The 72089-nt window shown below is 37.7% G+C and overlaps 2 protein-coding genes and 2 long non-coding RNA genes across 5 annotated transcripts in view; 2 read left to right on the top strand and 2 right to left on the bottom strand.

Moving 5' to 3' along the window:
• The window catches only part of bmp2b (bone morphogenetic protein 2b), an 8890-nt gene extending 310 nt beyond the window's left edge, over positions 1-8580 (top strand). The window contains exons 1-3 of one of the 2 annotated variants that reach the window (XM_019126467.2): positions 2288-2698; positions 3807-4180; positions 6089-8575. In XM_019126467.2, the coding sequence (XP_018982012.1) occupies positions 3820-4180; positions 6089-6963 (1236 nt within the window). In that variant the 5' untranslated portion in view covers positions 2288-2698; positions 3807-3819 and the 3' untranslated portion in view covers positions 6964-8575. Of the gene's footprint in view, positions 1-2287; positions 2699-3806; positions 4181-6088 lie in introns of those variants that run through there. The other variant, XM_042746809.1, reaches the window with a different exon arrangement.
• Positions 8581-22774: 14194 nt separating this feature from the next.
• Positions 22775-38105, bottom strand: LOC122141117. Its single transcript, XR_006157548.1, has 3 exons — positions 37651-38105; positions 27099-27149; positions 22775-24683 (listed from the first exon to the last, which is right to left on the bottom strand). It is a non-coding gene; the product is annotated as an uncharacterized LOC122141117 (long non-coding RNA).
• A 16906-nt stretch (positions 38106-55011) lies between these two features.
• LOC109113649 lies at positions 55012-57408 on the top strand. The gene is made up of 5 exons (XR_002021789.2): positions 55012-56055; positions 56179-56252; positions 56484-56570; positions 56942-56981; positions 57113-57408. It is a non-coding gene; the product is annotated as an uncharacterized LOC109113649 (long non-coding RNA).
• A 9468-nt stretch (positions 57409-66876) lies between these two features.
• On the bottom strand, positions 66877-70722 carry LOC109074478 (trace amine-associated receptor 2-like). The gene has a single exon (XM_042747368.1). The coding sequence runs from the start codon at positions 70481-70483 to the stop codon at positions 69464-69466; it is 1020 nt and encodes a 339-aa protein (XP_042603302.1). The 5' UTR covers positions 70484-70722; the 3' UTR covers positions 66877-69463.
• Positions 70723-72089: the final 1367 nt, after the last annotated feature.

Raw genomic sequence — 72089 nt, 5'->3', positions numbered from 1 at the left:
AGGCTGCATATTCCTTATTAAACTAGCACTCCTGAAAGCTATCTGTAATCATTTAAGTGATCATCTGATTTGTGCACCCAGCTCACTTTTACTGGCCGGGACTGGTAGAGACCAGTATCACCTGAGGAATGGAATGCATCAGTCTATTTTAATTGCTAAGTGGATGATCCAGGGATTATCCCTCATAAGATGTTATTGTCTTGGAAGCACACAAAGATATCTTTTGATCTCAATGGGGTTTAATCTACTGCTGTCTCTCCCAGCTCAATGGCCCAGCTGCTTTTGTCAAAACAAACTTGCCATCAACACATAATTGAAATGAATGCTTGTAACCAATGAGGGGTTTTCATATGCGGATTCCTTCTACATACGTGCTGTTGACTAATCAGACGTCCACAGATTTGTCTAATAGTAATGGTTTCAGTCTGACGTTCCTCAGTCTTGACATTTTACATCCATGGCACGTTTATGCCCACCTGTTTGCATCTGTGGAGCACAAAACAGTATTTTCTAGCCCATAAACCCATTATATATATAAAATCTAGATTAAATATATATACATCTATTTCATTAAAAGGATTTCAAAGGCTGCTTCTCTCTATGTTTACTTGTTCTGAATCTGCATTCAGGACAGGAGGTCACTTTTAAACCCCCTGGTCTGAGAGAGCAAAGGGCACTGGATTTGCAAACTCTTGTTAATGAGCATAATCCAGTCGTAAAACAAGATTTAAACCAGCCATTAACACATCTTGATCAATGATAACCAGGGATTTAGCTTCTTCGCGAATGGCCAAAGGAATCATCTTCTCAGTATGGGTTAATATCATATCATGCTTCAAAAGGCATTAGCCTTATTATAATATAGTATGTTACCGGTGAATTCAAGGGAAAAAGTAGAACTTATTTATGCAAAACAAACATACTGTTGCGTAATAGACACCTCAGCAGTCCATACACACAGATCATTGTTATTCAAATGGTGAAGAAATGCTTCACCAGAGTCTTGTCTGCTTGGGATCTAACTGTGATTCACACCTCGATGGTGTGAACTATTTGTGATGTAAGTTTTGTTTTGGATAGATGTATATATAATTTATATAGTATAATATATAAAGTACAAATAAAATATAATGTATATGTTTTTTGCTATTTTACAGAACAATCACACATATTTTCTATTAACCCAGGGGGTTTAAAACTGGGGCCAAGGGGCCATAAAGGGGTGCTATCTTGTATTTTTCTGTTGCCTTAGGTAATATTTTTTTTTTCAATTAATTAAATAAATAAAATAGTGTGACAGAAATATATAGAGAAGTCATATAGAAATATATATATATTTTAAATTAAAATGTAATTCAAAATGTTTAGATCTAACTGTACTTCAATAGTAAGTAAATATATTTGTCAAAACACTGTCAATGTGAAAGAAAAATAATATTTCCCAGACAATATTTTAATAAATTCTTGTGGTTTTTAACAAAATAAAAGTAAATTATTATTATTTTTACATCATATTTACTATTTTATTTTATACATGCAAATATAAATGTGTTTCTGTTACATAAAGGGGAAACATCATATTCGTGAGTGTTTTGGCCTCATAACGTTCGATAGATCAAAATGTCTGAAAAAGATAAAGTAATGCACTTTTACACTTTTCTTATAACACAGGGGTTTTAAATCTGGGGACCGGGGACACCCAGGGGCTGTAAAGGGGTGCTATCTTGTATTTTTCTATCCTCAGGCAGTATTTTCTGTAAAGATGTTGTGTTGAGAAGTGAAGTAAGAAATAACTAGCCTATTAAAGAATTTTTTTCTTCAGGTTTTTACATCTAAAAGAATATTCATTGTCAATTTGAAACAAAATAAATATTTTACAGCCAATATATTGCAACGACAAAATATAAAAAAGGAAATTATTATCACTTTCCTATTTTCCAATATGTATAGCTACATTATAAATGGCTCTTTATACCTGACAGTAGCCTATAATATTTATAGTTACGGGACCATTATATTTGGGAGCATTTGGCATCATGAAGTTTAAAAATCCCAGTTTCAAAATGTAATAGGCTAGCCTATTAATTTTTTTTTTTTTTACTGTAGTAAGGTAACTTCGTTTACACGTTTTAACTGAGCCACATTGCATTCATTTCCCGTTGAAATTACTAACATGGACAACATGCAACAAGGACAAATTCGATCAATCAACACGCAACTGTGGGCATGTTCAAACGTTTGAATGGAGGGTACGCTGCGCGTTTCAGTGGACCTGAATGATGACAGTCATTGTGACATCACCAGACAACAAAAAGACTCGCGCTCGCGGAGCAAAGCGCTCCAATCAATGGCACAGACGCGACGCCCGCTGCATGCAGAGATGAGTCTCCGAGCAGCCTCCAAAAACTTCTGCTGATCAGAATTTTTTAGGTGAAAAATGACAGATCCAGGACTTTGCGAACTCGCGCTGTCACTCTTGGAATTGCTGCTTTCTTTGACCTAAGCGTTTGCGCACTTCATTAGAGTTAACTGCAGTCTAGTTTGAAGTGTTGCTCAAGTATGAACCAGAAGAGGCGACCTGAGTTGCGGCGACTCTCTGTCGTGGGATAAAAAAAATCGCTTGTGGATTAAAACACGAATTCATGAGGAATTTAAGAGACGACGGGAACGCAGACCGGCCACAGCGCTTCCTCCTTCGGTAACGCTACAACTTATTTCTTTAATATTAAGTTTTGCAAACAGTGCGAGTGTTTTTGAAAGCCAGCGTTGACATTTCTACACATCAATGCATTGTGTATCACCTCATAGAGGTGCATACATGTAGTCTGTAAGGTCAGAAGGTATGCGCAAATGAAAAGAAAACACTTCTCTGCTTCCTTATCATCAGATCTCTTTGTCGTCTTTGTTGCTTGAGTTGTTTTTGCGTAAGATCTACCACCTGTATCCTCACAACTCTGCCTCTCCCTCAGCGAAACGGCTTTTGCTAGACATTCAGTCCTTTTGAAGACTTTCCTTTCATGATCTAAAGGCAGACCCCCACCCAGACACTGCTCTCTTATCTCCCTTTAATTGCAGACTTCTTGTCTGCTGTCTTCATGTCTCCCTTCTTTCGATTTCTTTTGATTCACTCTTTCCTGTTTCATCCCATTTGTCTGACATCCTCTTTGGAGTCTTGTGCTTTCACTGTAGATCAATCTCTTATTATAGCCTGCGGCAGGGATATTATTCTTAATCTTTTTGCGTGCTTGCGTGTTCTTCGCCTCAAAGACATCTCCACAAGCTCTAGATCTGTATGTGGTTTGAGGCGGCCGCAGGTTGAATGTGGCTAGGGATCTTTTCCATGCATACAAGTGGTTGGAGCTCTGGGCTGCTATTCAAGTGTTTTAGTACTTAAAGGAACAGGTATTCCATAAAAACCAAACAACCTTTAACTTCTAAGAGTGATTGGAGGTTGGAACCTATCTAGGGGTGATCTATGACCCATTGTGCCATTGAGCAAGCACTTAACACCTGATTGCTCCAGGGGGGCTGTAGCTAATAGAAATGTACTGTATATTTGTATATGTTTAAAATAGGAAAAATAACTTTTTATTGTTCAAGTTTCTTGAGATTTTACATCACTGGTTCTTCAGGTCAGTGCATTGGGTGCTGGCTTCTTTAAAGCAGATGGTTTTCTAAAGAAACAAGAGAATAAACAGTTATTTTTGGAACCTAAAAAGGTTCTCCTATGACATAATGCTGTAACACTGTTTTTTTTTTTTAACCAAAAAAAGAATAAAAATGGTTAATTCGCATTTCCTTTGCAGGAACTGACTGATCATGGTCGCCGTGGTCCGCGCTCTCACGGTGCTGTTGCTCGGTCAGGTGTTGCTGGGAGGTGCCGCTGGACTCATTCCCGAGATCGACCGACGGAAATACAGTGATTCGGGGAGACACATGCCGGAGCGATCCGATATTAACTTTCTGAACGAGTTTGAGCTACGGCTGCTCAACATGTTCGGACTGAAGCGAAGACCCACGCCGAGCAAATCGGCGGTGGTCCCTCAGTACATGCTGGACTTGTATTATATGCACTCTGAAAACGATGACCCAAACATCCGGCGCCCGAGGAGCACTATGGGAAAGCATGTGGAACGGGCGGCCAGCAGAGCAAACACAATACGAAGCTTTCATCATGAAGGTGAGGCTTGATTTTGGCTGTGAATATGCTGTTTCAGGTTTATTTGAAATGAAATGAATGTTCGTTTATTCCCAGAACTTTCTAAAATTCCAAGGAATGGTGTGATGCAACCATTTGGAAACTATTGACATTCCACAAACAGCTCTCACTATTATTAAGGAAGCAAAAAATGCATCCTAACGTTGACTTTACTGCAAATAATTGATAGTGTCTGAGTGCACTTACAGTATTTTTCTAGACAAGGTATGGAGTTCATGCACTAGTTATTTTCCAAGAATCCACGGATTACAGTAACAGGCCTTGAGGAAATCCAGGATGGTAGTTTTGTTGTTCTCCATAAAGTTCTGTCATTGAAGTTTTAGAGCCATTTAGGCTTGATTCCGCACCACCTATTGTACAGATACAGTGTGTGTGTTTAGCTTTGCTCAACTCTTTATCACATGCTCGAGTAATTCTAGCCTAACTGCTTGAGCCAGTCGAGGGATTGTGGGTGGCCTTGTTGAATGGTCAGATTTGAATTCTCTAGAAACAGAATCTGTTTTTTTATAATGAAATCAACCCGAGTGTGATCAGGTGGCATGTCAATTAAGTCTCTTTTAGGCGTGTTATCTGATTTAAACAGTCGTGAAACATGCCCTCTCTTGCTCTGGAAGAGTTGAGCCTGTGAAAGTCTTCTTTGTGGAGTCTGTTTAGAGGTCAACATAAACTATCGCACACAATTTAGAAACATTTCACTTTAGTTTCATGGCAACACAGGAAAAAATCACGCTAACTTGCTGTACTGTGGTAAAGAGAGGGGGAGGAATCCATACGAGAATCATTACAGGCTGTTTAGGCGGCCCTGTAAAATGGCACAGATTCGGATGGATGACATCCAGTGGTCGAGTCGGCACACTGCAAACAAGGATGCTTTTTGTGTGCTCATGTTGAAACAAACAATTTAAGCATTTTTATTAAATGTCTTCCTTGTTTACTCCAAATGAGGCTTTTCTCGTGCCCTCTGTAGTAATTGAGCACCTCCTACGCCTCAGGCTTCTCTCATTGTTTTAATTTGGTGAACTCTGTGGTTGAGGACCTGACTGGATTTTTATTGCATCCCTTAAAAGGCTTTCGACGTAATATTATGTAATTGTTTTTAAAGTTGCATCCAATAAGGCACTGCTGAAATGACTTTGATTTGACGTCCTCAGAGATCCTCAGCCGAGATACACAGTCAGTTTTCAAGGTAGCCGTCATAAATGTACGACTTGTACGATTTGCTGTTTTGGCATAACGTACAAACAGGAATTAGGAATGTCAATATACTCATAACTGTGGCTGACTGCTTTCGGCAAGCCCCGACATGTTCACAGTCACTCCCCCTCAAGACGGATTGACTTGGAGAAAAAGGAAAAGGTGAAGAAAGACAGACAGAATGAGGGAAAGAAAGAGCCGGGCTTTCCCACATCAAATAAAGCGTGCTTATCTTCTGTAGGCTCTTTGTGATTATGAAGCAGATAGGTTGGATTATTGGGAATGGAATTTCCAAAACGTCTCTTTTCAAAAGAGATTAAGCGAGCTCTTTGGTCTGAGAGCGTTTTATTTTAGGGCATTGAGTCGTAGGAGTAACTGTTCCTTCACTGATTGCAACCTTTATTCAATAAAGACTTGGAAACAAGAGAATGTTGTCACTCTACAGCAACACAAACAGCCTTGCGCTTGCAGCTAGCCTTTCATTTTAACACCTGGTTCTACCGTATAATCTCTCACTCAGGCCAGACAAGAAAATGCTGAGTGGAAAATCCTATTTAGAGTCAAAGCAAAAATGTCAGGTTTCAGCCTGAAGTGCTTCAGAATCCAACAGTATTCTTTTGTTGTAGCCCAATTTGTTGACACGATCCTAACGCACTCTTTCTTCTGTCCTTCCAGAGGCTTTCGAGGCACTGTCCAGCCTAAAAGGAAAAACAACGCAGCAGTTTTTCTTCAACCTTACCTCCGTTCCCGCCGAGGAGCTGATCACGGCCGCGGAGCTGCGCATTTTCAGGGACCAGGTTCTCGGGGGCGCCGGTGCGAGTGGTTTCCACCGAATTAACATTTACGAAGTGTTCAGGCCAGCATTGGTCCCTTCCAAAGAGCCTCTTACCAGACTTCTCGACACGCGTCTGGTGCAGGACACTCACACACGCTGGGAGAGCTTCGACGTCAGTTCGGCCGTGGCTCGCTGGGCCCGCGAATCCCAGCACAACCATGGGCTCCTGGTGGAGGTGCTCCATCCTGAGGAGTCGGAAGGATCCGCGGATGTCGAGAGGAACCGGAGGAGGCACGTGAGGGTCAGTCGCTCCCTTCACGCAGACGAGGACTCGTGGGCGCAGGCCCGACCCCTGCTGGTGGCCTACAGCCATGACGGTCAGGGCTCCGCCGTCCTGCATTCGAACCGAGAAAAGCGGCAGGCGCGGCAAAGACCGAAGCAACGCAGGAAGCAGCAGCAGCGTACGAACTGCAGGCGGCACGCTCTCTACGTGGACTTCAGCGACGTGGGCTGGAATGAGTGGATCGTGGCACCACCCGGCTACCACGCTTTCTACTGCCATGGCGAGTGTCCCTTCCCGCTGTCAGACCACCTGAACTCCACCAATCACGCAATCGTCCAGACGCTGGTGAACTCGGTCAATTCCAATATTCCCAGAGCATGCTGCGTCCCGACGGAGCTCAGTCCCATATCGCTGCTGTACCTGGATGAGTACGAGAAAGTCATTCTTAAAAACTACCAGGACATGGTGGTGGAGGGCTGCGGGTGCCGATGAGAGCTACATCTCCCCAATGAAGACTTTTATTTATACAACAGAACATTCAAAGAGCTATTTTGGAGGAAGAAAAGAAATATATATGAATATATTTATGTTGACTGAAAAAAATGGGAAAATAAATATTTTAATGAGAGTGCTTGCTTTTTCCAGTGGCTTTGAAGATGTTTTTTTTCCTGTCCCATGTACATTTCAAAATGAGTGCAATTGCACATGAAGTATATTGCTCAGATTTTTATGATGTATTTATTGCATAACCACTTTATTTGTAAATGATGTGTATTTATCATGAAAAAATATATGATCTTCATTCAGTGTGCATCTGGGAATACATTCTTTGAAACCAAAAAATAAACTATGGATGAAGTTCTCTTTAAAAGTCATGATATAATAACAAACACGCTGTTGCATAGACCCTGTGGTTACTTATGCAATACTGGATTACATGCGGACAGTTCAAAACGGTGATAGTCTGATAGAGTAAAGGCCTGTTCAAAACAAATACTGTAACTATAAAGTTTTAATAATCATTCTAGTTCTATTTAGAATAGGGAAGTCCATAGCACAACTAATGACACCAAAATAATATCACTTTCAGAATGATTTTCTTCCAGCTGATAAACAATAAAAACATAAGACTTTCCCTGACTGCAGCGCATGCTTATGGAATACAGAACTTTGTTGTGCATTGATGTTGTTGCTAATATAATTATCATTAGAGTTATTGTTCTTAATGTGAATGGGCCTTAAGAATCAAGCGGGTACAGAATCAGAGACATGCCAGAAACCAGCGAGCCATACACAGCGTGATGCTTTCAAGGCAATATCAGCATAACTATTTATCATTTAGTGATGACTTTCAATTGATTATATTATTAAAAAATGAGTTACACTTTATTTTGATAGTCCACTTTAGACATTCTACTTACTACAGAGATAATCCATCTACTTAAGCATCTCTTATTGTTTTTTATTTGGTTTGCTGTGTACTAAACTAAAATTAGCTATTGATCAGCTAGCTATGAAAACGTGTTCAGGCATCACAGGCAGTTGCTGTGATGTGTATAAAATACAATTATGATGTCATTGAATAGAAAATCTGTAGAAAAGCCAATCCATTGTCGGCTTTCAGTTAAGTTGCTTAAATGCATTTATGCCAAACAATGCATTCTGATTTTGTCCAAAACTACTTTGTTTAGGGTGTTTCTGAACTCTGGGAGGGCACTATGTGATCTCAAAAGAAATATACAAGAAAGTGCATTTTTAAGTTTTGTTTTATAAGTATGAATGGTCATATTAACAGAATTTTTGGGCACTGTTTAGTGAAGTGAATCCAAAATATTTTCACAAAGTTATGTTTTAAATAGGTTTACCATTGACATCCATTGGATAGTTTGTCCAACGATGGATCAATCTGGAACACATCAGAAGCGCAGATGTAATTATGCACGATCAAGTGTCATTCTGTGATGCAGTTCTAGGAAACTACTGCACTGGTACTCTAGACATGATTCACATCTCATCTAAACTCAAATATTCATGCAGAAACATTGAAATGTGTGTTTTTTTTATAATAAATCACAATGACCCTGGGGCCCACTGAGGGTTGAACAGCTTTGATTTTAGCATAATTATGTGTGTTTGGCTATTTCTTTCCAATCTGAAGTTTACCCAAAAGTTTTCTATTTCTTGCTACGTTAGTTTGTCATTGTATAGACCAAACCACAGCGCTTGTATGGAAAAACTCAACAGCCTTTGTGGTTTCTATTCACTAGATATTCACTCAGCCCCAGAAGGAACTGTTTTCCTTTAAAAACCCCAGAATGAATGCTTTTAATGAAAATTACATTTCATGCAATGGTAAAAGCTGACTTCCTCCATCACGAGCACTTGTAGAGTAGGGAAACTTTCTCAGGGAGTGTTAGATTTAATGGTTTGTCTTTAAAGAGTCAATAAAGCTTTAATTGAGTTGTATGGCAATACAACTCCCCTGCCATGTTTCACATTTAACATGCATTTCCCCTCGTCCGTCCTGTTCTGTCAGTCTACAAGGTCCGACCCTTTGACTTCTTACTACCCAAGAGATCAGAAGAATACTAGAGTAGGGTCAGGGTCACTCCAGAGAGCCATAAAACATTTCAATCCTTGCATTTGCCAAACAACTACATCAGTGGCATACTATAGTTTCACATGGACCTACCTCAACTGGGCCAATCCTACTATTAAGTAATTTTTATGTCATTATTATTCATCTAGATGAGATAAAATATAAAATTAAAATAAATAATAATATATTTGTGCCACTGGACCACAAAACCAATCTTAAGTAGCATGGGTATATTTGTAGCAATAGCCAACAATACATTAATATGATTACAGATCATGATATTAAGTAAAGAACATGTTCCACATGTTTTTTTGTAAATTTTCATACCATAAATATATCAAAACTTAATTTTTGATTAGTAATATGCATTGTTAATGACTTCATTTGGACAACTTTAAAAACAATTTTCTCAAATTAATTTTTTTTTGCACCCTCAGATTCCAGATTTTCAAATAGTTGTATCTTGGCCAAATATTGTCCTATCCTAACAAACCATATATTAATGGAAATCTTAATTGTATAAATTTAAATTTAAAAGATAATTTAAAATAACTTAATTTAAAAGATTTATACATGGTTTATACATGGACCCCGGTTTTGTGTCCAGGGTGACAAATATATATACTGTATATGGACCACAAAACCAGTGTCCATGTATAAATATAAATATAATATAATATAATATAATATAATATAATATAATTTATACATTATAATATAATATAATATAAATATAATATTATATATATATATATATATATATATATATATATATATATAGATAGATAGATAGATAGATAGATAGATAGATAGATGATAGATCAAAGAAAAATTTCAGAAGAGATATATGATTTTTTGTTACATTTAAATATATATATAAATGAATACAGTTTTACATTTGTATATGCATTTTACATGAAAAACATGGCTAAAATAAATATTAAAATGTTGCTTTTTGACAAATTAAATTTCAATATTTTAATCATTTAAAATGTAATATAAAAGTAATATTTCACAAATATTAACTTTTCATTTCCACAACCTTATATATTTCAAAAAGTTGATATATATATATAATTGATTTATTTTTACGTGAACATATCATGCATGGAACAATTTATATTAATTTTAATAATGGTTACTGTTATTTTTAGTAATTGCTGCATGCATCATTTTTTTAAAACTACAAAGTTCAAAAGTTACCATGTATTTAAAATCATAACTAATGTATTTTAAAAAGTAACAAGCATGAAACATTTATATATCATTTTTAATGCTTGAATGAAAAAAAAAAAAATTAACAATTTAAATGTAAAAATTTGAATTTAAATTTTAAATTGCATAGTTACTGTACAGCAGAAATGACCTCGGTCACTGGATGGTTGCCATTCGCAATGAAGTTGTTTTACAGAAACTACAATGAAACTAGTGCTCCAATGTTTTTAACTACTCATTGATGTCTAAAATGAAAATCTGCCTTTAAAAATGGCAGCATGAACTCAGACTGTTTCAGTTAAACTTTACAATGACATGTTGAGTAAAGATGCACCTTAGCGAATAGAACAGTCCGTTCAGCCAATTTTCTTTTTAAAGCATCAAAAAAGGTCGGGAAATACAACCATATGGCTTTGCGAGCATCAGTCTGGGCATCGGTTGGGAGGGATTCAGTTTGGCAAGGAACAGTAATTTGATTTGTCTCACTGAGTGCAAACCACACCGAAAGTATCTGTAGTTCCTCTGACCAGATTCATGCAGCATCAGAATCCGATTTCCAGATTTCTGGCGGTCGGCGTTTGGAAACTATGCAGCATGTACCTTTGATGAGGGGAACCCGACTGAGCTGGAATATGACTGCTGGCCACGTGCCAGAGGGACACTGAAGTTCGGACAGGGTCTGCGGCGGATCGGAAGGCCTATGTTATCCCACAGAGGCACACTAATTTGAGAGGAGGTTCACTACGCCTTTCTGTGAAGCGTCTGTATGATGACGTCCAGCACACTTGGAAATGGCGCAGCTCAAAACACATCAAAAAGCCACGCATCCACATGTTGCTGAAAGAGGAAAGAAACACACTGAAATGACTTTTCCAGAGTAACCGACAAACCCAGAAATGATGGGTCTAATTCTTATGTTCCTTTAAAGAACACATTATTCTATTACATTATTAGATTTTATTGTGTGTGTGTGAGCGGGGAGGGGGTTGTTTTTTGGAAAACGGGACGGAATAGAGGCCCTATGTGTGTATATGAAGGCCAGGCCAGCTAAATGTTAGGAAATGACTCAGTTGTATTTATGAAGTCTTCTGTTTGTTTGTGCTTTTTCCACTTCGGCTCCTGGAAAAGCAGATTATTTGCACATCAACCAGTTAACCCGGCACAAAATCTTTGAGATGGATTCATTGCTACAGAGCCAAGGCTTTTCTTGCTTTGGTTAAACTGACCAGAAGTGTCACTGGAAAATCTTGTTGCCACCTGTATTTTCCCTCAGAATCCCTTGATCATTTTGAATCATTTTTTATAGTTAGTGGTGTTTGCTCAGGCGAGCATCACTTGTGTTGCTCATACTTAGGGTAAGAAATGAACAAACCCCTAACCCTGAGTATTAAAGAAAGGCATTTATGATTTTTCAAACTGTGCGGTTTGTTCACAAACTCTCTACACAATCAGATGTACGATATTGGACTGGAATATGATCAAATCGGTATGAAGAAAGAACCAATAGATTTATATTGAAACAATCTGGCACCCACAACATTAAGTGCTGCATGATTCAAATAACTTCTGCAGGTTTTAATAATTGTAAAACTTTTTAAGACCTTTAAAAGTCTAAGTAAAGGCCATTTAAGTAATAAATTGAAGGGAAGCGTGTACTAGAAAGACTTCAAAGTTTGCGAATACGATCTACATTGCTTTTTAATTCATTTTCCAAAAAAAGGAAAACATTTTTAAAACAAACAAAGTTTATGATTAAACCAAGAAAAAATACCAAAATAAATAAATGAAAATAAACAAATACATAAAAACTTGTTCTTGTCTGTTTGCTTGTTGTTTGTTCGTTTTAATCATAAACTCACTTAATTTAGCATTTCAAGTAAATCCTGATTTAAGGATGTTTAGATATTTATATTGGTAAACAAAAACATTGATGTAGATATTTGTTTTTGACAATGCTATCTCACGACCAATTTGTACGTATTTTACGAAGTGGCTAATTCGAACGATTTTGTATGATTTGTCTAGACCCAAGGGACGGGTAGGTTTAGGGGCGGGGTTAGGTGTAAGTAATATGATTTAGCACAAATTGTATGAATTTGTACAAGTGAGGTCGTATGAATTAGCCACCTCGTAAAATCTGTATGAATTGCCGTGGGATCGGGCTGGTTTTTGCCCTGCATGCAACGTTTAATGCCATGACTTTATGAATTTAAGAGTGTCTGCTCTGAATTAAGACCTTTTTAAGGCCTCAAACTGTGGAAGAGCGAATTAAGACTTTTTAACCTTCAGAAACCCTGCTCATAAGTGACATAAATTAAACCCAAAGAAATGAAGGTGACAAAATATTTGTGTTGCATGAACTGTGCCATTTGAGTTAGTTAAAAGGAACAACCAAAAAAAATAAAAAATAAAATCTCTTTATACTTTACGAGTGGGTTTTCTGTCTGGCAGTACAATCAAATGCACAAACATGTGTTTGTCTTTAGAATGCACAAATAAATTGCTACTAAAATTGTTTTTATATGTCCCAAACCCATGCACAATTTGTTGTGCACACTAATGACCATGGCATCCACTCAGAAGAGAGTCAAGTCATCACACAAACTCACATGCAAACACATGGACACACACACACACACACGCACGCACACACACACACACACACACACACACACACACACATGTACATACACCCACAGAACAGGTGCCTCAGACCGAGTGAGTCATAACCCTCTCGTGGCCTCATGGCAGATCCACTGTTTGCTCTGATTCAGCGCCAGCACACTACGACTCATACCTTGAACTATTTGTTGTTGGGACACAGGCCTCTTTCCCCTCACAGTAAACCACATCTCTCATGTTCCCCGGAGACTGGCTGTAGTAAACTTTGGTCATTTTTCTTGACATTTATTGGCTGATGGTAACCATGGCAGTACAGTGACTTGGTGTATGAAAGCATTTTGATGTTTCTCATAAAAGCTTTGCGTGGAGGATGTTTCAGTTTGGAACACTCTAGTGAGCAAGAATGTAAACAGATGGTCAAAGGAGATATTTGGGGTGTTTGTTTCTGAAGGGCAGCTGTAGCGCAGTGCTAGACGCGGTTGGTGGTCTATCTGTTCTCTATCTTTACAGGAATTTTGGTGATGCATGCACTTAGGTAAGGTCGTGTTTGGATGGCTCAACTAATGGATGAGTTTAAGTGAATCGCACAAAGACATGTCCAGGTCACATTTCATCCACAAATCAAGAGGAATAAGATATATATGAGAAATATATATATATATGTATGCACACACACACACACACACACACACACACACACACACACACACACACACACACACACACACACACACACACACACACACACACACACACACACACACACACACACACGTCTTTTTTGGCATGAAAATATTGTTAATAAAAAGAAAAATAAATATTAATCAATTATTTTCTTAAGTGTTTCACTTTTTATAAGAAAAGGGTTATATTTTTGATATACTTTACCATTCAAAACTTGGGGTTAGTAACTTTTTTTCAAAAATTAATACTTTTATTCAGAAAGGATGCATTGTGTAAAAGTAACAGTTAAAAAAGGATAACGTGACACTGTTACAAAAAAAATCTACTTAAAATAAATGCTGTTTCTATTCATCAAAAATTCCTGAAAAATGCACCATGGTTTTCACAAACATATTAAGCAGCACAACTGTTTTCAACAATAAGAAATGTTTTTTTTTTTGAACAGCAAATCAGCATATTAGAATGATTTCTGAAGGATCATGACTAAAGTAATGATGATGAAAATTCAGCTTTGCATCAGGAAATATAAAAAACATGAATTATAATAATATTTATTACTGTTTTACTGTATTTTTGATTAAATAAATGTTGCCTTGGAGACTTAAAAAAAAATAAAATAAATCTAAATCCATGATCAGTTATATACAAAAATACAAATATTTTATTATTGTTCTGTTTTATTATCATTATTATGTTTTAATAATACAATCGTTTTACCCTTTTTTAATGAATGAGCACAAGATCGTGGTACGTGGTTACAGTACCATTATAATATACTCCTAAAAATAGGCATCATTTTCTTTATGATTTTAGGGTGACCTGGATATTTCTTGGATTTCTTGGCATTCTTACTACTTCTGAGGCAGAGAAGAATGTACTGTGTGCCAAACAACAGGCACCTTGTATCTGAATCAGAACATAAGAATGTGATCCGTTCCAGAGAAAAAGCAGCAGATGATTGAGAACAAATCAGAAAACGCATTAATAGTTCACCTGCAAATGCTAAAGCCTGACGGATTACAAGATTACTAGTTCGCTGTACACTTGCAATCCCGACTCCATCACAGATGTTAGTATCCCAGCAGCAGATGGCATTGATCTTTCACATAAAGTTTTCCTCCGGCTCCAAACTCAGCTGATTCAGTGGCTTCGCCGTACATATGGAATGGCTAATATACAAGATGCTATATTGCTTAAAAAATGTTTTTGAAGATTTTTTGGATACATCTGCTCCAGGTTTTCTCTGCAAATGAGTTACACTCAAGGACTGTATCAATATCATGTTGATTCTCTCTCAAAAGTAAACGCATTTAGTGTGTATTCAGACTAATCAGGCTAGTTTGTGTTGAAAAAGTCCTGGTAAGGACACACACACACACCTCAACGTTGGTGGCCAAACTGCAAAGCCTTGTCTTGAACCTGGTGCCTAGAATGGATTAATATGGGGTTGCAACCAGCTGCAGGGCCTTGGAGGGCGGGCAGGGTACGTTACCCTGGGTGGTATGGCGTTAATTCCCTCCTCACACGTTTCCCATTAGTGTAACAGGCTACATATGAAGCACCAGGCAATGCTGGTCAGGGACACAAGGCATCCCAGCCCAGCCTGATTCATGCCACCAGTCAGTGTTGATCAGTTTGAGCCCAACTCTACCATGTGCTTCAGAGAATGAGTAATGTCATGCCATACCAACCAATTAGCATGACGCTTCTTGTTCAGACATCATCTGGAAGTATATAGATAGATAGATAGATAGATAGATAGATAGATAGATAGATAGATAGATAGCCACTTCTGTTCAGTGTAAAAACAGTTTAATTCATTCAGTTAAAAAGTATGAATGTGCTAAATATGGCTAGATATGGAACAAGCAATATCCACTTAGTTAAAATGTAAGAGATTGTGTATTGTGTATTGTGTATGTAAATCATGTTACGTTTATTAGTATCATTATTATTATTACTATTATGTTTCATTTATGTATGACTAACAAATATGCATCACATCAAGCTTATTAGTGTGTTAATGTTGAAACTGTAATCCAAGTTCAATATGCATTTCAAGTACATAAATCTTAAATTTAGGCCTAAATATTTGTTTGAGTGAAATTTCTGAGTTTTTAATGCATGCCATCTCCTTCCTCAGCTTAAGCTCTTAAAACTTTTGCATGCAACTGCCTCTTACATTACATGTGGCTGTGATGAGGTAGACTTAGCCGTATGTTTGTGTGTGTATGTGTGTGTGGAGAAGAGATGGATTGCCTTCTGCCTGCCTCACCTCAGCTTACTTCCTGTGAGTCACTTCCTGTCCCAGGCCCAGAATCCCGCTGTCCTCTGGCTGATGTCATGGCAGTTTTCCACACCAGCCTATGGAACATAAACATCTGGCCATAAGATCATAAAGCGGAGACGAGTGCCAGTGCTCCGCTTCAGCCCACCCCATCAGTGACTGCATCCTAGCACATTATAGTCAAAAAGTGATTTATTACCAAGAGTAAAGCTCGTTTCATGTGCAACATTTCATGCTTGCACTCTTTTTTATGCTTTTTCATTTTAAAAGTCACTCTCAAAAATAAAGGTTCTTTAATGGCATGGCTGATTCCAAAAAGAACTTTTAACATCCAATGAATCAAAAAAGGTTCTTTATACTGAAAAATGGTTCTTCTGATAATTAAAAATGTTCTTCACACTAAGAAAAAGTGGTTCTTTTAAGATCTGTTCACTGAATGATTGAGGAACCAAAAAGGTTTCTTCTATGGAACAGCTGCGAAAAACCTTTATTTTTAAGGCTCTTTCTAGCACTTGGTTCTTCTCGGCATACCTTCCTGATAAAGACGGCATAATTCATTCCAATGCATGCCGCTAAGGCTCAACGTCTCCAAGTCAACACCTCTATTTTCACAAGGAGGGCAGGAAATGCCGGAGAACAGTCGTCAGGCAAAGAGGAGGAAAGTATCAGGGGGTCAAAGGTCGTAGGTGAAAGCAAAAGGGCAATGGGCATATTTCAGCATTCATTTCCCCCCTAATTCATCCTTTCGGTGCATCGCTTTTTTCGTGTCTCCTCTTTCATTCGGTTCCACCCCATTTGTCCCTGCCGGCTGCCTGTTGACAGCAGCGCAGCACTAATAGTCTGCTGTGGGAAAGTTAGTGTGGGGCATTACGAACACCAGAATCTATTCGACAGAACAGTTGAAAGATCACATATCTGTACAGATGTGTGAGAGAACGGGGACGGGAATGTTTGGTTAGGGCCAAGCGCTGACTCTCTGGCTTAAAGCACATTCTCAAGCTCTTCTTGAGTCATCTTGTGTTTGGCTGTTCTATGTTGGTTAAAGGCAGGTTTTTAAAGGAACAAATGAATTCTGTAAAAGGTGCACCACAAGTAGAGCAAGATGGGGGAAGATGCCATGTTCATTTACTGTTAAACTGTAACAATTTAGAGATGATTAGCACAACATGATAATACATCATCCAAAACATTCAGTGATGAAAATGGGAACATTTGGTAATTTAGTTGAAATGGGGTAGAAACAAGCTCCCCAGAATAAACATATCCCAGCTGTCAACCTATTTTTTGTTTTTGTTTTTTACTAAAGCAGTTAAGTAAATTTACGTGTTTTGACAATTAACTGAATTGAATTGTCTTTCTTTCCTTTTTTAATGTTTTGAATCAGATTTTATTTCGTTTTCATTGTAATTTTAGTTAAAGTTTTTCTAGTTTTTGTTGTAAATATTTTATTTAAAATATTGAATTTAACTGTATTTTAAATTATTAAATAATTATTAAACAAAAAACTTTCCATTTTCACAAACAATAAATAAAATAAGTAGTGGAATAGACTTTTCAGAATGGACGGATGGAAATAAAATTCATGAATAAATAAACAAATAGTTACATACGAAAACATATATGTTCAGATAAAATGTCACAAAATTTGATCTTCAGGTAAAAATTCAAGATTAATGGCAACATAATAATTCGATAAATGCTCCGAGATGAGATCTGGCTCCTCTTCCCATCTTAACCTACCCACCCCTTAAGGGCCTCTTCATAGATGGCATGAGATAAGGATTGACTAAACAAAAAGCTGAAAATGCCTCCTTTTAGTCATTATTTCCAGGACACGTCAGTACCCTTTCTGAGTGTAACAGAACGTACCAGGACATCCCATAACTCGTTCAGTAAAACAGTTGTGCAACATTCTATGAGACAGTTTTACTAACACTTCCCCAAATATTTAGATCAGAGCAAAAAGGCTGTGCATGGCACAGGAGAGCATTAATCATATAGCTCGACTGAAGTGCTCTGTAAGAGTGCAGCGTATTTGCAGAGTTTGTAAACATCGCTGACCGTCTCTGCGAAATCTAATGCCATCGGCGTTCGAACAGAGCGTGTTTGTTGACTGTGATATAAAATAGTGCTGTGGGGTTTTGGGTTTCCAGAGAGGGAGCTGGGCTCGAGTATATTGAGTCCATGTGGGAAAGACGGTTTTAATCGGAGCGTTACCCACGTTTCTTCCTGTTTCTAATTTGGAGCTGCAGTGGTTTTTGTCCCCTGGCCAGCAGCCTCTCATCCAGCGAGTGTCCATTTCCTCTGAAGTGAATAGTAGCAGGTGTGTTGGCACGGCTTGAGGAGAACAAACTCCTTCTTTTACTCCGCCTGCCCTGCATTTGTCTTACTTTCAAAGTTAGAACATCCTGTAACAACACTGTTTAGTATCAAACTAAATAGGGAAACAAGCACGCAGATGCAAGATGTCATAAAAGCGTCCCCGTGTCGCATCTACGCCCATCTCCTCCACCTCTTCCTCGCATGACTTCAGAGCTGGAGAGTTCAACCCACCCACTGTGATGCACCACGAAAAACAAGCGGGAATGTCATCTCCAGGGAAAAGGGGAGACCTGTGATTGGCAGAGAGGGGAAGAGAAAGTCAAAATCTGTTTGAGCTCATTAGGTCCAGTGAAAGCAAATGCATGACCTTGTTCAATCACAGGAGACGTGCTGTCAGGACGCTTGGATCGGCATTAACCTCGGCGACCCCGCCTGTAACTTCCGCTGCTCCTCGTTTTGAGCCTAATGAAGGTTTGCTTTTAAGAGGAATCGTCGCTTTCCTTGATCTCCCCTCGCAGATTAAACAAATCTGATATGGCTGTTGCGGCATGTATTTATCCTGAGGATGTAAACAGAAAGTATGTTAACATGTTACATTTCGTCAATCGGAATGTATCCAATCTGATTTCAGATTCTGAAGGTTCTCTTATATATTCGTAAATCTATTTTAATATTTGTTTAATGCATTCCAAACAAAACTCACCGTGTTCAGAACTGGTGAAAGCCATTGCAGTAATGTCACCAAAGGCACATAATTGCTGTTTTTGCCTTGATGACATATTCAAAAAGAAAGCAGACATTTGTTTTTTGAGAAAATGTTTAGTATATTTTCAGTCTCATCCACTGATTCATGAAACTAGTCATTTGGAGCACATACAAAACTTCCAAAGTCATGTGATTTTAGTAAACAAGGCTTCTTTACATCATGCATAATTCAAAGCGTTTTGAAATTTTAATGGTTTGCTGCTAGTACTCTGTGAACCCATGAATCAGTGGTTTTTACCTGCAATTGGATCACTTTTTTTTTTTTTTTTTTTTTTTTTTATGATTTTGTATAATGAAGTGGAAGAGTTGTAGTTAATGGTCTGGTATTGGCCTGATTAACCATGTTTTCCATAAAACAAATAAAACAAGCTCTACAATTTAGTCCTTGTAGGACATATTATACAGACCCTTCATATTTAACGTTATTAGATGATTTGTTAAATGCATTCAATAGATTACACTTTCAAAACATTTGCAATTGGTTTGTAAAGCTGTTTTTAAGCATGTTTTCATTGCATTTACACCATTCTGGCCAGCAGGTGTAACCAAAGTGTGGCATTTCAAGAGCTTCAAATCAGTGAATGATTTTGTGAAGAAATTAGTTTGACTCCCTAATGGTTTCTCCCATTACTACCAGTTCATAAGACACAGGACTTCAATAAACATATGCATGTTTGCATGACATAAAACATATGCAAACACACATCATGGCACTGCAAATGTGAGCACAGTATTTCTGAATCTGATTCAGAAAAATCATGTGTTACATTCCTAATATTTTTAGGTCGCATTCAAAACGATTGTAAATCCATTCAGATGAGCTCAGTCGGATCAATTGAGGTATTTACATGAAGGTGTTTTAGTCCCATTGAGCCATCATTCTGATCATTTGGGTTCATGTAAATGTAGCTATAGAGAAAGTCATGACTTCTTCCAAACCTGTATTTATGGTCCGTATGATCCATGTTTTCCTATTTGCTCAGGGCTTAAGTAGGACATACACATTGCCTGGATGATGAATCACAAAGGTTTGTACGCCCACCCGTGCAACAGAAACAATAACAAAAAACGGTTGTTTCCTATGAACCGTGACTTACCTCCACACTTGGACCAGAAGTGATTTAATCTCAGTGTGATTAGTGGGCTGCGTTATTCAAAAATCTGATAAAGCGTTCATTTTGCATGTGAAAACAGCATCCAGTTGGGCTGTAAACATCAGCCAGAAATCTTTTCATCTCTGAGAGGTTCCAGGTTTTTCCTTAATGTGGTGGAGCTTATATCAATAGAGGATACAGTCCCACATTAATCTTCATGCTGTGAGTTTCACAGCTTTGAAATCCGAGCCACAGCCATGAAGGGAACATTGTTGTGAGCTGTGTTTCAGGTGCATCCTAAGTCGGGCAGCTTAAACGCATTTTCTAGACTTTCGATGAATGTTTTTTATTTCACTTTGGCCTAATTCGCTTCCTCCATATGTGAACTCACACAACTGTGCTGGAGCGTGTATTGCCTTGAGGTCTCTTTAAAATGAATTCCTGCTGTTAAATGAAAAAAAAATGAAATAAATGTCAAAATGATGAGATAAAAAGATAATAATGACAAAAAGATAATTATGAGACAAAAGGTCATAATTATTACATACTAAGTTAAATCACATAAGTTGAAATGATTACATACTAAGTCATAATTCTGACATATAAAGACAAAATTATGAGATAAAAAGACGTTTATGAGATAAAAGACAATTATGACAAAAAAAAAATCACAAATATAAATCAAAATTATAAGAGACTAGATCAAAATTCGGAGATATGTCATACAATAAGTTGTGGCATAATTATGGCACATTAAGTCATAATTCTAAGTTGAAAAATCAAAACTGACAATTCCATTTAAAGAATTGAAATCAAAACATCGCCAACAATATTTTCCCCTGGACACCCCTTTCTCCTCAGTTCAGCCACTCGATGGAAACGTGTATTATGAGGACAAAGTCTCCAAATGAAATACTGGCAAAATGCTTGACATGGAATTGACGTCAACTTTACGGCCTGTTCAAATGACTCCCTGCTGTTAGATGTTCGCTACACCCGATCGGACAGGCATGTCCCAGCTCGGTGTCGGCTTTGATCTGGGACAGCGAGTAGCTGTCCGCTTAATTGTATCACATTATCTCGTCATTGTTCTCTACATCCTTCTGCAAGGAAAGCTCATCATAGGGCCTCTGTTAACCTCTGAACCCCACTCCCTGTGTACAGACCCGGTTGCTCCTCACACCCAATCCTAGGCCCATTAACACGTCGATGCGACCAAAAAAAAAAACTATTTTGACGGGCTGTAATTGCTGCTAAGTGACAGTAGACAAAGGCTGCCTTTGTGCGGGTTGAGATTTCCTTCGGATGGGATGCGAGACCCCCGATGGGCCAGTCTCCATGCCCACCTAGCGGCGGGACCCGTTTGAAAGTGTGAGATAATGAGGGGTGGTTTTTGTTGGAGGACGGCACCCAATTACATGCTCCAAATCGAGAGCGGCGAGTGCTGATTAGGTGATGCGTTCCCTTTCTCCAAGCCTCCGAAGTGACCTCCCTCAGGCTCGGGGTGCATAATGAGTTTATGTTAGCTACAAAAGGTCAGGGGCCATTAAAGGTCATGGCATTTCCTATAAGGCAGCGCACTGTGCAACAGGTGCTGCCATGAGGTCATTGTGACTCGGGCTGCCAGTGAGGAGAAAACCGAGGGCCCAGCCCGTTTGCAGACTTCCATAAACAAGGTTGTGTTTGTTATGATGGCGTGTTGAGCCAAACTGATTTCGTGTTACTTTCCTCCAGGACACTTCTTGAGAAACCGGCGGGAATGGAGCAGATCTGTTCAAACAGAGCTAAATATATGTATGTGTATATAATTGCCTGTGTTGGTTTTATTTTGTGGCTTGGGCTAAATTAAATTCTGAGGTAGAGATCTGTTCCCTGAGGCTCTGAAGGTATGGGATACAGGATATATTCAGTTAAAAAAATATATATATTTCTAGGCTTATTTTTGTTTAAAAACATTCTCATCTCACAGAATTAATTGTGTTACTTGTGAAAATAGTATTGCATGTGCTAACTGTATTTTCTAATCTGTGCAAATACGTAAATGATAAACTGAAAAAAAGTGCATGGCCTTAAGAAAAAGAAAAATCACAAATGATATTTCTCAATTATGGCTCCTAGATGCATTACATGCAGATTAAATAATTAAAAAATATTGCTATGCTCAGATTTAAATATGGACTTAAGTATCTCTCAGTGAATATTACCAAGCCCGAATGATCAGATTTTACAACTTATGTTATGAAAGCCCATTTCTGCACATTAAAAAACATTGGGCATCTGTGTGCTTGTTTCCCTATTTAGTTTTATACTAAACAATGTTGTTACAGAATGTTCATATAAAAAAAAAAAGTAAATAAGTTAAAATTAAGAAATACCAAGTCATTATTAGATAAAGTCATAATTATGCCATAAAAAAAAAAAAAATACGGTACTCATAATTATGAGTTAAAAAGCAAAAAAAAAAAAAAAAAAACCTTTGATCTAATTTTTTTTCTAATGTCTTTCTAATTTTTTATGTCAGAATGTTTTTGTCTTATGTCATAATTAAGTCATAGTCAATATTATGACAGTCCTAACTATTAGATAAAAAGTTAACATTATGACAAAGTCATAATTATGACATATAGGTCATAACTGACATTATGAAATTCCAATTTTGTCATAATTTCTAGTATTTATTTCATAATTATGATCATTCTTTTCCTTATGTGGCAGAAATAGGCTTCCATAGTATGTCACTAAGTTTCTATTTTTATTTCTTTTTTATTTCTTATGAGAAACATCTGAGACAACTGAGAACTGAGACAAATGAGACATAACTGAGAACTCCATTAAGTTTCCTGAGCAATGGAAATCTCACCAATAATTTTCCACTGGGCAGCCCTTACTCCTTAGTTTAGCCACTCATTGGAAACATACATAATGAGGACGGAGTCTCCCAATGAAATGCTGTAATGCATGTATTTTTGAGTCTGACGTAAGTCAAAGAGTCGAAGAGGCATGGGAGACTTTTAATACAAGTCTCTCAGTCTGTCATTATGAAACTGGAAACCACCTATCAGAGACAGAGAGACTGATGTGGGGAACTCTGGTCCTGTCTGCTCGTTTCCTTTTGCCAGCCATTTTCAAAACTACACACAGCTATAGCGATGGGTGGCCATGACGACGTCATAACACTTTCTAGACCTATCAGAGATGGAAATGGTGTACATGTATAAAGCATTTGTGTACATAACAAATTCATGCATTTTTTTTGCAGGCTGGCACAGTGTTTTCTTAAAATAAAGGTTTTATATATAATGAATAGTGAGGCTTACCTGAATTATGAAAAACCTCAGTAATCTTCCTCTACCAGCTGACAGACAGTGATAAATCTGGGGTGTGTGGCATATACATCATTGATCAATTTTTCATCACATTAACAATACAAAAGTGTGAGGTACTACTTTAAACACCCACTAAGTAGCAGTCTGAATCAGTGACTATACATTTACATGTATGTATAGGCAGACACTTTTATCCAAAGCGACTTACAATGCATTCAAGGTATGCATTTATTATTATTTATTTTTTTTATCAGTGCATGCATTCCTTGGGAATCAAACCCATTACATTGGTGCTGCTAGTGCCATGCTTTACTGTTTGTGCAACAGAAATACCTGAAATTTATATAAAAAGTTTTTGCACTTCTTAAATAATAAACAAAGTGAAGGCAGTGAGTTTTCAGATTGGTGCATTAAAAAACTGTGCAGATGTTCAATTCAAAAGGGTAACATTCATTAAGCAATTTCTCTATATTTAACGTAGGTTTTATTCAAGCTGTGAAAACTATTCAAGCTGCCTAGAATGGTATGTTGTCTGCCTGCCGTATTCAGTGTGCTATTCTCTTAACAGTCCAGATTCTGCTCAGTTTTGACTTTGATTGGGTAGTTACTGCGTTTTGCCTTCGTGGGGCAGTATGCCTGTACAGGGAAAAAAACAAAAACAAATGAGTTGCAAACGAGTCTGCACTCAAAACCTGTTTTTAGCAGACTAAAAGTGCAGCCACCTTTATTTTGTGGTCAAAAACAACCCATTGTCTATAGGTTTAGCAATGCATAAAGCACAGCTCACACAGGAGTCACTTTCAAAACAAGCTGTTCTGTGCAAATTTGTGTGATGAACTTGAATCTGTTGAAAATCTGTGTGGGGAAACCTGTTCTGTCTTTCTACTGAAAAAAAATCGTGTAGGATTTACTTTGAAACAATTATCATTTAGAAACTGCTAGTAAATTTCATAATTACAAAGAAATGGCAAGTAGCACATTGAATTAAACATGAAACATACTCCTATAATCTTTTTATTTACAACTTCAAAAATCATTTGTCCACAGTGTATTGTTCTTTTTTCCAGAGGAATCTAAAGAGGAAACATCTGAGACAGCTGAAACTGAACATAAATGAGAACTTTATTACATCTCCTGAGCTATTAAAGATCAACTCCTGAGCAATAAAAGACACCATGAACAGCTGAGATCTTTTCTAACACTCAGCGTTGTCCTTCAAAAGCAGCCCAGATCGCTCTCTTCCCACAGTCCAGTAACCTCTCCCAGCCCAGTCCTCATGTGACTTTGTGGATGAACACCTGCAAAACACAGTAAGATTGTTGGGCAATTACAGGCCTCTGACCTTTTCAAAGGGAGGAGAACCAGGCCCTGGTTTGGCCCGGTTAGGAGTGGTATCACCCTACTCAATAGGCCTGTTTCTGGCCTTGCTTGCTTACTGTTCCATGAAATGTGCCTGTGGAACAGTGCAAACTTTACTGAAACAGACTGGACACTGTTAGACAACAGTGCTGCCTTTGTGTGGAATTGTCAAAGCTGGCCCTTTCCTGATGGTCCTCCCTTTCTTCTGTGCCTCAGCTGTGAGCAAACAAAGCAAGCTCCAAGGCCATGTGCTTCTACGCAGCCGGCCATGTTGGAATGCCTGTCAATTACTAGAAGTGTTGGCATTTTTGTCTCAATGTGGTTTTATTTCGCTTTGGGCAGGGAAAATGTAAGTCGTGCATTGCTACAGATTCCGACAAGGTCTTATTTTGTGGCCAAATAGAGTGCTGCAGGAATGACGTATTTTTGTAGGCCAAGACCCAGAAACGAGTTTGCATTTTAGCAGTTTTAACATCATTCCGAAGTCAATGCATGGTTTTGAATTGGTTAAATGCCTGAAATAAGGTCTGTGGTGAACATAAGCTTGATATATTTTCATTTTTTAGTGTACAACATCAAATACATGAGCAATACACATTTTGTATCATTCATTCCTTGGGAACTGAACCTATGCTCTACTGTTTGAACAACAGGGATGTCTGAATGCATGACTTTGCACTTCATAAAGTATAGAACAAGATGTTTTTGCATTTTTTAACATATAAGTTGAAGGTGATGAGTTTGAAAGTTGGTGTTTTAAAAAAAAAATATATAACTGCACAAAGCTAAAGGATAGGCTTTATTCAAGCTGTAGAACTGCAAAAAGATATGTATTTTTAGCACTTCTGGTTCAATCATTCAGAATGCAATGATCTATAGTTAAATGTCTGAAATAAGGCCTGTATCCTCAGGATATTTTTATGTTTTATTCTATGACATAAAATACATCACTAATCTTGAGGATTTTTAAAGCTTGTAATGATCTTGAAAAAGGCAGTTGCTAAAAAGTGGCTAAAAGTGGTTGTCGGGGGCATTAAACAACATCACGCCGGTCAGGTAAACTCATCTGCACACTAGTTGCTTGTTCAAAATCACACTCTTGCATGCTATTTTAACTCAAACTTTCAGGGAAAATGTGTTTTAAATAAAGAATGAAAGAGTTGTTGGAAGTTGTTGGTTGTATTTAAGTCATGCAACCATGGCTTTTTACGTCTGACTACTGTATTTAGGCTTCACTGTGAAGATTATAATGATGAACAGAAAGCTTAAGAATCATAAGACTTTAATGGTCACAGAGCATATTTTCTGTAATAATCCAAAAGCTAATGAAAAAAATCCCACTGGGTTTTGGTTGAGGGAACCAGGGTGAAGCAAACTTCCGGGTTGGCCTATAAAAATACGTCAACACTGCAGCACTCTTGAGTTCACTGCAAAATATATCACAGAAACAGTGTACCACACACACGTGCACTTGCAGATCCGGTGTGCGATATGTTACAGCAACTCTGCAGAAACGTTATCTGTTTTGTTCATTGCAGGAAACATTTCAAGAGCCAAACGACCCAAAGGAGATGCTAAAGCGACCAGCACAAGACTTTTTTCCTTGCTTTACTCCCAATTTGCTCCTAGTTTTGAGAGCTGGTCTACTGTAACTTAATTGCTTTTCCTTTCTAACAGCTTTTATGTTTTGTCACCTGTATCAGACCATCACAAAAGCATAACTACATGCTGGTTCAGTCTGCAGTTCTTACCGTAACCATACATGGGCCACTGACAAAAAAACTGAGCAAAATGCAGATGAAATCTTAAGACGTCTGGAGTAAAGAACCCAAATGAACTACCCGAGGCACTCCGGACCCAACAGCTTACTCCCAAGGCAAAGATAGATTTGGGGAAGCGTTTATTTAGGCAGATTGGTTTTGCGACTGAGGGATTTTTTCCTGTCCAAATGAAAACCAGTAGCACTTGGTTTGAAGCCTCCATTCACTTTGCATAATGGTTCCCAAGGTTGCTCTTTTTTATTTCTTGGCTTTCCGTGCCAGTATAATTCAATTTCTCAATCCAAGCCAAATATTTGCAGTGTGGCCTACATTTCCACACTGAGCTCCGTGCAGGTTGGCGGCATGGGCACTTATGCATTCCTCTGACACACAGAGTTATGGGCCGAAGAGATGACTGACAGCTGAGCTTTGCCATACACCTTGCCATGATAATGTACTGTTGTAACCTTCTTGTAAGACTTTGCTCTTGTCTTTCATGAATGACTTGTTTCACTCTCTAAATTTTACAGAAAAGTTATTTTAATGAGATTTTGAGTACACTCAAAAATATAGATTTTGCCAACATTTACTCACCCCCATGGTGCTGCAAATACTGTATTTTTTTCTTCCAGCAGCTATATATTTCTGCAAAAAGAATATGAAATGAATAGATAGATAGATAGATAGATAGATCAACCAATGTTTTTGAACAAATAAGTTGTGGAAATGACTCTGGTTAAGTGAATTGGTTAAGTGAATGACTCAGTGCCTCACTCGTAAAATCATAAATGAATCAGTGTTGTTCAATGACTCGCTCATAAAAACTGTCACTTCTCACCACTTACTGGTGTAACAACGAAACCTGGAGAAAGAATAACAAAAAAGTTGTATTGTGTATATATGTTTACTATAATATAAGTTTGAATGACTTGCTCCTAAAGTAATGACTGAATCAGTGTTGTTGAATGAATCAGCTGAAATGTATTATTATGCACGATGCACAATCACAATTAATCACATCCAAAATAAAAGTTTTTGTTTACAAAATATGAGTGTGTACTGTGTACATTTCTTATGTATATATAAATACAAACACATGCATGTACAGGTCCTTCTCAAAAAATTAGCATTTTGTGATAAAAGTTCATTATTTTCCATAATGTAATGATAAAAATTAAACTTTCATATATTTTAGATTCGTTGCACACCAACTGAAATATTTCAGGTCTTTTATTGTTTTAATACTGATGATTTTGGCATACAGCTCATGAAAACCCAAAATTCCTATCTCAAAAAATTAGCATATCATGAAAAGGTTCTCTAAACCAGCTATTAACCTAATCATCTGAATCAACTAATTAACTCTAAACACCTGCAAAAGATTCCTGAGGCTTTTAAAAACTCCCAGCCTGGTTCATTACTCAAAACCGCAATCATGGGTAAGACTGCCGACCTGACTGCTGTCCAGAAGGTCATCACTGACACCCTCAAGCGAGAGGGTAAGACACAGAAAGAAATTTCTGAACGAATAGGCTGTTCCCAGAGTGCTGTATCAAGGCACCTCAGTGGGAAGTCTGTGGGGAAGGAAAAAGTGTGGCAAAAAAACGCTGCACAACGAGAAGAGGTGACCGGACCCTGAGGAAGATTGTGGAGAAGGACCGATTCCAGACCTTGTGGGACCTGCTGAAGCAGTGGACTGAGTCTGGAGTAGAAACATCCAGAGCCACCGTGCACAGGCGTGTACTTTTGAACCAGAAACAGCGGCAGAAGCGCCTGACCTGGGCTACAGAGAAGCAGCACTGGACTGTTGCTCAGTGGTCCAAAGTACTTTTTTTTTTTTCGGATGAAAGCAAATTTTGCATGTCATTCGGAAATCAAGGTGCCAGAGTCTGGAGGAAGACTGGGGAGAAGGAAATGCCAAAATGCCTGAAGTCCAGTGTCAAGTACCCACAGTCAGTGATGGTCTGGGGTGCCATGTCAGCTGCTGGTGTTGGTCCACTGTGTTTTATCAAGGGCAGGGTCAATGCAGCTAGCTATCAGGAGATTTTGGAGCACTTCATGCTTCCATCTGCTGAAAAGCTTTATGGAGATGAAGATTTCGTTTTTCAGCACGACATGGCACCTGCTCACAGTGCCAAAACCACTGGTTAATGGTTTACTGACCATGGTATTACTGTGCTCAATTGGCCTGCCAACTCTCCTGACCTGAACCCCATAGAGAATCTGTGGGATATTGTGAAGAGAAAGTTGAGAGATGCAAGACCCAACACTCTGGATGAGCTTAAGGCCGCTATCGAAGCATCCTGGGCCTCCATAACACCTCAGCAGTGCCACAGGCTGATTGCCTCCATGCCACGCCGCATTGAAGCAGTCATTTCTGCAAAAGGATTCCCGACCAAGTATTGAGTGCATAACTGAACATAATTATTTGAAGGTTGACTTTTTTTTGTATTAAAAACACTATTTCTTTTATTGGTCGGATGAAATATGCTAATTTTTTGAGATAGGAATTTTGGGTTTTCATGAGCTGTATGCCAAAATCATCAGTATTAAAACAATAAAAGACCTGAAATATTTCAGTTGGTGTGCAATGAATCTAAAATATATGAAAGTTTAATTTTTATCATTACATTATGGAAAATAATGAACTTTTATCACAATATGCTAATTTTTTGAGAAGGACCTGTAAATATTTAAGAAAAATATGCTGTTTATTTATTAAATATATTTATATATATAATATATATAATAATAATCCAAATATATAAATGTATATACATATAAATATTTGTAAAATATATACTTTACGTGTGTGCATTTATATATACATAATAAATAAACACAATACACATACAGTATGTAAACAAAAACTTTAATTTGGGATGTGATTAATCGCAATTAATTGTTTGACAGCACTAGTAAAATGCATTATAATATTTGAAGGTTTGTTTGCCAAGTATTTTAATCCATCATACTTTCTAAAGGGGTAAAAATAAAAAAAAGTATTATAATGTGTTATAACTTAGTTACAATTATTCACAAGATCATACAATGCATTTTAATGTACCTTACAAAGCATAATTAATACATTAAAACGTCTTTCATAATATTTTAGGCTTTAAGTGTTACCAATTTTCGATTGTATCCACAAAGAACTGATTTCATTCAGAGCTAAAAGTCTTTGTTGGGCTTTACAGGTGCTTGAATAGTTCCTTTAACCTTCTATCCTTGAAGAAAACCTGAAAGCAGACGCCTTCAAATAGTATGTTAGGCCAAGAGAAGATGGACCTCAAAAGCCTGCACATATGACAGTTTTCTGCATATCTAGGATGAAGGCTGATTTACTATACAGTCTCCTTTAAGTTCCAAATTGTATAACCAAAATAAACCATCTTCGGTCCATAAAATAAGGTGCTTTATAGCAACCCAGCGGTATTTTCCATCATGAAGTAGGTCATGCAACAGGTGAGAGGGACTCTGTTTGTTTGCTGGCGGTCGGTTGCCATCTTTTCCACGTAATTAGATGACTTCTATTCCAGACATGCAGCTGGCCGTCACAGAGGCCGCCTGTGTCTCTGTGTTGATGTGGACCTGCTGCATCTTCACCGCGACCCAAAACAGGACTTAGAGCTTCCTGTGTTGAGAGGCTTGTCGGGTCTCCTGGAGAGAGAGAAAACGAGCAAGCGAGAGAGAGCGCTATAAATCTGGAAATGTTGAGGAAAGTTTGGGAAACACCTCAGTTGACGCCCTGCGAGTTTGATTCACACAGCTGTGTCATAAACATGGCATGAAAAGCGTCACGCCACTTCGTGTCACCTCTCGACATGTGCATGCCATTTCGTAGCAGTAAAAACAGCTCGGCTGAAATCACATCAATGCATATCGTCTTCAAAATTTTCGTAAACCATGTCTGAGGTTATTTCCTTTACGCATGTGATGTTTATACACCCTGTTTTGTAAAAGCCAATGTGTGTTGCCCAATTATATCTGAGGAAATGAAAAAACACATCTGCAATTCAACAGGTGCCTCTTGGCATCCAGCATGTTCCATGTCTGGAAAACATCTGCATTGGTGGTCTCTCTCTCTCTCTCTCTCTTTCGTTCTCCAAACTCCTGCTTTTTTTCCCTTCTCTCTAGGGTCCGAGTGAAGGAAAGGCTGATTGTAAATACGGCGAGGACCTTAGAGCCAGAGAAACAGCCATATATTTTGGGAGAAGAGAGGCTTGCTTTTACCAGAGCATATTTTTAATCGCACAACGCCAGCATGGATAGCAAAGTTGCACAGCTGCTCCTCTAATTTGTTTAAGCATGTACAAATAGGCTGACCCACACAACCCCCCCACCACCCCCCGCCAAAAAAAAAAATCCTGAGAGTAGGTTTTGCTCAACATGGCATTTTTGTCTGACCAGAAGAGGAAACAAAAACAACAGTGATGCAGACGGACTGGTCCTTTTGAGTGATTTTACAGCAGGTTTCCATCAGATTCATTGTATATAACAAAATTTGCAGTTCAGAACTCAATCCAGAACGATCGAGTCGTGCGCTCCAAATTCGTCAGCATTAAAAAAGAAATACAATAGCCGCATTTGGGAGACCTTGCATGTTTTGAAGCATACAAAAAGGATTGTCTCGATTTCAGCAGATCTTTGGAAGAAACGCAGAGGTCCTGTTGAATGACTCAAGTCATGGAAAAGATATTTAGAACAAAGCTGTTCTATGTTCTTTATACTGGGAAGGATTAGAGGACAAATCTGATTTGACCTATGACTATGAAACTTTATGGATAGCAGCAACTAACCCTGTAACAGGGTTTCTCTCATTAACTAAACTAAAACCATTTAAACAATTACTTGAAATAAATACCTTAATTGAAATTAAAAATAAATAGCTATATTTAAAAAAAATATATTTTATGTCAGCTAATTGCCAAAGAACATTTAAAATCAATGATACTAAAATGTATGTATTTCTACTTTTTAAACTGAAAACAAAAACAAAAACATAAGAACCACATAGAACCAGATTGGTTTTATAATTAATTAAAATGTATTATAAAAAGTATTATTTTATTGCAATTTATTATTATTTAAATGTATTAATATAAGAATAATTAAAAAGAAATATAAATAATAGAAAATTATTATTGTTGTTATTATTATTATTATTATTATTATTATATATTTCTGCCATATGCACATAAACTGACAGTCACCACTGATAAGCTACTACTAAATATCGTAGAAACTTAATTTTCTGTAAAGTTACTTTCCAACGATGTGTATCGTAAAAAGCGCTAGACAAATATACTTATTATTAGTAATAATACAGAAAAAAGCATATACAGTAGCACAGCTGACTTACATCTTCTAAATCTGATTGGTAAAAATCTTGGCCTATCATGCTAGTCTTAATGCAAATCATCAATACCCATCCTGTTCTATAATTCATATTTCAAACAATCTGTCTCAGATTTTCTATTTCTAAGCAGCTTTAAAACCTCCTATTTAAGGTTTAAGGTTCAATTTAAATTAAGTACCGGCCTCCACAGTGCCATTCGTAAGCGTTCAGGAGACCCGATGCATTGTGATACCTGCCCACATGACAGTTGATGTCCAAGAATTATTGGTTTTGGAAACTTACACCCAGTGAGCGAGCTCTCATACACATAATTATGCTCATTTTAAAAGCAGATTATAGGATTGACACGTAAATACGAGGTTGCCTGTGACGTCTGTCCAATCTGGCGTCGAGTAAAGTTAGAAACGCGCAATGTAAATGAATAAGCGAATGGAAAAGTCAAACTGGAAACTCTAAACATTTGCTCTTCTGAAGTCGGAAAACAGGTGCAAACAAGCTTCTCTTTAATCTGACCATCTCTCATTCACTCCGTCATCCCAAACAGAACATTCTTTTTTTCCAGTTGTGGGTAACAGAGGGGTATCCCTTGTTTGGGATGCTTCTGATTTACCGTTGTATAAAACAGAGAGAGGAAACTATGCATGTTTGCAAAGGGAAAAAAGACGGTAAGGAAAGAAAAAGACATAAAAGCACAATGTCCTGTCATAGGAAGAGCTTAAAACTCACTAAATATGAAGTTTCACCCACAGATAACTCTCTAAATGCCCATTGAGAGTTTTGTACACTCTGGAACAATTTGCACTGGAAATCCCCTGTATGGTCTGGGCCATCGTGAACATATACGTGTAAATGCTCAAGCGGGGTTTCCCCTGTAAGCCCCGTCTAAACGACACGCTTCAAACATAAAACTAGGTGCTAATGAACTGGGTCCTGACAAAGTTTACTTTCCTGGGTTGAGTCCCACAATACAATGCTCCCATTCAGCGTCTCTCAACCGTGGAAAGTGTCTGTAAGGTAATCCCGTAAGAGTTTTGTGAGACCTTTTCGAAATTTTCAATATGTCTCTCCTCCTGCATGAGTGCCAACGATAACACTAATATGCCTCAGCTGATACTAGCAAACGGCGCGGAAATTTGCATGAGGCAAAATGACATCCTTTCACAAGTCGCTGGCATAAACGTCAAGCCTTTTCTGCCCTATTACTCACCTGGTGCTCTTACAGCCTAAATATCCAAGCTTGCAGCGCTGCCAGGGCTCCTCGCCTGGCACAGCGCCTGAAACTGAACCAAGCAACCTTTTAGTGGACCTAAATGCACTGGGCCTTATTACAGGTGCCACTTAATGTAAATGGCAGGGCTGTTCGGTTAAAAGATGGTGGCTATTTTACATGGGGACTCCAACTTAGTGTTTATTTTCACTGTTTGAGCATGTAATGAGACTATCTGGATGAAGTCTGGTCTGGTCAAGAACTGCCTACTTATGATGAGACTGTCTAGCTAACGTAAAAAAACAAAACAGAAAAAAAAAAACAGTTTTGTGTTGCTTTTACATGTTTTTAAGGACTGAGTTGATCTGAAATAGTTGATTCCCAATACTAATGTGAAAAACTGAAATATTAAACAAAAAAATCCCCCTCAATATTACATTTAAGATGGCAAAAGCGTATCATATCATACGACTTGGATTGTACAAAAATGTACTCCTTTTTAAAGTTTTTTTCCTACAATAATCATAGCTGGGTTTGGTGTTGGCCTTTTTATGGTTAAGTTAACATTTGGATCATAGGTTTTTGTATAAATTATCTTATACGATTTCACAATGTAAAAACACAAGAGAAATGAGCAAAAATCTGTGTAGACTGAATTTCTATTTGACCAAAGTAATGATTATTTCACAGAAATCCCTTCAAAACCCAAGTAGAATATATATTTATGCTCATGTTCATGTTATTTGCTGGATAAAAGGGATTCCGAGAGTTTTTTGAGCGAGTGTTTGATGATGGCAAAAGAGAGCTACACTGCAGTTTGGGGTCAGTAAGATTTTTTAAATGTTTTTGAAATAAGTCTTTTATGTTGACTAGGGCTGCATTTCTTTGATTAAAAATACAATAAAAACATTAAAAATGTGAAATATTATTATAATATAAAATAACTGTTTTCTATTTTAATATATTTTAAAATGTAATTTATTTCTGTGAAGTAAAGCTTAATTTTCAGCAGGCATTACGCCAGTCTTCAATCACATGATCCTTCAGAAATCATTATCAATATGTAATTTACTCGCTAAATGCCTTGAAAACTTCAAAACAATGATTTGATGCAACCAACCTGGAAAACTTTGACAAATCCAGTAGCTAAATCTTCCTCAAAAGTGCTTGGTTTATCAACCTGGTACCTTGAAAACACAACCTATCAGACTGACCTGATAAATTCAACCAGCTCTTTATATTTTTGTGTGCAAATCAGACTGCGGGCTGAGACCAAGTCTGAATTAATCACAACCTTGATGACAATTCTGACAGATGCACTGCGTCAACTGAAATAATATCACTCCCTCTTAACACCCAGGACTGTTTTTGTGTTTAGACGACATCCGGCGCAACACATGTGTTGATAAACTATTAGCTTGGCTTTTATGGCTTATGAGCGGCCAGACCCTATACTGTCAGATCGCAAAATACATTTAATTTTATTTATCTCCAGCACACTCTAAATGTGCATAGCTCACAGTGGGGAGATGTCTACAGGAGGGAGAAACCGCAATCTATCTGGCAGATTACCTCCATCAAACCATATGGGCCTATTCATCCATATCGTTCACGTTTCTGGGCCCCAGAAATATAAAACACTAGCAGCTACATTCTGTACTGTAAGCTGCTAAACAGTAGCTGTGATAATTCAACATGATATCCCTTCCCAGAGCTGCTCTATACGTTTAAAGGCAGAGTAGAAAGGTATGGCCGGTTTTTGCATACGACAAGTCGTATTTATTGCTTTCTAACCTGACAAGCTGCAAAGTTATATTTATATCAGATGGTTCCATGTGAGCGGAGGCTATGGGACTTGGCTGATTTTGATGGAAAGTTAAGATCTGCGAGCGGATGGAGTTAATTGAAAATGCATGCAGCTTTTGGATTTCTTCTTTTTCCCTGAATCTTGTGTGTGTTTATGTTGTGTGTGTAAGTGCATGTAGGGGAGGGAGATGGTGACGTGCATGAATGTGTGTGTAACTTTCTGTTTTTTAAGATACACCTGGCCTCAGTAACGGTTTCATAAGCTCTGATGGAAAGATCTACAAGCAAAGACATGGGCTTGCCAATGTCTCTTTAATGAACCGACAAAGGTCCCACCCTTACAAATAAACAATTAATTATGGAAACAGAAAGGCCATTTATAGAGGGTCAACACACGGACACAGAGACCTCCAGTCCAATAACTGTCATACTTAAATATCTATATACATTACAGATATTTTCTATCATCATTTAATAGGCAATCTGCCAAAAAAAAACAACAACAAAAAAAAGCACATCTGAGTCTTTATTCAGACCAACAGTAAACTAGGGATGCACAATAGAAAAAAAATCGGACTGACCATGAATTATTTTCATGTTAAGGAAAAAAATAAAATAAAAAAAAAATAAAAAAAATAATTGATTCTTCTTACGTTGTCTACATACACTAAAAACTAAAATCAATCAGTTTTAAATGCTACAAGAGAAATTAGGCAGTCTTCAATGTTACATGATCCTTCAGAAATCATTCTAATATGCTGATTTGCTTCTCAAGAAGCATTTCTTTTTATTATTAATGTTGAAAAAAGTTGTGCTGCTTAATATTTTTGTGGAAACAGTCATATATTTAAGATGCTTTGATGAATAGAAGTTCAAAAGTACAGCATTTGTTTGAAATAGAAATATTTTGTAACATCAAAAATGTCTTATTGTCAAATTTTATCAATTTAATGTGCCCTTTCTGAATTAAAAGTATTAATTTATTTAATTTTTTTTACTCACCTCAAACTTTTTGAACAGTATTGTCTTTCCAATATTGGTGATACAATACATAAAAAAAAAAAACACTCTGTTTGGGCGAAGGGTCATCTTCTAGGGGGCAGCTGAGGCTTAATGGTTAGAGAGTTGGACTTGTAACCCGAAGGTCGCAGGTTCGAATCTTAGTGCTGGCAGGAGTTGTAAGTGGGAGGGAGTGAACGAACGAACAGCGCTCTCTTCCACGCTCACTAACCATTGAGCAAGGCACTGAATCCCCAGTTGCTCCCCGGGCGCTGGATATATAGCTGCCCACTGCTCTGGGTGTGTGTTCACGGTGTGTTCACTTCTCACTGCTGTGTGTGTGCACTTGGATGGGTTAAATGCAGAGAACCAATTCCAAGTATGGGTTACCATACTTGGCAAATGTCACAACTTTCACTAATTTTTGAACCCAATATGGTACTGATATATCATGTATCCTTACCATAACCATCAGATTTTCTTGCCATATCCCCCCACATCTGTTTAGATAGCAAATACAAATCATAAACACTCTCAATCATGAGTATTTGCTGACATCAGGGTTTACTTACATGTCTGAAAAAAAAGTGCAGTTGAAATTAGCAGGACGGCAGAAGTTATCAAAACCATCAACCTCAACACCTTTAAACCCCCAATATTTCCTATAAAATGTGGAAGTTTGGGATGGACAAAACATGCCATTATTAGGTTTAAGCTGCGTCACAACCACAAACATGTTTTGCAATTTGCACTGGTGGTATTAACAGGAAAGACAAATTTTTATTTTTTTTGTATAGTGCAGGATGAGTCTTAAATTTGGGTTTGTTTTCTAGAAGACAAAGTCTGTAAAAAGCTCAAGCTGACGGCCTCAAAGCTATGGAATAACAGCCACAAAACTCTAATTCTGATTTCATGGGGTCTTTAAATGTCAAGGGGCTGACGTTTACTGTGTATTATTCAAACTGATGCCAAAACTCCCCGGCACATTGTTTTATTTATTTTTTTTTTTTTAAATTGTGGCCAGAGTACATCGTCACTGACCAAATGGCAGAGTGTGGCATCTCAGGTGCAAAACCAGGGTGGACTGTACCAGCGCCAAGCGTTAAACCTCTCCAAACCTCGAGCCTGACTCATAAAGCCGGCCTAAGCTGCGTGCGAGAGAAAGGTCAGGTTCTAGATGCATTCATAAAAAAGGAAAGAATGAAAGAAAGAATGAGGGGAAAAAAGGCAGCGGCCGTGGCTTTCATGAATGGACCATTGTGATGCACGGCAGTCTCGTCAGTGAATGTTTTCAATTCCAGTTGATCCTGTAGTAAGGCTGCTAATTGGTGAAGTGTGTTCCACAGGTCAGCGTAAGGTTACTCTTTTCACAAATGCACACTGCTCCCTCTGTGGATGGCAAAAAGAGCGAACAGGGCCCGCAAACAGCCACGAGCGACCATTTGGACAGTCGCAGTGATTTACCGTCTAACATTGGTCAAAAATAGCTGTAAATCTGGTTGGAGGACGGTGACTTTCGCGATGGAATCATTTGTGGTTTGCGCACCACGTGGATGCCTATGCGAAACGACAAGGACATGACTGTATTCTGCACACATTCCTCCGTTCACATGTTTCTTTTTCATTTCTCAAGCCTTAACCTACACCACCATCAAGGTGCATGTGCACCGGTTTGTTTGCCTTGAATAACAAACAATTAGATTGCGATCTGGTCTTTAAGCAAAAACACACTTCCACCAAATATGCGCCTGGCCCACAGTGTTTGCATCACTCACCCTTTCACCTCTATCTCTCCTCTGCTTCCTTAAGAGGGACTGGAGTTGGATTACCGCTCTAATAAAAAACAGGTGCTTTCTTAAGCTTCAGTTGCACGCACATGGGGAGTAAATGCAGAGATGCTACAGTCACCAGAGCGTTCATGAAACAGCTGTGAATAAGAATCGGACTCGCACAAGTTTATACTGCTACCTTGTGGTTACTTTATGAACTGCAGACCTCCAGCACTTCCAAACTGGTTTCGCTGTTTTAACAGTGGGACCTAGTTCAAGAGTACAATCAATCAATAACAATAAATCACAATTCCAATAACTAAATCACAATTACAGGATACAGAATTTCCTAAACTGCAGTTCAAAATAGTTACACAAAAGATAAATTTCTTGTTGAAAAGTTTTTTGACAAAACATTATTACTTTAGCCTAATTATTCCCTGATATGCACATTTCTTAACTGGTTAGAAATATAAACAAAACTATCAACAAAGTTGTCAAAATAATATGGTAAGACACCAATCGGCAATATCAAGCAGCAAAACGAGCTGTTTTGTACAGCAAAAAATAGCTGGATGCAAATGAGACTGGAAGCCAGACCCATAAAATTTACAAATGGCTGCACCCATTCTTACGAAAGAAACTGGATACAGGCTAATATTATTTAAGACTATAATTAGGGAACTGAAAATGATCTATAAAATAAGACTGAATATATTAAATATAATGAAATAGCCTATATGCAAATAACTAATATATGCAATTAATGCAAGTAAATTTGTTGAAAGATACTAGAGAATGAACTTTATTAAAAACAGTTTTAGTCAATTTAAGAGACTTACAAAAAAGCAAAAACAATTTGTTTTTTTCAAAATGACTCATCTCCACACACACACACACACACACACACACACACACTAGGGTGACCAGATGTCCCATATTTCAGCTCTATTTTTAGTGTCCCGACTTATTTTGAAAAAAATCATGTTTTGTCCCGTAGGCTATTTCAAAATTTCTTTACAACTGAGGGATCAGGGCGAGTAGTAGAAGTGTTCTGTCACGCGAGAACAGCCTAATCAAAGGTAACTAAGCTTGTTGTAGAACAAAATTACCATCCAATCACAATTCGTTATCGATTAACTTGAAGTAAGTGAAGACAGGAAAGGCGGAATCACGCTGAATGACCCACAACAGAAACGCTCTCTCGGCCGCCCGGTTTTGCGATCAGTTCTCCTTTGGCCTTAACTGTCATATACACACACACACATAGCTGTCAAATTTAGATATCATGAAATAAAATTTCTCATATCATGGTATTATTTCATGCACCACTCCCCCGCCCGTCTCGTATTGTCTGGTCACCCTAACACACACTCTTGCATTTGTGGTTTATGGGGACTAGCCATAGGCGTTATGGTTTTTATACTGTACAAACTTTATTTTCTATCACCCTACACTAACCGTACACCTAAACCTACCCCTTACAGAAAACTACTGCCAATTTTAGAATTTCATAAAACACCGTTTTGTATGTTTTTTTTAAGCCTTTTGTTTTACGGGGACACAGGAAGTGTCCTCATAAACCATGTAGTACCCATGTCATTATACACATTTGTGTCCTCATAAACCACACACACAAACATCACACTTCAAGTGAACTACAAAAAACAAAACAAAAAAAACCCTGTATTAATCAGTCATACCTGGCAATACTTCCAGTCTTAAGGCACAGTATTTAACCACATACATAACCCAAATCCAACTTTTGTGGTGACAAACTAAATATTTCTAAACGAATAAAGTTTTACTGAAATATTGTTATTGTGTAGGAGAACTGATGATTCGCTGCACATGCGTGGCATGCCAGGCTACTTCTGCCATCACGTCTGGCTTTAATGCATGCATCAGTGGCCCTGTCCCAAATGGAACACTTCATGTGCACTTGCGGACTTACGGACATACAATGGCCGGGGCATGCACGTGTCCGTTAAGTCCACAAGACCGTATGGGAGGGATGGGCAACTTTGATAGTGACTAGGGCCGGCATTTTTTCTCCTTTATACCAAAGGCCAGATTGCTAATCCATGTGAAGTTATTCCAAATGGTATCATAAAATAACCTGGTATCTGTAGGATTTTTAAAATTTAAGACCTTTAAAAACCTTTTTAAGATCTGCACTTCACATTTCAGCCTTTAAACAATTTTTAAGAAAAGGGATGAGTCAAAAGTATCAATTATTATATTAACATTTACATTTACATTTAGTTATTTTGCAGACGCTTTTATACAAAGCCCAATTGGGGAATATAAAGCGATTCTTTTTAAAGAGGCAAACAGACATAGGAAGTGCTTGTAATACCAAGTTTTAGACATTGTTCAAATAAGTACAAGCTAAAAAGAGAAGGAATAAATAAAGAGAAAGACAATAAAAAAAAAAAAAAAAACTTATGATGAAGTCAAGTAGCTTCGGAAGAGATGAGTTTTCAGCTGTTGCTTGAAAATTGTCAGAGATTCCGCATTCCGGATAGGGGTGGAAAGATCATTCCACCAGCCAGGAATGATGAATGAGAATGTTCTAGAAAGTGATTTTGAGCTTCTTTGTGATGGTACCACAAGGCATCTCTCACTAGTGGATCTCAGACTTCTGGAGGGGATTTAGATTTGTAGTAGTGAGTGGAAGTAGGCAGGTGCTGAGCCTGTGGCTGTTCATGTCTTGAACTTGATGCGAGCTTCAACCAGTAGCCAGTGCAAGGAGATAAAGAGAGGTGTAACATGGGCTCTTTTGGGCTCGTTGAAGACCAGTCGTGCCACTGCATTCTGAATCATTTGAGGTTTGATTGTGCTTGATGGAAGTCCAGCCAGCAGAGCATTGCAGTAGTCCAGCCTAGAAATGACAAGGGCCTGGACAAGAAGTTGTGCAGCATGCCCCGTTAGAAAGGGCCTTATCTTTCTTATGTTGTGCAATGCAAACCTGCAAGATCGAGCAGTCTTTGCAATGTGGTCTTTGAAAGTCAGCTGGTCATCAAAGGTTACACCAAGATTTCTGACTGAAGTTAATGGGGTAATTGTAGAAGAACCTAGCTGGATGGAGAAATCATACTGTAAAGTTGGAGTGGCAGGAAAGACAAGAAGCTCAGTCTTTGCCAGGTTGAGCTGGTGATGTTCTTTTATCCATGCTGAGATGTCTGCCAGGCAGCCTGAGATCCGTGCAGCTACTGTTGGATCATCTGGTTGAAATGAAAGATAGAGCTGTGTGTCATCAGCATAGCAATGGTAGGAAAAGCCATAAGCCTGTATGATGGGACCCAGTGATGTTGTGTATGTGGAGAAGAGGAGTGGTCCAAGAACTGATCCCTGAGGAACCCCAGTGACAAGTTGATGTGCTTTGAATACCTCCCTTCCCCAAGCCACCCTGAAAGACCTACCAGTGAGATAGCATTCAAACTAGCGAAGTTGAATCCCTGTGATGCCCATTGATGAGAGGGCAGACAGGAGGATTTGATTATTGACAGTGTCAATAGCAGCAGATAGATCCAGCAGAATAAGAACTATGGTTTGGAATCAGCTTTTGAAATCCGCAGGGCTTTCTTTGACTGACAGTAGCGCAATTTCAGTTGAATGGGCACTCCTGAAACCTGACTGGTTAGCATCCAGTTTCTTGTTCTGTGAGAGAAACAATGATATCTGGTTGAAAACAACTCTTTCAAGGGTTTTCGCTATGAATGGAAGGAGAGAGACAGGTCTGTAGCTATCTGTAAGTGAAGTGTTTAATGTAGGTGTTTTGAGCAGTGGGGTTACCCAAGCCTGCTTGAATGCAGTGGGGAAGGTGCCTGTTAGATGAGATGTGCTGATGATGTGTGTGATTGCTGGTAAAAGTGTAGGGGAGATTGCTTGGAGGAGGTGTGAGGGGATTGGTCTAGAGGGCATGTTGTAGGGTGGCTGGAGAGGAGAAGTTTTGATACTTCTGGCTCAGTGAGGGGGCAGAAGGAGTAGATGGGAGTTTTAGCGGTGGGTATGGTTGGTTTGATTTTATTTGATTTGATTGTATTAATTTAAACAATTATTATCAATTAATTATTATATTAAATAACATATAAACATATCTTAGTGTCTTAATTGTTTAGATTTTTATAATGCATTAGCTTTTTGTCGATCCACTGGTTCACATTTAAAAATATGTAGCAAGATGGTGTTATTGAAAAAGCAAATTCGTTCTCTGCCAGCAGGTTTCACTTTCGGAACTGCAGAAATGTAGTGGTTTCCCTGGTACTCGCATTACACAAAGCTGACGTGCAGCACTCAAGTTTATTCAGTGGAACTGTAGTCTTTTTAAGTTTAATCATTATATTAATCCATATAGCAATTCTTGTCTATTCATCCCCAAAGACTTTTTATAATTTAGACTTTTTATAACATTTAAGAGTTTTCGTGGCCTTAAATGTAAACAATTTAACTGAAGATGTTGTAAGGACCCGCAGAAACCCTAATAAGAACATAGTTTAGTGCAAACATTTCTGTCATGCATTTGACAAAAAGCTTTTGTTGATGATTTTTACCTTTGAAATTTGAGGCAAATGCAACTCTGGCATCCCCGTTGTTTGTGAGCAGTCGTGTGATGGTGTTTTAAATAAAATACAGATTTCCAACTATCCAAACATATGGACATCCCCTTGAACTTGATAAAAAGATAATCTGTTTACCATCTTGACTGGAAAATACTGTGTTCATGGTGAGTGTTTCATTTATTATTTGCTAATGTTAGTGAATGTTTACATTAGAGTGCACGACCTAGAGACACAAGTGCTATCCAAGATGGCGGCACGTCCACATGCAGCGGCTTCTCTCTCTCCTATCAGAACGGTGTTTTCGTGTTTTTTGTCTTGTGAGTCGCAGTGTTTTTGTATGTCTTCATCGCGTCTACCTGTCATTAAGCGTGCAGACAGTCGTGAGTTTCTGCTGGATGTCGGCAGAACCACATTTTTAGAGTTAAACTCTGTGCACGCGGAAGAGCTGCGGGACCTCTGTCTGCTCCGGAGGCCTACACCATCACCAGCCCCCAATACTGCATCTCGCCCACAGCGGAGGCGCCACAAGCGGCATGAGAGGAAGCAGAAGAGGGGTAAGAGCGGAGGTATCCGGGCTAGGCTAACAGCTAACCCAAGCCAGCTATCCCCACCATCATACTGGCTAACGTACACTCTTTGGACAATAAACTGGACTACATCCGACTACTACGCTCAACTCAGAGGACTGTAAGAAACTGTTGTGTTTTTGTGTTCACGGAAACATGGCTTAGCAACAGCGTTCCAGATTGCGCTATTTAGCTCGATCAGCTGACATGCTATCGAGCAGACAGAGCTCTCGTCGCAGGAGGTAAAACCCGTGGCGGCGGGCTTTGTGTTTACATCAATGACGCATGTTGCCGTGATGCTGTTGTAGTCTGCAAACACTGCTCATCCCTGGTGGAGTTTATGATTATTAAGTGCTGGCCGTTCTGTCTACCGAGGGAATGTACAACCATACTGCTCGTTGTTGTATATATTCCACCGAACTTCAACAACAGCAACAGGAGTGAAGCACTGAATGAATTGTACTAGCACATCAGTGAGCAGCAGAGAGCCCACCCTGATACTTTTCTCATCATAGCTGGGGATTTCAGCCATGCAGACTTAAAGAGTGTGTTCCCAAAAATACACTAACACATGAACCTTCCAACACGAGGTAATAACATTTTAGATTTTGTTTATATTATAATGATAGGTGGGGATTTCACCGCCCCCCCACCCCCCACCTTGGTGCCTCAGTCTAGAGGTCTTCACAGTGCACCCGAGACCCGTCGACCCGGGACCCGACCCGGGACCTGTACGGGTTCGGGTCTATATTTTAAATGAACAGCCGGGTCCGGGTCGGGTTGTGTGTAATACCCCTGCGATCGGAGTCATCGGACTCGGAGAACACCCGGCCATGATCAGACACTGCTTGTGTTTTTTGTAACTTGCAACTTGTAAAATTAGGAAAATAAAAGTGTGAGAAAAAAAAGCGATCTCTCTATCTCTCGCTCTCTCTGCCGTTAGAAACAGAGCGGCTGACACAGAGTTAATGCAAGTGCACGCACAGTAATAATGCTTGCAGACTTGAAACCCTCATATTTAATATATTTCAAATCAGCAACAAAATCTGAGGTGAACTGTCACATGAATGTTTTCTATGACGCTCAAATTGCGTTAAAAAGCATATTTTAGGTTGATCCATCTAGCACATATGTGCAGTCTCAAGCGCGTGTCATGTTTCTATGGCAACCAGTGAAGGACACAATGACTTCGACCGCCAAACTGCGCTTTACATTTTCTCCCATTTTTATAATAATATAAATGAACCGTTTAATCTTAAAGTTTTAGTGGTCAGATTCAGACTCGACGCAGAGCAGAGCACAGAGATGATAGCAAATAAATAACGTCCGCGGCCATGGCACTGAACGAGCAATCGTTATTATAGTTCAAAAGGGCAAACAGTCGAAGTTATTATGCGAGTTAACTGGAGTCAGAATGTACATGTGCACAGTTGCATTTTTCATCCGTCACCGTGACATCAAGTGGACTTTTGAAGCTGAAATAATGAGTGGATTAAGCTTGAACGAGAGGAATAACATGGATAACTTTCTTGTCAGAGGATTGTAATGCATCACAGGCAGTCAGGTACAAGGAAGAGAGACTACGGCTCCTTAAATTAGGTAAGACAAAAAGTTGTATTTTTCACAAAAGGTTTATTGACTTGTAATAGCAATTTAAGGTGGAATATGTGACAATCGGGTCCAGTCGGGTCTGTGGCTTCCCGGCGGTTTCTGGTCCAGCTTTCAAATAATAGACAGGTCCGGGTCGGGTCCGGGTAGACATCTCTCGGATCTACACGGGTCCGGGTCCAGCTTTTGAAATAATAGACGGGTCCGGGTCCAGCTTTTGAAATAATAGACGGGTCCGGGTCGTTTCGGTGTAGTACATTACGGGTCTCTTTCGGGTTTGGGCACGAATTTTTGGACCCGTGAAGACCTCTACCTTAGTTCACATCACTGTCATGCTAATGCCTGCATACAGACCACTCGTTAAAGTCGCCAAACCAGTTCACAAACAAATTCAAGTGTGGCAGGAAGGGTCGTCAGAGGCTCTTCAAGACTGTTTTGACACCACTGACTGGAATATATTTAAGACCTCCAAGAGTACTCAGAGACGGACACCAAGTGTATTGATGATGTAACAGTCACAAAGACCATCACTGTCCGGGCCAACCAGAAGCCGTGGATGACAGGGGAGGTCTACAGACTCCTGAAGATGCAGAACGCTGCCTTCAATGCTGGAGATGAGGTGGGCCTGAGGACAGCTAGGGCCAACCTATCCCGCGGCATCAGAGAGGCTAAGAGACAGTACTCCAGGAGGATAGCCCATCAATTCAGTGACAGCAGAGACACTCGGAGCCTGTGGCAGGGGATACAGACCATTATGGACTACAAGCCCCCACTGTGTACCTGTGACAGCAACATCTCCCTGCTAATGAGCTGAACACCTTCTTCGCTCGCTTTGAGGAACATAACAGCACCACTGCACACAAGACTTTACCTCCTTCCAGTGACCAGGTGATGACGCTGACCCCAGACAGCGTGAGGAGATCCTTCAGCAGGATCAATGCACGCAAAGCTCCGGGTCCTGACAATATTCCTGGGCATGTATTTAGAGACTGTGCAGTGGAACTCACTGATGTCTTCACAGACATTTTCAACATCTCGCTTAGTCAGGCTATTGTCCCCACATGCTTCAAAGCTACCACCATCATTCCAGTCCAGAAGAAGCTGTCTCCATCCTGCTTCAATGACTACCGTCCAGTTGCACTTACTCTATTCTCATGAAGTATTTTGAATGGCTAGTCATGCACCATATCAAGTCTGCCCTCCCCCCCTCCCTGGACCCCTTCCAGTTTGCATATCAGTACAACCGCTCAACCGATGATGCCATCTCCTTCCACTCAGCACTCACACATGTGGACAAAAAAGACTCATACGTCAGAATGCTGTTCATAGACTTCAGTTCAGCTTTCAACACAATCAAACCTCAACAGCTCATTTACAAACTGGTCGAGCTGGGACTCAACACTTCGCTGTGCAACTGGCTGTTGGACTTTCTGACTGGAAGACCACAAGCAGTATGGGTCGGCAGTAACACATCCAGCACCATCACACTGAACACTGGGGCCCCCCAAGGATGTGTGCTGAGCCCCCTCCTCTTCATTTTGCTGACCCACGACTGCACACCGTCACACAACTCCAACCTCTTTATTAAGCTTGCGGATGACACGACTGTGGTGGGTCTCATTAGCAACAGAGATGTGACAAACTACAGGAGCAAGGTGTGCCACCTGGCCGGGTGGTGCAGTGACAACATTCTCTCTCTGAATGTGGAGAAGATGAAGGAGATTGTTGTTGACTTCAGGAGAGTGCACACTCAGCATGCTCCTCTGACCATCAACGGTGTGACAGTGGAGAGAGTGAGTAGCACCAAGTTCCTGGGTGTGCACATCACAGAGGACCTCTCCTGGACTGAAAACACAGCAGCACTGGCCAAGAAAGGACAGCAGCGTCTCTACTTCCTCCACAAACTGAGAAGAGCTAGAGCCCCGGCCCCAATCATGTGCACCTTCTACAGAGGCACCATCGAGAGCATTCTAATGAGCTGCATCACTGTGTGGTATGGCGCCTGCAACGCGTCCTGCCGGAAGACCCTTCAACACATAGTGAGAGCAGCTGAGAAGATCATTGGTGTCTCTCTCCCCTCCCTCCAGGACACTTACGGAACCCGTCTCACTCGCAAAGTCCTTTGCATTGCAGGTGATCCCACTCAATCATATATTACCATCTTATACAAATTTTTATGTCGTAGTAAAAAAAAAAAAAAAAAAAACACTGCTGGTCTTACTGTGAAAAGGACTGTGCATATGCTCAGATATAAAAACAGTTGGTTCACATGGACCCTGATTTTACTAAGATTAAACAAAGTCTTAAAACTCAGTTTACATACTGGTAAAAAAAAAATGTATAGCCTGAATGCACTGTAAGTCGCTTTGGATAAAAGCGTCGCTAAATGCATAAATGTAAATGTTAAAATCAGATTTATAGCCTGCATGTCACTGGTAGGGAAGGGCCCAATAGTATGTTTCATATTTGACTCTGGTGCATATTTACCTGATTCAGACCCACAGCAACCATGCAAGCACCACAATTCAATGTGTCAAGGCATGTGTGCTAATCAAAGAGTCAAGGTTTAGCCAGTTAGCCCATGCTAGTAGATGCTGTAGACCATCTGGCTGCAAAATGCATCTTTCTCCACTGATGGATTTGGATTTTTTAAAATTAAATCTATGATGTTTATTTTAACTCTTGATTCATTTTTCTCCACTGATGGAAGAAAAAAGTTCATTTTTGAGCTCAATATATAAATTAAGATTAAAAAAAAATAATAATAAAAAAAAAAAAAAACATTATAATGCATTATAATGTAAAGGAAACGGCACTGAGGTTTGCTTCGTGTGAACCAGATACTGAAGCAGTCACATGGTTTTCAGGTGAATGAAGCTTCGGACATCATAGATCACATGCTTTTCTCAAAACCAATCAAGCTCCGATACAGTGCTTCACTTTGAAATGTGTTGTTTTTTTGATACAAGCTTGGAAGCTTCGGGGGTTGAACGTAACATCACTACCAACTTGCCTCAACACGCCTGCCTGGAAGTTTCTAATATGCCTATTACATTGAAAAAAAAAAAAAAAAAAACTGAAACTGATACCAATTTTTTTTGTAAGGTAAGTGGTTGCAAACAATTTATTTTAGCTACATTTAAATAAAAACATGTTGTTTAGTCAACTAAATTTGTTTATTTAAATGTAGCTAAAATAAATTGAATGCAACCACTTACCTTAAAAAAATTTAGTAAATTCAATGAAATTTTTTCAGTGATAAGAGCTTGATTGGCTAGTTCAGGGGACTACTGGCTTATGTGGTACTTTACTAGGCCTCCCAGCAGGGCTGGGCAATTTCGGTCCTGTTCGGTCCAGGACAGTGGCCCTCCAGGACCGAAGCTGCCCAGCTCTGCCTCCCAGTTTCTTTAGACCAGTTTTAGTTTAATGTTGTTGTTGGTGTGTTTTTTTTTAGTTCTAATTCTGTTTCTCCTGTGCTTCAGATCTCACTCAACCTGTATTCATCCTGCCTGCATGCCTGACCACAAAACTTCTGACTCAACTCTACCCACATATCTCTGGTATGTTTAGTTTCCAGCCCACCTCAAGCAACTATCTCCATCAGCAAATGAGATGGATTGTGTTTGATTTTTGGCAATAAATTACTTTTATTTGCATAATTTTTAGTCTGTGTTCTGCTTTTGAGTTCAAAGCAGTGTTTGGTTAAGTGTTCAATCAACCTCAAATAATGTAGCTTTTAATGTAGTCTAGAACTTTGAGAAATCAGAAAATTTGACCATATGTCAAGGTCAAGGTCAAATTTATTTATATAGCACAATTAAAACAACATGAATGTTGACCAAAGTGCTTCACAAGCAGAGCACGTACACACAAATAAAACAGGGCTGGAAGGTATTCAGTCCAATCATAACAAGATAATTTAAACACAAATTTAAAATTAAAAAAAAATTACAACCCCTAGCATTTAAGAGATACATAAGATAAACCCAAATTAAGAATAAGCCTGAGAAAAGAGGTAGGTTTTAATTGATACTTTAAAAAAGGCTTAATGTAGGAGAAGCTCTAAGGGTAGTGTATTCCAGAGTTTTGGAGCATAGACTGAAAAAGACCTGTCGCCTTTTGTTTTCAACCGAGATTTCGGGACATTTAAAAACAGCTGTACTGAAGATCTGAGTGATCTCTGAGGAGAATAGAAACTTAAACTTAAAAGTTCTGATATATAGTTAAGGGGAAGTCCATGTAGAGCTTTAAACACGTATGTTAAAACCTTGAAATCAATTCTTTGTTTCACGGGAAGCCAATGGAGAGAGACCTGTATAGGTGAAATATGTTCTCTCTTTTTTTGTCCCAGTCAAGAAACAAGCTGCAGTATCTTGGACTAACTGTAATCGTGAAAGTGATGACTGACTAATTCCAGCAATAATCAAGCCTTAAGGAAATAAAAGCGTGAATTACAGTCTCCAAAACCTGAAAGGTGAGGAGGGGCTTTAACTTTCGCAGTCGCTTTAGCTGGAAAAAGCTGGCCCTGACCACTGAATTTATTTGTTTGTCAAACTTCAGGTCGGCATCTAAAATGACCCCCAGATTTTTCACAAAGGAGCAATTTTTTGACTGAAAATTCCCCAAGAGACCACTGTATTTGTCAATCTGTGGTTTAGAGCCAAATAGGATAATCTCGGTCTTATTTTCATTCAACTGAAGGAAATTCTCATCCATCCATTCTTTAATATCCTTTAAACATGCTAGTAGAGAAATGACAGATTCACTACCAGAATCTAATGGTAAGTACAGCTGGGTATCATCTGCATAGATGTGATAGGAGATGTTATGGCACTCAAAAATTGAGAGCAATGGAAGCATATAAAGAGAAAATAAAACTGGACCCAGAATCGAACCCTGTGATTGGCATAGGGGATGATGAAAATTCTCCTATTTGATAGATAAGACTCAGACCAATCTAAAGCAACATCACAAATGCCTGCCTCATAATTTAGTCTTTTTAACAAAATGCTGTGGTCCATAGTGTCAAAGGCTCCGCTTAAGTCCAACAGAACAAGGACTGCACAGTTTCCAGAGTCAACTGACAACAGAATATCATTAGTCACTCTTAGTAGAGCAGACTCAGTACTGTGCTTAGTCTTAAAAGCAGACTGAAAAGGATCTAAGATGTTGTTAGAAGTAAAGTTTGGTGTAAGTTGGAGTAACATCACTTTTTCCAGAACTTTCATCAAAAAAGGGAACTTAGAAATAGGTCTATAGTTGTGAAGTTCAGAGGAGTCAAGGTTTGTTTTTTTTTTAGCAAGGGGTGAACCACAGCGTATTTTTAACAAGATGGAACAGTGCTGCTATGCAAAGAGGCATTTATAATGGAAAGTATGCTAGGTTATTTTTAATAAGATGCCTCCTTGAATAGAATAGCAGGGATAATATCCAGAGAACATGTGGTTAATTTCATACTAGAAATCACAGCCAGCAAATCAGAATGGGAAACAGTCTGAAAAACCGACAGGCTAGATGAACTAATCTTTAAATTAAGACTGTTTTTGGGTAAAAGTGATACAATCTGATACCTTATACCAACAATCTTGTCTATGAAGAAGCTACAAAACTTCTCACACAGTACTACACTTGGAACTAAACTGGATACAGTTGGAGGATTTAACACATAATTTAAATTGGAAAACAGAGATTTTGGACAATGAGAATTTTTTTCCAATTAAACTGGAAAAATAATTAGCTCTTGATAAAGATACTGCTTCCTGATATTGGGACAGACTAGCTTGCAAAAGTTGGTAGGAAATTTGCAATTTATCCCGTTTCCGTTTTCTTTCTGCCCTTCTACAATTTTTTCTTAAAGCTTTGATGTCATCATTTAGCCAGGGCTGCTTATTTTGTTTGGTTTTCTTAACTTTAAGAGGAGCTACAGTGTTTAAAACTTCCAAACAGGAAGCATTAAAATTGGAAACCATATCCTCCACATCCAAGCCTTGTGATGCCAGAGTAGTACTATCTGCTGCAGAAACTAAAAACAGCTCCTTAAAATACATAGAAGTAGATGGGGCAAGCAAGAAAAGTAGAAGGCTGGTATATAGAACTGCAAGAAGTAATATCACTATCAAACACAACAGGCCAATGATCGGACAAACCAGAGTCTCTTACATCAATGTCTTTGATGGAGAAGCCTGAGGATAGCACAAGATCAAGTGTGTGTCCTAACTTGTGAGTAGGGACAGATACCGACTGCATGAGATTAAAAGAGTCAATAAGATGTACAAACTCTTTTACAAGAGGCTTTGAAGGACAACACATATGTATATTAAAATGACCAACAATCAAGAGGTTTTCACTTCTTGTGACTATATCAAATAAAAATTCTGAGAAATCTTTTAAGAAGTCACTGTGGTCTATACACCACTGCAAAGAGCAGATGACATGGAGATTCAACATTGCATAACATAGCCTCAAAACTGTCATAGCTGTCTATTGGTAAGAGCCTACACTTAAACATGTTTTCAAAAATGACAGCAATTCCACCACCCTTCCTAGACTTTCTAGGGCAGCTGAAAAAGCCACAGTTTGTGGGAGAAAGTTCTGAAAAGGGGCTTAAATCATTTTCAGTGATCCAAGTCTAAGTAATGAACATAAAATCCAGGTTATTTGAAGAAAAAAAGTCATTTAGTAAATTTGTTTTGTTCAGTACTGATCTTGCATTTATCAGGGCTGATTTTATAGACACAGTTTTTTTGTTTTGCTGTTTTGCAGAGTATGTAGACAACTTGGATAGTGAGTGAAAATTATTTGTAAGATGTTTTTGTATTATATGGTGCATCCATTTATAGTGACAAACCCTATTTGTTTATACTGATCCATATTTGCCACAGCGTCGTCATTGGGATAAATGTGAATGGTAACAGATAGCCTTCTCCGGGTATCACAGACCCATTCAGCAAAGAAAGGATAGCATTGTACATTCAACTTTGTTTAACTGTAAATCACTACCAAGGCAATAACAGTTTTATTAAAATTCAACAGTCACACTAGAGACAATTTATTAGTGTTACTTCCTGATTAAGTGTGTGACTAATCAAAAGTACATGCAAATAACGACGTGGTTATAGGGGAGGCACTGACAGCACACTGATCTATATCAAGTATATACTGTAGCTACAACATGCATGGTTGCTCTTTTTTTGTAAGAAGGAATGCAAAGTGATTGAGAAACTTAAAATGATTGTAATTACATGAATTCTTTTCAGAGAGTGCACTGACAGCACACTGATCCATTTAAAGTACATACAATATGCTTGGTATGTTTTTTTCCCCTTTTTAATAGAAAGAATGCAGAATGCAAAGATTCCATGAAACAGGAGTGACTGGAAAGCTCAAAGTAGTTCCAATGACACAAATACTTTCATTTTGTGTAGGATGTTTTTAGTAACTGGTACCATCAGTTTGCATGTTCAGATGTCAGACAGGTGACTCATGTTCTTACTATATATCCATCTATATTAAATGGTCAAATCAAATTAATTTTTTCATGATACTGTTTTATAACATCTTTACAGAAAGTCATATTATTATACCATGCCTTAGTGATTGATTAAATAATAAGTGTTTTTAGGGTTGGGCGATATGATGATATATAACGATTGTATAAATGATCCAAATTTACATCTAGCTATATTGCATTTATTTTTTTGTAGAAAATATCGGTGCCTCGGGCACATGGCTGAAGGATGAATTTTCATTTAATGCCAACTATAAGAGATATAAATATTAGTGGTTTTTGTTCTAAGCAGGATTACGCAGTCCTCAAAAAGTATTAATGAAATATGATCTTTTGTCCTAAGTGAATATAATCGGTTGTCAAAAAAAATCAGATAGGAGTTTTATCAGTCATTTTAGTGAGGAAGTCAATAAATATAGAATATGGAATTCATTCACTGTAAGAAAATGATCTGTAGAGGAAAAAAGAGGTACTGGTGATTTTCAGACAGAAATATTATCCATTAAGTTTACAGAATTTTCTTTAACCCAGAACATCACAGAGGGCTCAACACTCTCATGCAGTGCAAATTTCATTATGCATTATATGGTGCATCCATTTATAGTGACAAACCCTATTTGTTTATACTGATCCATATTTGCCAAAGCGTCGTCATTGGGATAAATGTGAATGGTAACAGATAGCCTTCTCCGGGTATCACAGACCCATTCAGCAAAGAAAGGATAGCATTGTACATTCAGCTTTGTTTAACTGTAAATCACTACCAAGGCAATAACAGTTTTATTAAAATTTATTAGTATTAATAGGTAAAATTTGTTAGTGTTTTTTATTGTTGATTAAGTGTTTGGTTTGTGAATAGTAAATGGTACATGCAAATAACGACGTGGTAATAGGGGAGGCACTGACAGCACACTGATCTATATCAAGTATGTACTGTAGCTACAACATGCTTGGTTGCTCTTTTTTGTAAGAAGGAATGCAAAGTGATTGAGAAACTTAAAATGATTGTAATTACATGAATTATTTTCAGAGAGTGCACTGACAGCACACTGGTCCATTTAAAGTACATGCAATATGCTTGGTATGTTTTTCTTCTTCTTTGTAATAGAAAGAATGCAGAATGCAAAGATTCCATGAAACAGGAGTGACTGGAAAGCTCAAAGTAGTTCCAATGACACAAATACTTTCATTTTGTGTAGGATGTTTTTAGTAACTTGTACCATCAGTTTGCATGTTCAGATGTCAGACAGGTGACTCATGTTCTTACTATATATCCATCTATATTAAATGGTCAAATCAAATTAATTTTTTTATGATACTGTTTTATAACATCTTTACAGAAAGTCATATTATTATACCATGCCTTAATGATTGATTAAATAATAAGTGTTTTTAGGGCTGGGCGATATGATGATATATAACGATTGTATAAATGATCCAAATTTACATCTATCTATATTGCATTTATTTTTTTGTTGAAAATATCAGTGCCTCGGGCACATGGCTGAAGGATGAATTTTCATTTAATGACAACTATAAGAGATATAAATTTTAGTGTTTTTTGTTCAAAGCAGGAGTATGCAGTCCTCAAAAAGTATTTATGAAATATGATCTTTTGTCTTTAGTGAATATAATCGGTTGTCAAAAAATCAGATAGAAGTTTAATCAGTCATTTTAGTGAGGAAGTCAATAAATATAGAATATGGCATTCATTCACTGTAAGAAAATGATCTGTAGAGAAAAAAAGGGTACTGGTGATTTTCAGCCAGAAATATTATCCATTAAGTTTACAGAATTTTCTTTAACCCTGAACATCACGGAGCACTCAACACTCTCATACAGTGTAAATTTCATTCATACTCAAAACCAGATTATTTTAATAATACCATATGATATTTTCTTACACATACATCTGCTTATCTCTCAGCATGTCTGTTTCCCGTCTTTTAGTTTAAAACAGATAATTCAAGGCAGAGCGCAAGTTTGCAAGCGTCATTACAGTGCAAACTGATGGACATACCTTAAACAGAAGACTTAAACAGTAATATTCCCTCTGCATTTTGGAAACTGTGGCTTCCATAGCACTGTATTGTTGTGATTTAGGCTACTGAGGTTGTGATGTTGGGTCTTCTCTGACCAACAATATCTTTGCTTTGTATACAAGTAAAGCTCCTTCCAGTAAGTCAGGTAGAAACAGCCTGCATGTTTTCACATTTTACTCTGTGCTACTTTATACCACAAAGTATGTAAAAGCATGTTAGGTTTTGCAATACTCATTGCACTGCCCAAAGAAACTCCCACGTGCAACCCATGGACACTGATTGGTACAGATCTTCTATAAATGACATGACAGGGTCACAGGTGATCACAGTCACCGATCTTTTTTAAAGGTATGTGTTTTTAAATGCATTATTTCTTTATAACTTTGAAAATGTATTTAGCTCTTTCTATTTATTTAAGCAACAACTTAAGTTTTAATTTGTTATATTTTATGAAACAACATGATGACCATTATAAAAAGAAAAATGTGGTGTTAGTTATCTTAGGGCGGTTTTACATTTGGTCGTTTGGAGCATTTGTTTTGGAACCTGGTGCATTTTCTATCTTGAGTAATGCGTCAGCCTGACGGAAAAATAACTCTGAGGCGGTTCGTTTGAGGTGAGATAGCAGTCCTATCCAATGAAAAGCAGTAGGCTATCATAATTCACAATGGGAAAGCAGCATTGTCTGATTCTGTGAGTGAGCACAAAGTTATCACATAAAAACCAAAGTCTCTTTATCTTAAAATACCTGAAATATCCAAAATAAGCACAGTAAGAATGCTGCCAATGAAGCCTTGAATTCTAATTTATACAAATATATGTAACATGATATGTACTGGTAATTTTCTTGTGTGTAACAACCGCTATAGAGCCCATTAATGTGTACTCTGACCACTGAGAGGACAATTTTAGTCAGTTAGTTTTGTTGTTTTATATTTATTTTATATTTCTATAACATACTTTTGTTGTTGGAGGTCTCAGCAGCAATGCAGTATTGTTTAAATATGTCTCGTGTCTTTTTTTCAGGTTGATAACAATGGGAAATATTTACACTAAACTAAAAATTTTTTTTAAAACATCAAATATGACTTATAAAGAAAATAAATATTATGAAAAAGTGCTAAAAATTCCATACTTTTCTTCTAATTTTAAATCAAAGAAAAATTTTGATTATATCTTAGAAAAATTAAAACCTACATTCGATGGTATGCTAATCAAAGAAGGGAAAATTTATTATAATAATGTCAACAACAGAAATGTAACTTATACATCACCTTGTTATATTTTAATTTGGGATTCTGATCGTCGTATTTTTAGCCGAGGTCTCGGGTTTTATATTGGATCTGGAGTTATAATTACAGCCAAACATGTTTTAAAGGCATACAAAAATAAAAACGTATTTGTTCTTTTCCCAAATAAAATGTTTTATTTAGCCTACAGTATTAATACTGATAACATCTATTTTGACAATGATTATGATATTGCTAGAGTTAAATTGGAAATCAGTTTTGATAAACTACCAAATATAAAACCTGTAGAAATAGACTTATGAAATGAAAACAAAAATCTTTATTTTTACAAACTAAAAGCAGGGCGTTTTGTTAAAGTGAAATGTAAAAAAACTAAAGAATTAAATCTTAAAGAATTTACTCTTTCTAAAACGGGAAATGATGGAGATAGCGGGACCCCTATTTTTACAAGTTCTGGTAAATGTGTTGCAATGTATATTGGTGCATTTACAAAAACAAACAGAAAATGTATACTTGGCATAGGTTTACAATTTGATAGTTCTTTAAAGACATCTCTTCATTGAATTTTCCTCTGTAGTTTATAATATTCTAATGCTTTAAAAAAAAAAAAATCTCTTTTTCATCACTGTTTCTCAACCCTGCTCCAATTTCCCAAGCTCACTAATGAGCTGGCTAATTTTATAGTGAGCGGGGAAGCAAAAAACAGGGTCACCAGGGGCAGGATTGAGAAACACTGTATCCCATCAACATAAATTTGGAAGTGCAAAAATGCTGTAACACAATTGGCATGGTTACAGTACCATAAAGTGCTAAATATTTCCCATTGTTTGGCTGTCTGGAGAGGATCTTGTGCCTTGCCCAAAACAAAATCTTGTAAGTCTTTTTTGTTTGTTTTTTATAAAAATGGTAGAGACAATATTCATGCAAAATATGCCATTTTTTTTTTCAATTTCATTATTGCACAAAAATTAGTCACATTTCAAATTAAATTTACAGGTGTCTTGTCGGTATGGAGCTGGACTATTGTTACAGATGTTGCAGGAGCAGCTCTGAAAGTCATCTGTTTCAAGGTAATAAAACATCAAACAATATAAATTATTTAAATTACTATTAAAAATTTACTATTTCTATTCACAGTTGTTCAGTTAATGATGTGGAAAAAAAATATGGACCAACTATGCTTGAACCTTGTCAAAATACATTAAACACAACTGTAAAAAAATTAAAGTTTTCAAATGTTTGCAAAGCTGAATCAAAAGATGAATATATCTGCTTTTCTGGTTTATGCTGAAAACAACTAGAAGCACCTCCAGACTGCATATGTCACATTTGGGTCAAGTTACAATCTTTTTCCTCTCCATAAAATGGTGGTGGCCCGGACTCACTTGGTGAGAAAGACATTCCACATCCCTATCTTTCTTAATAATTTTCTTAATAAATGCACCTGTCTGGGGAGAGATTGTGTCTTGCCTAACTCAAGAGTTCAGAAGCAATGAATTTAAAAATAAATAAATACATTTTACTAATTTACTAACTGTAATTATTCACTATTTGCATGAAATCATGTGAAAGCTTTTTTTCAGTGATATTATTTCAATTGCATAGTTTTGACTGAATATATGTTACATATAACAGATATATTTCTAGATGAACATAACTGGGACTAGTTAACAGGCTACACATCTTGGACATAACATTGTTAACTATGTTATTTATTTACACTTCTGCCACTTTTTCTGTATTTTCTGTCATCCCTTAGATCAAAAGAGACGCAACAATATGTTGAAACAGGGCATAGTGTAAGAAAATATTTTATTACTATTAGAATCTTATAATCATGTACCAAGAATCAGACAATTTCTGAAAATTATTAAATGATTTAACAAAAATATATTTAACAAAAACTAATCTTAAATCTTTCTTTCTCCAGAAGCACAACACCCTTACGCCATTGCTCGGTGTCATGTTGAACCACCTTTGGATGACACGCGTCACTTTTGGGTCAAAAGATATTCCTCATGATATTGAAGATAGTTCTATTCCTCATGATATTGAAGATATTTCTATTCCTCATGATATTGAAGATATTTCTATTCCTCATGATATTGAAGATATTTCTATTCCTCATGATATTGAAAATATTCATCATGATACTGAAGATATTCCTCATGAAGTTATTCCTCATGAAGTTACTTTCTAAATAAACAAAATGAGATTCTAAATAAATGTACAAAAAATTTTTTTTCACTTTTTTCCCCCCAAACCTTAAGAATCCTTTACATCAAATCTTAGCCCTAAGCATCTATCTTTCCCAAAATCCATAATTAGAGCTGTCTCCTGTCCTCCAAAATGTTCTTTGGTGCCTTCAGCCATTGTATGTTTATTTACAATTGAAATTTAATGATTCTCTGTCAGAATAATTTTCAAAACACTTTCAATGATGATCCACCAGATGGAGACAAAGATTGATTTGTAAAACAGAAAGTTTTTGTCTAGACGGGACTAGTTTTGTAAACTACGTTTGAGTTTCGATTCTTACCACATGACGTCTGCGATTTTCATGTACCAATTCGGACGGGACTAACATCGTGTTTATTACAGAGGTGGGAGGGTCTGTTTTGTGCATCTGGGCGTCACAGAGATCACGCGCTCAGTATGCGTGCATTGCATATAACGTTAGTCATTCGGATCGATTACCATTAGTATTATTACACAATAAATGCTAAAAACTAAATGGCTAGTATAGCAAAACCATGTTAATGTGTGGTTTCTTTAGTTTAACTACATTAATTACATCTGTAATTAAAACATAATGTAACTGAGTGCATAAATGAACGTGAGTAATCTTACCTGATGCTGATATTACAATAGCCAGTATTAACAGTTTACGTGATCTGGCTCTTGATTTTATTATTTTTATTTTTTTTATTATTATTATTATTTCTTTGCCGGGAAGCAAATATAGATAAGTTGAGAGTGGTAAGATAATATATTGTAAATCACGTTGGCCAAAACAGACAAGGAAACGCGTTGTGAAATAAAATATCGTTTGTTTTGTGAGGAATTATTAAAGTATTTTAGATTTTTTATCAAAACAGCATCACACACCTTGAGTGAGCAGAGGCCTAGAGTGAGCCGTGACTAACCCCTCCCCCACACCTACTCCTAAACCTATACCAGGGGTGCATAATTTGGCAGGGTGCAAATTCGCAAATTTCCGGCAATCACAGACATTCGCATTCGGACGGGATTAGTTTTCTCAGAGGATCACTGAATTTTGCTAAAAAAAAAAACAGTAGGTAATTTGCTCTGGAATTATTACAGAGGTTGTGTGAGAAAAACACAGACGTGGCAGATTCGGACGGGATTAAAATCACTAAGTACGTCTGTGAAACACAGATTTCTCTAACGACCCCCTGTAAAACTAGTCCCGTCCGAATAGGGCTATGTCTACCTTTTGCCTGACCTCATCATTATGATAATATTGTAAAAAAAAAATTAAAAAAAAAAATAAAAAAAAACCTATAGGCTAAAGCATTAATTCTCAAGCATTTTCACAGTTACAGAGCCTGACTGCTTTGTAGGACATGATAGCGAATGGCAGGTTTTTAGAAGGAAAGAATGTCTGTATTTCACATATTGGCAGAACACCATTATTTGCAGTTGATGAACTTCATTATATATATATATAATAGTTTAAGTATACTTTAAGTATAATAGTAGTAAACTTTGAGTACACAACTAGTTTACATCTATGTTTTTAGTTTGTACTGCAACTATAGGTGATCTTACAGTTATACTGTTAGTTTACTAATTAAATAATAATCTAGCTTCATGCATTCTTTTTTATAAACACTTGAATGTGGGTAAGTTACATAAATAAAATAAAACAATAAAGAAATAAACAACATTTTGAACAAAAAGCTGAAAAAAGATTCAGAATAATAATCAAAACGTTGATGGAGTGCATCAACACCCCAAAGCTTGACAGTCATCACCTCTTCATGGGTTGACATTTTATTCCATAACATTACACAGTTTTAATGCGGTTTTATGCCTGATCGTGTTGGATTACATGTGGAAGCATCTGTTGTTTCGGTTTCTTCTTCTTGTGTTTTGGATATTCTGTACAGAACAGTGTTACCAGTTTGGAAATGTCCAAGTATCATACCAGAAGTTCAAAATTATCATATTTCGTATATCGTATTATCATAATTGTAAGTTTCATTCACCCCATTCATTCAAATACTAAAGTGTTACAATCCTTGTTGCCACAGATAAAAGCAGAAATGAGAATCTTGCACTCTAAAAACAAGTGTAGAAAAAAACATAGATCAAGGGGTTACAAGTGGAATTCAAATATGCAAATCAAATTACAGCATAAAAAACGACAACTGGGGTAAAAAAATAAAATAAAATAAAAAAGGGTCAAGAGCAGTAACAGTAAAAAAAAGACAGCCAGCAGAACAAAAAAACACACATGACAATAGCCAGAGTTTTAGCTGCTTTTCTCTCTCTGTGAGCTGAGCTTTGGCACTTCACTCCTCCAGTCACTCTTTCTGACATAACTTTTGCATGTTTTCGTGCAACATGGAAGATTTTTATATACAGAGAGCTCATGATTGTCCCAGGAAGGAAAAATAAAAGAACTGGACATATAATACCTCATTGTTTGATAAAAACAAAACACCAATTCCCACACAGTAAACTTACATGATGAATGACTGTGTTAACACCTGAAAACACAACATAAAAGCGTTACACAAAATAAAACAGCCATATGAAGGTAGTAAAAACAGTCACAGTGATGTCTGTGACCCTCATTCTGTATCTTAGGGGGTCACAAATGGCCCAGTACCTGTCAACAGATATTAAACTGAGATGCAGTATTGAGGAGATACAGAAGCTCATGTCCAAACTAGAATGAACTTTACACACAAAATCTTTGATACTGTCACTATGGTCATCTGAATGTGGGTGTATCTTCAGCTGTTCGTTCATACAGATATGTATTTAAACAAAATTAAATTCATTCATACAGATGTATTCAACTTCAGTCTGCTAAATCAGGGTTTCCATGGGTCCTTAAAAAGTCTTAAATTTGGATTATCAAATTCCTTAAATGGTACAAGAAATGTCTTAATTATAATTTCAAGAATTCTTAATTTTGAGGATGTAAAAACAAGAATCACGAAATGGCTTATTGTGAAGATTAACATTTAAAAGGCTAAGATTTAGAATAAATATAGTCTTGTTCTGACTGTCAGTCCAAATCAGATTTTTGTGCATATCCGATTGGAATCCAATCACGTGTGAACAGCAAAAAATCATATGAAATCCACAAGCTACATTCACGTTGTTTAAAAAAATTAAATTTCAATTCGAATTTTTTTTATTGTGTTTTGTTTTGGTCTGTCAGATCAGATTTTATTTTGCGTTTTTTTTTGTCTGTTTTTTTGTGTGCGTTTAGTTCTTGTTTTTTGTGTGTTTTTTGATGATGTGATTTTTTTTTTACAGGTATTAATGAGGAAACTGCTCTATTTCTGCCATTCAATTCTTCTGTCACCTACTGGCAGAGATTTCATTTTCATTAAGCCTGTCTGCTGTTTTTGTTCAGACCCATGTGAAAATCAACCCATATTTTTTACATACCAAACACACAATTGTAAATGTGAACCGGTAGATGGACAAGAAGCTAATAAGCATTCTAAATCTAAACAATTAAGATGGTAAGATTGATATATTTATATGTTTTAAATCCTTATAATAACCCTTGTTCAGACTATCAAAATTTTTGTGGATAATCCTAACTTATCCATTTGAAATCCGATCATATATCCAATCATATTTATCAAGAATGAACGGCAAAATAAAATGTAAATTAATAAATTAAGAAAATCAATCTGTTTCAAACTACACTTTTATGTTGAAATATTACTCAATCTTCTTTTCTGGAAATCTGTTTCAGATCGGATTTTGTGCAGATTTTTTGCCTGTCACTTTCTCATGCTACAGAAAATGTAAATATGTCAGATGTTGTTTGTAGAAAACATGCTGAATGTCTTGTAGAAACAATGTTGTGTTTTTGGAAAGTGCAAGTCAAGCAGAAAATGACAATATACAGCTGGCCTACACACCTCTTTGAGTTTTGAGACTGGCAGAGACAGCAGCACAGAATACACAACTGTGAATTCCAGCTTCCTACATTTCTGCCGCTACCCCATAAGATATAATATAATCCAGTGTGATGGTTACATGTTGTCATGTTGTAAGACAACATCTGTAAATATTGCTGTTGTTGTTTTTATTGTAGGCATACTAACGCAACTTTGTTGCCATAGAAACCATTGCAGATATTCAGTGAAACAATAGAGTGCCACGGACACACAAATCAGGTCTGAACAGTTACACAGCAGTACACAGTGTGGACAGTGAATCATTTAAATCAGATTCCAATACACAAATAATCAGATTTGGACTGACAGTCTGAACAAGACAAATGACTTTTGACTCATTCCTTTTCTTAAAAAAAAAAAAAAAAAAAAAAAAAAATGGTTTTAAAGGCTGCAGTTTATCATTTTATAAATCTTTTCGTTTTTGTGAAAAGCTTTATCTGAACTGTAAATCAATGCTGATAGATGCCTTTTAAATCTTGGCACTTTATTTTTACATTTTTACATTACTTTTTTTTATTCTTTGTAAACTAAGTATGAGAAAATGTTTCAATAAAACTGTTGAAATAAGGTAGAATGGCAGAAGTTATGGTTCCTCTTCAGGAACTCGAGCTGCGTCGAAATGCTTTGGGGAACGCGCTTAGCGTGAGCGACTCTGAATATCGTGTGTAATCTGTCTCATGGAAGAGTGTGACGTCACGGGCGGGGTGACGTAAGCGACCAGGAAGCTATAAAGGCACATGCCGCGCAGCTGGCATCAGCTTCGCGTTTTTCATCAAGCACTCTGTGTGTGCATGTCATTCTGTCTTGTCAGTCTTATTTATTGTTGTTTGTCACTATTAGCTCCTCAAAAAGTAAGCAATAGTCAAAGAGCAAAGCTAAGACAAGACATCTGAAAGGCGAATCCAGATCAGCGTTTCAGATTGTGTGTTCCTCAGATTGTGGGTTCGGAAGCCCGACCTGCGGTCCTTCCCCCCGAGTAACGGCCACGAAGCACTGCCTTTCTTTCTCCGAGGAGATTGACACAGAGGGCATCGATGAGCTCGCAGTTGCACAAACATCAGCTGCATAAACATCAGTTGCACAGACATCTGTTGCACAAGCATCAGTTTTTTACAAGCATATTATGCCTAAATATTATAACGAGCAGCATTAATGAGGAGCGCAGCTCGCGCAGTCAGCTCGCGGGAAAAATAACGGGGCTGACTGTGCTTCTCGCATATCTGGGGACGGGCTGGAGACGGCTTTTCCTATCTCACCCGTGTTCCCTAGATCTAGAGTTCGTTCTCGAGGCTCGGAAGCCCACGCTGCGGTTCCTTCCCCCTCTGACCGTGAACTCACAGCTGCAGCTATTTATCTCAGAGGAGATTAATATTGTTTGTGTGACTAAGCGGCTTGCGCGCTGCCGAGGCAACGCGTGTATGACATCATTTTCAGTTTTGATGTGAATCTTACCAAACCAGACCGTGTTTACTAGTCTGATTGGTTAGCTGCATTTAATTCTGAGGAATTAAATGCAGTATTTATCTGACTATGAGAAGTAAGATATGAATTGTATCACAAGCCAGACCATGTTTACTCGTCTGCTTGTTTGGCTCCATTTAATATTGAGAAATTAAATGAAGCATTTATCTGACTGAGAGAAGTTAGATATATAATTTTTTGATTCTTGATCTGAATCTTACCACGCCAGACCATGTATACTTGTCTGGTTGTTTAGCTGCATTTAATTCTGAGGAATTAAATTCAGTGTTTACCTGACTATGAGAAGTCAGATATATCACTTTCGATATGAATTGTATCACAATCCAGACCGTGTATACTTGTCTGATTGTGTGATTGCATTAAATTCTGAGGAATAGAGTTTCTTCCGCCCGCGAGCGTAGCGGTGCTGAGAGGCTCGCAACCCCTTCGGGGGTCTCTAAAATAGTTAGATCGGCAACTGGGAATGGTGTTCTACTTCAGGCGCCGATTTAGCTGCCTCAGTTACACCAGAGGTCAGTCTCGAGAGACTGATTCCCTTAGTAGATCATTTAGCAGCATTTGAATGACTGCCAAATGTATCTCAATGGGTCCTGCATATGGCAATAAGGCTATTGCATTCAGTTCCGCACTTACCGCCGAAATTCAACGGGGTTATTCCGACGTTGGTCGGACCCGAGCAGGCTCTGGTTACGGAACAAAAAGTGAATACCCTATTAGGGAAGGAGGCCATCGAGGTGGTCTCTCCTCAAGACAGGGAATCCGGGGTTTTACAGCCAGTATTTCACAAATTCCAAGGAAGGATGAGGGGGTTGCGTCCGATCATAGACCTACGTCAGTTAAATTGCTCAGTTATGAGGCTGAAGTTCAAACTGCTTATTATAAAGCATGTTGTTCCACAAATCAGGTCTGAGGACTGGTTTGTTACGACAGATCTCATAGACGCATACTTCCATGTCTCCATCCTTCCACAACACAGGAAGTTTCTGAGGTTCGCTTTCGGGGGCGAAGTGTACCAATATTGAGTACTTCCGTCCAGCCTTGTACTCTCACCCAGCACGTTTACGAAGTGCGTGGATGCTGCTCAAATGGCTCCACTGTGACTGCGGGGCATCTGCATACTAAATTATATCAACGATTGGTTGATTTTAGCTCAATCAGAGCAGATGGCGGTTCGACATCGAGATGTCGTTCTTGCCCACATGGGGGACCTGGGTTTGAGACTGAACGCCAAGAAGAGTGTATTTTCTCCAGTTCAGAGAACCACCTATCTAGGCGTAGTGTGGGATTCGACCATGATGCAGGCACGTCTGTCCCCTGCTCGTATCGAGACGATCCTCACGTCAGTCAAGAGAGTCAAAGAAGGCCAGTCACTCACTGTCAAACAGTTTCAGAGACTGTTAGGTCTGATGGCAGCTGCGTCCAACGTGATACTTTTTGGCCTGCTGTACATGAGACCCCTACAGTGGTGGCTCAAGACCAAGGGTTTTCCCCGAGAGGAATCCACTTCGTACAATCAAGGTCACGCGGCAATGCCTCCATGCCTTAGACATGTAGAAGAAACCTTGGTTCTTGAATCAGGGCCCGGTGTTGGGAGCTCCTTGTCGCCATGTAACGCTAGCGACGGACACATCCCTCACTGGTTGGGGAGCGGGCATGAGTGGCCACCCTGCCCTTGGTCTGTGGAGCGGTCGCCATCTGACATAGCATATCAATTGTCTAGAAATGCTAGCTAGTATTAAATCTAGAGTATGATTTTGACAATGAGTAGAGCAAAACTATTTCCTTAAGATGTGCCTTTAGATCCACTGTGTGCAATAATAAATAAAATGTAAAGGAAATAAAAAATACAGTAAAAATAGATACAGGTACTTTAGATGCAAAACTGTAACTGATGTTCTGTATCTGGCTGGGCTGTGAACCTGACAGATGAGTGATAAATCAATGTGATCCAATGAGAATTCATATGTTTTTACGTTAAATCTAGTTCTACCAGAAAGACTCAGGAGGTGAAGATAAAACTCAAAAGTATTTACATACAAAACCAATACAAAGAACAGAATTATTTTGGCGTAGGCCCCATCTGTAACTTGAATCAGACGTTGTAGATTCCAGCTATTCCTGCCGAAGACGAAGGCAGGGAGGAGCATACCCCAAAAGAAAGAAGAAAATGAAATACCCACCAGACAAAGTACTTCTTACAAGATCCTAGAACATAAGGACAAAAAAAAAAAAAAAGATAAAAAAGATAAAATTTAATTAGTCATAATTAAAGTGATTATAAAAGCATTTAAGAATACCGGACAGTGATAGAGGCCACGATAGGCCAGGTATTGATAGAGGCCACGATAGGCCTTAAACACACCCCTCCAGCCGTTAGTTTGCTATGAGTGAGAGACAGAGACCAGGAGCGCAAACAAAACCATGCCTTCTTTTCAATATTCCGTGTTAGTTGGAGATACGTCACTACACTGAAATAAAGTCGGCAGCAACTTCCGGTTCACGTGGACTTTAAAGATGCTGAGCATTGAGTAGTGCCAGTCCAAAGAGTGACCTGTGTAAAGAGGAGGTGAGAGAGTCACTGTTCTCTGCATCTGCAGCCATGGAATCTAAATGATTGCATTGTAATGAAATGCCAAGGTTAGTAAAATTATCAAATAAAAGTAATTAAGTTTTATGCAGAAAGCGTAAAAAACACATAAGCATACATATCAGAACTGTAAAACAGAACTATTCTCTGGCTTAACTCCCACAAAAGCTTGACAGACTCCATTTAACCATGGGAACCCAATGAGTGAACCTTCAAAGAAACCAGATCGCATGAAATACAAGTTAAAGAAAAATAGTAATGTATGGAACTAGGACAAAGATAGAAAAATAAAGAACGCATTACATTTAACAACGATACCTTACTAGCCAATTACACTTTAATTGCTATTGAATCCTGTAAAAGCATAAAGAAAGCCCTTAAACAAAGATTTTTGCAGAACTTTAAAGCAGATGTTATGAGTGAGCATACACGTTCCAGGAGATTAAAGTCACAGGGCACAAACTAAATTAACAGAATAGTAGTAATTATAACCTCCAAGTCCAAACATTGACGAAGTTTAGGAGTAAATCCAGAGAGGAAGTCGTCTTTAGATAGGAAGTCCATTTAAAGGGTTCATGGAAAAAAGCCCATATAAAGGCCTTGACGTGTGCAAGTTCCAAGATAGAATACTTTAATGCTCACCACACAGAAAAAAGACAGCGCCAACTAGTTATTTATCAGAGCAAACTAATGCTACATAGTTAAGCTAGAGCTAATTGCCTTACAATTACAGCCGTTACTGAGGAAACCTCTCTCGCGCTCTACAAGCGCCTCCTGCTGGCAGAAAATGAATTTGCATATATATGCCGCCAAAAATAAAGTGGAAGGCTGTGGAAAACACCGCTTCTGTTTTGAATATTATTAAATATTTTAATTTGAATGTCGGATTGAGATGAATGCTGTTATTAGAGTAGTAAATCGTATAATGAATTATAACTACTATAAATATAATGAGCATTAGTATGAAGTTTCTTTATTAACTATCTAATGCTCAAGAAGACAAGAAGACATGATGCTTTTTACTATTTTTAAACACAAGAGGCTTTTAAATGAATTATGAATCTAAAATATGCATTTTAGAGAATGAACAAATGGTTAACATTGTGTCATATCAGTCAGAAAAGCAGTTCTGGTTTTTTTTTATTTTTAAATTTAGCTAACTTAGATGTTATTCTTTGCTGAATAACTCTAAAAAAATTTCAAAAGCCCTTTAAAATTAAATATGTACACAGTTTGAATTAAATTAAATTAAAGTATAGTCAAATTTTTTAATTAGCATGTTTTTGTGTTTTGCTTTGGTACCGAAATTGGTACCGAGAACCATGGATTTTCACTGGTATCGGTACCCAATACTGAAATTTTGGTACCGTGACAACACTATATTGTTTTTGGTTTGGATTTTTATTTTTTTTATATGGTGTAGGTGTGTAATTTTGAGTTTTTGCTCTTATTCAGAGGACGCTCTTGCAGAAATAGACAACGAGGACCTCTTTGCAGAAATGGTCTATGCAACAGGAGAGACTTAAGTCGTAATACTTACCCCATTCCAGTACAAGGCATTCAAGAATTGTTGTAGATAGACGCAAATGAAACAATGACTGAATAAACAAAGACAAAAGCATGATCACGACAAAAAATACCTTACAGTGTGCTAGACGTAGCATATTTTACAAAAAGGAATAATGCAAGCAACAATCTTTATCAGTGTAAAGATTGTAAGCCTATAATAATGAGCTTCAAAATGCCTCATCACAAAAGAGCTGTTCCAAACATTGAATGTATTAGTTTGATCAACATCTTAATTATGCAGTGCTAGTCTGCTAGATAAACAAACAATCATGCAACACCAAGAGCTTTATCTTAAACGTGTGAGTAAATAACCTTGCAGAGAATAAAATTTGCCCAAGTGCCACAAGTGCATAAAACAAAAATGATACTTATAATGGTGTAGGCTGATGAAGTGATAAAGACGAGATGCAGAAGGAGACCGGCAGCGTTGTTTCCGACTGTAGGCCGGAGAGACTTCTTGCATGCAGGTTCACGTGAGCGTATAGATTAAATATTTTGTAGATTGAGACCCAAGCAGCGCCGATGCGACAGCTTGGAAAGCACCAGCGTTGCCAAGTCCTCCTTTTTTATACGGAATTGGGCTATTTTAACACTGTTGCTGCAAGTTGCTTTTCATGTCCATGGGTTGAAGCGACCCCAATAATGTGATATTTAGCGCCTAGAATGCGAATTTTACCAGGGAACCCCTCTTGAAATGCGATTGGACTAGTCAGAGGCATAGATTACCCAGGGGACATGTCTCCCCCCACTTTTAATATCACGGAAATTCGTCCCCTGCACTTTTTCAGTCAAATGTGTTCGCATATAGGTTTTCAACAGCTGGTGTGAATAAATATAGATTTAAACTCAAAGAGACAGGATAGTCTGCGCATGACCTGATATTTTATTCAGACCCAGAATAAGGTGAGATTATCATCAACGAGCGCTAAACACTCATGCTAATATGGACAAAAGCATCCAGCTATTGTTGTATGAAAAGAGTTGTTTTCACAGAAAAACAGAAACTTTTGGAAACACAAAGACATTAAAGATATTACTAATTGTAATATGTGATGTGGCATTAACTCTTCCTAGTAGAACTTGCGCTGATGCTTCCGTCTCTTCAAACTGTACATTTACTTTAATTTGCAGAGACGCTGAAATGTACAATACAGATGTACTAAACATACAATATTGACGGACTGACAACACCTTAAATGTAAATTATGTATGAACAACTTTACAGACTTACAAATGAATACTTATACTGCAAATGCGTCATTAACATTTTTATTATATTGCATTCAGTTGTCATATCAGTGGCATTGTTTTCACCTGAATTTATTAAACAACATTTTTCATTTACTTAATATGAAAAGATAACATTTTGTTCTGCTGTGTGATTTCTGCTGCCAACTCGTTTAATCCTAAACAAGATAAATGAAAAACACTTCTGCAATCATTTAATCATTACTTATCATGCAATATTTACTTTATTCATCTAGCCATTTTCTCTTAAATGCTGTTACTGACAATAGAACCATAAAATAATTAAAAAAAAATACAACAATTACAAAACAAATCAAATTTATTTGTGCACTGTAATCCAAATCTGTTCTGACTGCAAGGAATAGACCTAAACTTGGTGTGTGAACAGGTAGTTCCAGTCAATTTGTTGTTTTCATAAAAAACACACAGATTGGAGTTTGTGCTGCAAACACGCACACTAAATTCTCAATCAAATGATTTATTTTTATTAAAGGTTCTCTGCAAACAGTAACAGTTTTATTTAGACTCATATTTTGAAGAACCATTTGATAATAAATGGTCCCCCTTTTTTTAAGAGCTTAGTTTTTTTTTTTTTTTTTTGTAACTGTTAAAAAATCCTTTCAGAGCCACTTCATTATTGAGTTTTTGGAGCTCCACCATCCAACTACAAAGACCGTCAACACACACTCAACCGGTAGACCACGTCATATCTTTCTTAAAATGTCTATACATTTTAACTTTCAAATTATAACTGGTTTTCTGTCAGTCATGTCTTTTTTTCTCTTTTCAGTTTTTAAACAGAAGATGTAAGTGTGACCAGGTTGGTTCAGTTGAGGATACTTCCCTTAATCATCTGGATCTTAATCAGGAAATTTAAACCAAACAAACTCCTGAAAAATGACTGCTTTTCTAAAGGGAGACTATTTTAATGTAAACCCACTGAAATGTGATCAAAAGAGTTTAATGTATTAAATAAAATTTATAATGTTAATTTCACAAAAATGCAGGCTATTTAGGTTGTTTTGTAATAATTGAAATATATTTTGAATATAGTGCAAACCCTGCATGCATGCCCCTCTTTTTCATCAGATTACTAAAAATATCAAGACTGCTTCCAGTAAAAGACATTTGCAAAATGGTTTCAGCATATATATGAAATAAAAAATTATATAAAAATAAACATTTATTGTGATGCCTGAAATTAGTGTGAGAGCAGTATTCATTCAAATATTAATGTGTTAGAATGTTTGATGCCACAGATATAAGTGGATATGAGAATCTTAAAGGCCTTCTGAAAACAAGGGTAGAAAAATCCATAAATCAAGGGGTTACAAGTCGAGTTGAAATATGCAAACCAAAACAAAGCATCAAAAACAACAGCTGGGGTCCAAAAATTTAAAAAAGTGTCGAGAACAGATGCAGTAAAAAGAGGCAGCCAGCAGAACAAAAAAACACCAATGACAATGGCCAGAGTTTTAGCTGCTTTTCTCTCTCTGTGAGCAGAGCTTTGGCTCTTCAACCCTCCAGTCACTCTTTCTGACATAACTTTTGCATGTTTTTGTGCAACATAGAAGATTTTTACATACAGAGAGCTCATGATTGTCCCAGGAAGAAAGAATACAAGAACTGGACATATAATACTCCACTCCTTGTTAAAAAGCACAACACAATTTCCCACACAGTAAGTCTGCAATATAACCATCTCTAATCCAACTGCACTTATCCCTGAAAACACAATAGAGAAACTGTACACAAATGAAAACAGCCATATGAAGGTAATAAATACAGTCACAGTGCTGATTGTGACCCTCATTCTGTATCTTAGAGGGTAACAAATGGCCCAGTACCTGTCAACAGATATTAAACTTAGATGCAGTAATGAGGAGATACAGAAGGTCATGTCTAAACTATAATGAACTTTACACACAAAATCTCCCAGATACCAGCAGCCTTCAACAGATCGCACCATGCTGTACGGCATGACCAAAGAGCCCAGCAGACAGTCACTGGCAGCCAGAGAGCGAACGATCAGATGAGTTGGAGACTGAAGCTGTTTGAAGTGAGAGATGGAGATGATGATCAGCAGGTTCCCAAAAACTGTTGTGAGGATCATCAGCACAAAGAAAGCATACATTGCCACTTTAACAACAGTAAGACGTTGCAGTTTTGGACAGGAGTTTGGCCGGAGTGGATAGCAGAGAAACATATTCTCAGTTTGAGTCTTATTTGAAGTCATCATCTTTTCCAGATGCTGAGATGATTTTCTTTGTTAAAAGGTTGACAATTATCAACATTTGTTTAGTAAAGATAAATATAAATATATAGTACATGTCTGTCTATTTTAACTCCCTAAATGTACCCAGAGCAGCTGTTTTGTCCATACATACCCTTATATTTGAAGCAACCCTCCTACTCCTGACACTGTTACCCATAGTTACAAAAACAACATTAGCTCTGGAGATTAAAACGAAAAAATAAGTGAGCATTAGATACACTATGGGAGTATCATGTATTTTATACAAAATGTGGTTCTATAAATTTACATTTACTTATGTTTGCATAGATGTTGAAATGTACAAAACTAACGTATTTACAGCATCTAAACACATAAATTGTAAATTATTCATATATGAACAACTTTATAGACTTACAAATTAATCCTTATGAATACTGCAATTGCCACATGATTTTTTTTTATTATATTGCATTCAGTTGTCATATTAATGGCACTATGTTTTTAACTGCATTTATTAAAGGGGTCATATGATGTGATTTCAAGTTTTCCTTTCTCTTTGGGTTGTTACAAGCTCTTGGGATTACAAATGTATAAAATGTTAAATCTAGGTTCCAATGTAATAGTATATAAACTGAAATAGTTATGTACTTTGTGTTTTACATTTTGAGGTAAAAAGGATGTCATTTCTAAGAAGATCAAATCAGCAGGTGTCTGAGATAATGACCTTTTATCTTTATGCTCTTCCTGACCATTTGGCTTTTTAAGCTCAAGGCACAGCTGTACCTTTGTCTCTGTGATAATGTGAAAGTATGGCGATACTGTCAGACTGATTGTTTTAGCACCTATGCATTTGAATGACACTGTTATGCTGATGAGATCAAGGCTGGGAAAATGCCAGTGTCGGGCTGATTCCTGTACTTCATTTGCATGCTATGGGTTAGATTGTCTCCACCTCTACTGAATGTATCCCTCCCCCTTGAATGGATATAAACGATGAAGTATTACTGCTTTAGTTATTACTGTCTTTTGATGACTGCAGCACCACGCAGCGCGTTCTCAGTAAAGAATCCTGCTGAAGATACCCAAGAGTCTCCTGGTCTTCGCTTCTGAGTTTCCAACAGTTCATAAAGAAGATCTGTGAAGTTGCAAAGACTAAAGTCTCAAATCCAAAGAGATATTCTTTATAAAAGTTTAGACTGGTCCACGCCCTCCTTAAATTCCTTGTTTAAACCCCTCCCCACATACCTACGTCATGATCAGTGGCGATTTCTTTAAGACTGCAAGGGAAGCTCGGCTTCCCTTATAATGTCACAAAATTAATGGTCAAATATGTACTATTGTATTAACATTTTATTGACTAAAAATGCGTTAGAAAACGTTCATCTCAAAGACGAGTTCGTTCAGAATCAGTTACATATAGCAGGTCGGCTGACTCGATTTCCTTCTCATACATTCCCGCAGCGTCACAGTGCATTTCCCTATTGAAGCCCAGCGTCCACTGACTTCAATGGGGCTGCTTTGAACGGTTATTTTCAGCGCTTCTAAACTAGATGGTCATTGGATAAACGCTGCGATTATGTCCCGCCCACGGACGCTCAGCGTCTCTGGG

Source organism: Cyprinus carpio, chromosome B20 (genome assembly GCF_018340385.1).
Source record: "Cyprinus carpio isolate SPL01 chromosome B20, ASM1834038v1, whole genome shotgun sequence".
NCBI classification, from domain to species: domain Eukaryota; kingdom Metazoa; phylum Chordata; class Actinopteri; order Cypriniformes; family Cyprinidae; genus Cyprinus; species Cyprinus carpio.
This window is presented reverse-complemented; position numbering and strand designations above follow the sequence as displayed.

Excerpts from the sequence above, each read along its gene's own strand:
- LOC109074478 (XM_042747368.1), bottom strand. The coding sequence starts at position 70,483 with ATGATGACTTCAAATAAGACTCAAACTGAGAATATGTTTCTCTGCTAT.